This window comes from Dipteris shenzhenensis, chromosome 23 (assembly GCF_047967505.1).
Source record: "Dipteris shenzhenensis isolate YYH24624 ecotype China chromosome 23, Dip_SZ_1.0, whole genome shotgun sequence".
NCBI classification, from domain to species: domain Eukaryota; kingdom Viridiplantae; phylum Streptophyta; class Polypodiopsida; order Gleicheniales; family Dipteridaceae; genus Dipteris; species Dipteris shenzhenensis.
The window spans coordinates 3219295-3291383 of NC_141618.1; the positions used below are offsets into that span (position 1 = coordinate 3219295).

Consider the following 72089-nt stretch of genomic DNA (forward strand, 5'->3'; position numbering starts at 1 on the left):
TGAGCATTCTCATAGGCATAGGCATAGGCAAGAAGAAAGAAGAGGGAAAGGAAAGAAGAGGGAAAGGAAAGAGGGAAAGAAGAGGGAAAGATAAGAGGGAAAGAAGATGTAAAGGAAAGAAAAGAATGAGAACGAGGAAATAGAGAATGAGAGAAAGGGAAAGAGATGAGGGAAAATAGAGAATGAGAGAAGGGGGAAATGAGAGAAGGGGGAAATAGAGTGGGAAATAGAGAATGAGCTTATGCAGAAATAGAGAATGAGCTTATGCTTCTCTCATTCTCTATTTCCGCATAAGCTCACGCATGTGCATGAGCTTATGCGGAAACTTAAGCATAAGCTCATGCACATGCATGAGCATAAGCATGAGAAGGATGAGTTTCCGCATGCTTATGCTCATGCGGAAAAAGAGAAGGAGCTTATGCAGAAAAAGAGAAGGAGAGAAGCATCTCTCATTCTCTATTTCCGCATAAGCTCCTTCTCTTTTTCCGCATGAGCTTATGCTTATGCTCATGGGTGAGCATGAGCTTATGCTCATGTTTCCGCATATGCGAAAATAGAGGAGGAGAGAAGCATAAGCTTCTCTCATTCTCTATTTCCGCATATGCTCACGCAAAAGAGAAAGAGAAAGAGCTTATGCGGAAAGAGAGAAAGAGCTTATGCGGAAAAAGAGAATGAGATCCGCATATGCTTCTCTCATTCTCTATTTCCGCATAAGCTCCTGCGGAAACTTCCGCATAAGCTCATGCGGAAGAATGAGCATAAGCATGAGCTTATGCTTATGCTTATGCATAAGCATAAGCTCATGCTTATGCTCATGCGGAAAAAGAGAGGGAGCTTATGCGGAAAAAGAGAAGGAGCACTTGCAGAAACTTGCGGATAAGCATGAATGAGCATAAGCATGAGCTTATGCTTATGCTTATGCATAAGCATAAGCATAAGCTCATGCATAAGCTCATGCTTATGCTCATGCGGAAACTTGCGAAGGAGCTTATGCGGAATGAGAGAAGGAGCTTATGCGCAAAAAGAGAAGGAGCTTATGCGGAAAAAGAGAAGGAGCACTTGCGGAAACTTGCGCATAAGCTCTTGCGGAAACTTGCGCATAAGCTCATGACAAGCTCCTTCTCTCATTCCGCATAAGCTCCTTCTCTATTTCCGCATGAGCATAAGCATGAGCTTATGCTTATGCTTATGCATAAGCATAAGCATAAGCATAAGCTCATGCATAAGCTCATGCTTATGCTCATGCGGAAACTTGCGAAGGAGCTTATGCGGAATGAGAGAAGGAGCTTATGCGCAAAAAGAGAAGGAGCTTATGCGCAAAAAGAGAAGGAGCACTTGCGGAAACTTGCGCATAAGCTCATGACAAGCTCCTTCTCTCATTCCGCATAAGCTCCTTCTCTATTTCCGCATGAGCATAAGCATGAGCTTATGCTTATGCTTATGCATAAGCATAAGCATAAGCATAAGCATAAGCTCATGCTTATGCTCATGCGGAAATAGAGAAGGAGCTTATGCGGAATGAGAGAAGGGGCTTATGCGGAATAAGAGAATGAGAGAAGCGTATGCTTCTCTCATTCTCTATTTCCGCATAAGCTCTTGCGGAAACTTACGCATAAGCTCATGCGGAAGAATGAGCATAAGCATGAGCTTATGCTTATGCTTATGCATAAGCATAAGCATAAGCTCATGCTTATGCTCATGCGGAAAAAGAGAGGGAGCTTATGCGGAAAAAGAGAAGGAGCACTTGCGGAAACTTGCGGATAAGCATGAATGAGCATAAGCATGAGCTTATGCTTATGCTTATGCATAAGCATAAGCATAAGCTCATGCATAAGCTCATGCTTATGCTCATGCGGAAACTTGCGAAGGAGCTTATGCGGAATGAGAGAAGGAGCTTATGCGCAAAAAGAGAAGGAGCTTATGCGGAAAAAGAGAAGGAGCACTTGCGGAAACTTGCGCATAAGCTCTTGCGGAAACTTGCGCATAAGCTCATGACAAGCTCCTTCTCTCATTCCGCATAAGCTCCTTCTCTATTTCCGCATGAGCATAAGCATGAGCTTATGCTTATGCTTATGCATAAGCATAAGCATAAGCATAAGCATAAGCTCATGCTTATGCTCATGCGGAAATAGAGAAGGAGCTTATGCGGAATGAGAGAAGGGGCTTATGCGGAATAAGAGAATGAGAGAAGCGTTTGCTTCTCTCATTCTCTATTTCCGCATAAGCTCTTGCGGAAACTTACGCATAAGCTCATGCGGAAGAATGAGCATAAGCATGAGCTTATGCTTATGCTTATGCATAAGCATAAGCATAAGCTCATGCTTATGCTCATGCGGAAAAAGAGAGGGAGCTTATGCGGAAAAAGAGAAGGAGCACTTGCGGAAACTTGCGGATAAGCATGAGCTTATGCTTATGCTTATGCATAAGCATAAGCATAAGCTCATGCATAAGCTCATGCTTATGCTCATGCGGAAACTTGCGAAGGAGCTTATGCGGAATGAGAGAAGGAGCTTATGCGCAAAAAGAGAAGGAGCTTATGCGGAAAAAGAGAAGGAGCACTTGCGAAAACTTGCGCATAAGCTCTTGCGGAAACTTGCGCATAAGCTCATGACAAGCTCCTTCTCTCATTCCGCATAAGCTCCTTCTCTATTTCCGCATGAGCATAAGCATGAGCTTATGCTTATGCTTATGCATAAGCATAAGCATAAGCTCATGCTTATGCTCATGCGGAAATAGAGAAGGAGCTTATGCGGAAAAAGAGAAGGAGCACTTGCGGAAACTTGCGGATAAGCTCTTGCGGAAACTTACGCATAAGCTCTTGCGGATGAATGAGCATAAGCATGAGCTAAGCATAAGCATAAGCATAAGCTCATGCTTATGCTCATGCGGAAATAGAGAAGGAGCTTATGCGGAATGAGAGAAGGAGCTTATGCGGAATGAGAGAATGAGAGAAGCGTATGCTTCTCTCATTCTCTATTTCCGCATAAGCTCTTGCGGAAACTTACGCATAAGCTCATGCTCATGAATGAGCATAAGCATGAGCTTATGCTTATGCTTATGCATAAGCATAAGCATAAGCTCATGCTTATGCTCATGCGGAAATAGAGGAGGAGCTTATGCGGAATGAGAGAAGCATAAGCATAAGAGAATAAGAGGGATGCGGAAATAGAGAATAAGGGGGAAAGGAAAGAGAGAAGGGAAAAGAGAGAGGGGGAAAGAGAGAATATGCATAAGCATAAGCATAAGCTCATGCTTATGCTCATTCATGAGCATGAGCTTATGCGTAAGTTTCCGCATGAGCTTATGCGTTATGCATAAGCATAAGCTCATGCTTATGCTCATGCGGAAATAGAGGAGGAGCTTATGCGGAAAAAGAGAAGGAGCACTTGCGGAAACTTGCGGATAAGCTCTTGCGGAAACTTACGCATAAGCTCTTGCGGATGAATGAGCATAAGCATGAGCTTATGCTTATGCTTATGCATAAGCATAAGCATAAGCATAAGCATAAGCTCATGCTTATGCTCATGCGGAAATAGAGAAGGAGCTTATGCGGAATGAGAGAAGGAGCTTATGCGGAATAAGAGAATGAGAGAAGCGTATGCTTCTCTCATTCTCTATTTCCGCATAAGCTCTTGCGGAAACTTACGCATAAGCTCATGCTCATGAATGAGCATAAGCATGAGCTTATGCTTATGCTTATGCATAAGCATAAGCATAAGCTCATGCTTATGCTCATGCGGAAATAGAGGAGGAGCTTATGCGGAATGAGAGAAGCATAAGCATAAGAGAATAAGAGGGATGCGGAAATAGAGAATAAGGGGAAAAGGAAAGAGAGAAGGGAAAAGAGAGAGGGGGAAAGAGAGAATAAGAGAAGAGGGAAAAAAGAGAAGGGGGAAAATGAGAAAAAGAGAAGGGGGAAGAGAGGGTTCCTACGCCCATCACTGCAGCTAGCGCTTAAGGCGCTAGCTGCAGGCAAATGCAAATAACAAAAAGCTTAAATGGAAAGAAGAGGAAGCACTTACCTGTAAAAGTATGTCCCGCTCGGTGTAGTGGACTGGGCCCACAAAAGAGAGACTATGTCCCGCTCGGTGTAGTGGACTGGCCCTACAAAAGAGAGAAAACAACCCATTTTTTCAAATAAGATGTTAGTGGAAAGAGGAGATCACAAAAGCAACTTCTTGAAAGGAGACAAGGAAAGAGAAGATTGAGGAGACAAGGAAAGGAGGAGATTGAGGAGAAGAGAAGGAAGAGAAGGAAGAGAAATACAGAAAGAAGAGGTGAGTTTCTTTCTTTCTTTCTTGAAATTTCGTTTTTTGTTTGAATCCTTTCTAATCAAGCATGAAAACTAGTTTAAAACTTTAGCAATACAAGTAGAAACACTCACAAAACCAAAGCTAACAAACAAACAACCTACATTGTTGAAAAAAACTCACCTTTTGAAGAACTTTCTTTCTGGAAACCAAAGAGGGAAAAAGGAGAGAGAGGGTGCACAAGAGGTAGGAGGAGGGTGAGGAGTGGGAAATAGGGTAGGAGGTTGCTTGGAATAGATGGGAGGTCAGTGAAAATAGGTGGGAGGAGATTTTGGAGAGCTTAGTTTAGAGATTAGGAAAGCTTTGAGCAAAACGCCGCTGGTTTCGCCGTTTCGGGTTTTAACCCACAGCGTCGCTATATAGCGACGCTTATTCGTCGCTATATAGCGACGTTTTTAATTGAAAACGTCGCTATATAGCGACGCTTTCAATTAAAATCGTCGCTATATAGCGACGAATAAGCGTCGCTATATAGCGACGCTTACTGTTTGTTTTTTAATGAGGCCTCTTGTGACTCAAACATGCTATGCCTATAATTGTCAGTATCTCCTCTTACTACATAGCCTTACTATATAGGATTTTTTGTTTCAATCCTTACTATATAGCGATGTCATTCTTTTTATATAGCCTCAAGAGAAGCTCAAATTAAACATGCTATGCTCATAATTGTGTACATCTCCTCTTCATGCTTATGTTTTGGTTTTATAAGTGTAGATGGAAGGGACGAGTGGAAGCTCATCCGATGATGCGCCAACGCCCGGGAGCACGAAGTGGCTTACGGAGAGGTTATATTGTCATTGCACTCATTGCAAGCGAGAAGTACGACATCAACGTCGTATTATCATGCGCCACTTGCGGATGTATGGGGAGGAGCCGGAACCAGTACCCCCCGTTGGTGTTGCACATGTTGATGGATCATCGGTAAGTCAAAGCTATTTAAGTTCGCAATCTTATTGTATACCCGGAATTAGAAGATCTTCTATTTACACGAATGAGCTTATGACAGGATGACGAGGGTGACGAGGGTACACATATACCTTCTCACTTTCAACAAGACTATAGTCTCCCAGATGACGACGAGGGTATGGTCGACATGATGGATTCCATTTTTAGGGGCACTACATCCCACGTACACGTGATGTCAGAGTCTGAGGTGAGAATGCGAGAGTTGCAATCAACACAATTGTACGAGGGTGCCAGGATGTCTAAACTACGTGCTTGTCTCTCAATCTTGAATCTACAAGTACAGTATGGGTGGTCGGATACAAGTGTCTCGGCCTTAATGAGGTTAGCTCTTGCATTAATTTGATTGACTCATTATTTGGATATTGTTTGTTTTGAGAATCATCATTTGGATAGTGTCTTTGTCATAGGTTGCTCCAAAAGATGTTGCCTGCACCAAATACCATGCCCGCATCAAGAGATGAAGCGAAAAAGATGCTAACAATGGTGGGTATGGATTATGATACCATCCATGCTTGCCGTAATGATTGTATTCTCTTTCGTCGTGAGCATGGAGATTTGGCTAGTTGTCCAAAGTGTGGGGAACAACGATATAGAGATGACTTGCAGGGTGAGAGGATACCGGTAAAGGTCTTAAGACACTTTCCCATCATTGTAAGAATACAACACATGTTTCGATGCAAATCCATAGCGGAGTTGATGACATGGCATGCATCTCATCGGTCCACTGATCACACATTGAGGATTCCCGCAGATTGTGCGGCTTGGAAGCACATAGATAATCAGTGTCCGGACTTTGCGAGAGAGCCACGCAACTTACATCTTGGGCTAGCCATGGACGGCGTGAATCCTTTCGGGTTACGCTCAACATCTTGGTCGACATGGCCCATAGTCGTGGTGAATTACAATATCCCACCATGGCTAACAATAAAAAAGGGACACCTCATGCTTGCACTACTTGTGCCAGGAAAGTACAAGGCAAGAAACATGGACGTGTACATGGCACCTTTGATAGAGGAGTTACAGATATTATGGAGAGGAGTGCAGGTCTTTGATATTTCCAGAGCTCCTAGGCATACCAATGATATTTCCGTCAGGGGTATCTTGATGTGGACCATGCATGACTACCCAGGATATGGAGAGTGCGCAGGTACGTGGTTATGTCTTTACATGTACAATGAGGGATTATGCTTTTTTTACTCTCTTTTGCACGCATGTCTTGTACTAACATATTCATGCACGCGTGCAGGGCTTGCTACAAGTGGGTACCATGCTTGTCCTGTTTGTGGACCCGCTCTGAAATCGCTTGCACGCTACTCCAAACACATGAGGAAAAATGTTTATGAAGGTCATGCTCGATACCTTCCGCTCGACCATCTTGCACATGGAGGTCAGCTTGATCCACCACCATCATATTTAAAAGCAAGTGATTGGATTCAAGCTTGGAGGGAGAATGGAGAGGAACCTCCTCCTGGTATGAAGAGGCTATCGATCTTTCATGAGCTTCCTTATTGGGGTCAGTTACAAATCAATCATCTCTTGGATCCCATGCATATCTTTAAGAATGTGGGGGCTACCATTTGGGCACACTTGGTTGGTTCCAAGGACTCGAGAGGAGTGCGAGAAGACTTGCGTGCTATGAATAGGATGTCTCGTTTGTGGCCCCAAGTGCATGCTTCAGGAAAAGTTGTCCTCCCGAAAGCAACGTGGATCCTCTCTACGAGGGAGGAGGCAGCGATCAAGGCAGACATTGCCTCTTTTCAAACACCGACAGGGTACATGCGTTGCTTGAAAGGAGCATTTTCAAAGGACAATAAGCTTAGTGGCCTCAAGTCCCATGATTGGCACAAGGTCTTACAGGTATTCTAAGTAGAATTAGTGTACCGATAATAGTGATGCATTAGCGTAATTATTATTATGTTATATTGTTGACATGATTTCATTGTTGCTTTGATAGTTCATCCTTCCAATTACAATAAAAGGGTGCTTACAAGAAGATGTTAGAAATGCTATATTCAAGATCTGTGGTATTGTGAGGTATGCTTACTATCAATTCGCATTATCTATTTTCTTCATGGACATGTGAAATAGGTGGATATCTCAAATATCTTACATATGCATGGACATGTGAAATAGGTGGATATCTCAAAAAGAGATCTCTATATCGAGCATCGAGAAGGCTAGGGTGGAATCCATCGAAGCCGTATGCTTGCTTGAGAAGCACTTTCCCTCAAGCATTATGACAACTCAAGTCCACTTGCTTGTGCACATAGTTGATGAGGTGGCTATAGCAGGTACCGTTCATAATCGATGGATGTTTTTTCTCGAGCGGTTTATGAAAACTTTAAAGGGATTTGTAAGACAAAGAGCAAGACCAGAAGCAAGCATGGCAGAGGGATGGCTTGTGCAAGAGTCATTAGTATATATCACAGAGTTTCTTGCATCCACGGATCCTGATATGCCGCAAGCTTGGCACAACAAGGATGATGATCGCATCATTGGCGAGGTCCCCCAAGGAAAAGGGATTGAAAGAAAGATGAGCGAAGAGCAAATGGAGAAATTCAATAAGTTTTGTATCCTCAATAGCCCTGAGATGCAGAAGTGGATTGAGAGATATGAAGTGGCCAAAGCAGAAAGAATAAATGCAAGGACGAGATTCAGAGTAATGTACAGGCGATCACAACCATATCCACGAGATCTGGCTCTTCTCCCTACTCACATGTCACTTGATTGGCTACAACTAGCTATACGTAAAGCCGAACGTGATGGAGAGACAATAAACGAGCGCGAGCGGGAGTTATCATCTGGATGTATGGTGCATGTAAGTTTCTTATCTCTTGATGTAATTAAGTAATTATTTGTGGCAATATATGCTATAAAATAGGTGCATCTTCATTGTTTTAATGATGCTCTTTTACAGTACAAAAAGTACAGTGCATTATGGTCATATGGACGACATTTTTGCATAGAACGCATCGATTCAAAGAGAGTCACGTATGATTGTGGAGTCATGGCTAACTTCACACAAGATAGCCGAGCAAGTGCTTCGGATACCAATCTTCTCTCCTCACAGTTGGATTATTGTGGAACCATACGCGACATCTATGAAATTGATTTCAGACGATTTACTATTTTCATTCTTGATGTAAAATGGTTTAGAACTACTTACAACGGTCCCCATGCAACTGTGAGAAAAGATGGTAGCGGTCTCTTTGCAATAGACTCCACCAAACATTGGACCGATGAAAGTGATACTTTTGTTCTTCCCGAGCACTGTGAGCAGGTGCATACTAATGATTTAATTAGTCGAAGCTTTCGTTTTTTAAGTCCATTGATATATATATAATTGACGACATTTGGCACGTGATTTTTCATCTTCAATATAGGTGGTTTTTCATCCGGATCGTTCTGATCCAAGATGGTGGTACGTGATCCAAGTTGCACCACGAAGTAAGCAGATTTTTGAAGATCGAGATGTGGATATGGAGATGCCACTACCAAATCCGGATCCAATTGATGAATCTAGCGAAGAAGATGTAGATCACCATATGAGGCAAGAGGAAGATGCGCATAATGACATCGCACGGGAGGAGGATGGAGATCACGATATTGACGAGGAAGACAACAATCGTCAAGATCAATCACCACACTTAAGCTTAATTGAAGAAGATGATCAAATACTTTTAGGTGAACGTACGATGCTAGAGTACGATGATGATATAGGAGATCAACTCGGTATAGAGTTGGAGATAGACTTGCTTGGCGCCTTAGACTTGGCTCAAGATGAAACAGTTGATGTAAATGCTCTTATTTAATTTGATTTTTCTCATCTCCAACTTGGACATGAATATATGAGCTTCAAAGGCTTGATGTACATGCTCTCATTTTTTATTTCTCTATGAGCTCAAACATGTATGAAAATTTAAAAAATTTTGTCATTGGAAGAAAATAAATTTTAAGGCTAAAAAAAAAAAAAAAACCTCTCTGTAAAACGTCGCTATAATATAGTCTCAGTGTCGCTATATAGCGACCTTTAAAAGTCGCTATATAGCGACTTTTACTAAGGTCGCTATATAGCGACCTTTCAAAGTCGCTATATAGCGACCATTACTAACGTCGCTATATAGCGACGCTTATTAAAAGTCGCTATATAGCGACGATTTACGACACCCGATTTTTATACCGACGATTAACGCTAAGCGGGCGCTAATCGTCGGTACGTAAACGTCGCAATAGGATGCGTGTGTAGTAGTGTAGACAGTTTTATTAGTTCTGCAAATGGCACCGTGAGACAGGCATTCCGATCACATGGAGCTACTTCGAGATAGGGCACAGTAAGGGAGAGCACGATGGTGCAGGTGCTTGCATGAAGCATGCATGGTTTTTCATGGATTTAAACTAATAACTCGGATTTTTTATTTTAAGAATATGATTCTTATAAACAAGAAATACAAATTTAGGATTTAATAGTAGTTTTTGCATTATTTGTACAACATTGTAGAGAGATATTTTGAAATGTCTTATGTGAAAATGATAGTGCGAGAAAGTAAACTTTTGATTCTCGAATGATAGTTTCATAAAGTAAACTTTTTAGTTGGGAAGGATTTTAAGGAATAGTCCAAAAGTAGAAATATGACTCCAAAATTAATGAAATAAGTGTTAATAGTCATATTTTTTTTCAATGCCATATTGCAGGTTGCTATATTTGTGCACATTATCTATCGTCATGCACAGGCTCATGTGGATGGCATTGATAGCACCATGGACTCACGCGTCATTGTGCGAGAGTATCACTTCTACATCAGTGATGATCGATCGCATGATGCCCATTTTGTGCAGCATTGCTTCACTTTGCATGATAGTTTCTTGAGGGATCATGGTGTCACATGGCAGCGGCACTGGATCTGGTCAGACGGCTGTGGTGGTCAGTTCAAATCCACTAAACAGTTTTATTAGTTCTGCAAATGGCACCGTGAGACAGGCATTCCGATCACATGGAGCTACTTCGAGATAGGGCACAGTAAGGAAGAGCACGATGGTGCAGGTGCTTGCATGAAGCATGCTGTGCATCAATACCAGTTGCGTCACACTGCCGATCGCTTCAAGGATGCACATGATGTGGTGTGGTGGTGCAACCAACACTTATCCACTAGTGCTATCTCCTCATTTTAGTCGCGTGACGATGGGTGGTGAGCCGGTATTTTTGGTGCGTGGACATTGGGAGTCTTGATCGGTCTAGGCCTTTTGATTGTCATTCAGTGTCTGGCACTCTTGATTTCCATTCCATCAGGAGCATAGGTGAGTCTCTTTCTCGATGGTCCAAACCACCCTACGGTGTCAAACTCCTCGTGGCAAAGGACGCAAGTGGTAGTAGGAAACCTGGCTATGACTGGTGCATCTATGGGTGTCCTAGTCAGCACATCTACAAGAGGAGTGGGGTATAGGGCCACGCTGGGGTCGATCCTATGGCGAGATGGATCACGACTAATATGTCTCAACTACAAAATATAGTGCTTCGCACGATGGTATGCTATGCGTGTCTGAATCCTCTGCTCCTCCAAATTTGCCTCCAACAATCGTACACAAGACTTCATATCCTATCGCAATAGATGTGCCTGCAATGCAAACATGTCGCGTACATGGTGAGAATTAACCAAAAAACTTCAGTTCAAAACACGCTACAAAAAAATATACAAAATAATCAGAATAACTAACCTCGTCCCTAGACTCGGCCAACAATGCCTCCAACTATGCAATCCATGCATCTCGAGTCTCCATCTCGTGCTGAGGCGATGTAGATGTGGGAGGTGGTGTAGATGTGGGAGGCTCCATAGATGTGGGAGGTGGGGGAGGTGGAACCAAAAGTGATCTCGATAGGGCAGAGACCATGTCGTGCAAGGATGATGCCACTGAATGAACATCCCCCCTAATCCGTCCTCCAATAGCTTGCAATGCTGATGTAGGGATAGTGTGCAACTCTGGTGCCTCGTGTCGACGCCGAACACCAAGAGTCTGACGCCCCATCCTACCATGTCCCGCTCCTGATCCTGGATGGGTACTAAGGTAGTCTACTCGATGACCAAGCACAAACTCAGCGTATAGCTGCATGGCAAATGACCAGCTAGCTATTTGACGGTTGTGAGGCAATCGACCACCATGCGTAGCGAGATATCTCGGATAAATGTGTACTGCTATGACGGGGTGCCTACAATGTAAAATATGCAAGGGCAGCCCTGATCGTGGTCGCATCGCCTCAGTGTGACCATCCCAAAACATATCCTCTAAGGCATGCCTATGAGGTGACTCACGCTCAAACAACTGTCGAATGGCTTTCCAATCCAAGCCATGACTAGTGATCTCTACCTCAGCCTGTGCCTGAAAGCTATCCACAACGTCCTCAACGATGTCCAATCGACCCAGAGCCTCAATGACTGAATCTAGACTCGCAACCAAGTGAGGGGGTGCCCTAGCATCCTGCAGTGCCCTCATCTCAGCTCTTAGAAACTCTATCTGCATATGATTAGTGGTGCCAGAACCTGTGCACTGGCTAGCATATGCACAAAAAAAATACATGGAAATTAATATTCTATTTGGGCCAAATGTGTCGCTATGCCTACAACAGTGCTATGTTGCAAATTCAATTCGTATTTACAATTATTTACAAGTTGTTTACTTTAGAAAGTCGGTTTCTTCAAGCTCATTCTCCTTGTCTATACTACCCACCCTTGCTGTAATTAATAGCAAATAGCTTTTGTTCTAGATGCTCCCTCCATTTTTCAAGGCTCTACACTACCATGGGCTCTACTAGCATGTCAACGTATGTAGTAGAGGTGTATTTTTGGAAGAGAGATGTAAAGAAACTGAGTGATAGAAAGAAAATGTTATGTACAATACATTATAATAAACGACAAGGAATAGATGCTAACTTGAAAGATATAACCCAAGGCAAGACCTACAGACTAGAATATTCCACATGAAGGTGGACAAATGCACCTCTCAATAATTGCAAGTGGAAGTCAAATTGCACCTCTAAACATATGCGAAACTAATGTAGAATAGCATCTTGAAATGTATAGAATATATAGGAAATGACAATATTTATATGATAGAGATAGGTTATGGTCATTGAGATAACCCTGGTTATACTGCTTGACTTGAAGCATCTGTTGAATGATTGGTTGGCATGACTGGCTCCTAGCTTGTTGGGAATAGCTAGCCCTAAACAACTTTTTGACTAGGCCTTAACTAGATCATCTTGCTCTAGCTTGTTAACTCAGCCTACTTACTCTACCTAAATTATGAAACAACTCTCAACCAAAGATCATTTTTAAAAATAAAATTTAAACGTTTTTTTATTTAAATAAAAATAGCACTAATTTAAAAAATAACTTTAATCTCTTTTTTTTTAAAGATGATTTTTAAAAACAAATTATTTACATTTTCACATTTTAAATAAAAAATTACGTAATTCCAAAAAAAATTTAAAAAACTTTAAAATGCATTTGAAATTTTAGAAATATTTTATAATTATAAATAGATGAATTTAAAAAACAAAATATATACATTTTCACATTTTAAATAAAAAATTACGTAATTTAAAAAAATTATTTAAAATTTTCTTAAAATGCATTTGAAATTCTGAAATATTTTATAATTAGATTACATTTTCCTATAAACTCTTATTTTCTTTTTTTTTCAAAGATCATTTTTAAAAATAAAATTTAAAAGTTTTTTATTTAAATAAAATAGCACTAATTTAAAAAATAAATTTAATCTCTTTTTTTTTAAAGATGATTTTAAAAAACAAAATATTTACATTTTCACATTTTAAATAAAAAATTACGTAATTCTAAAAAAAAATTTAAAAACTTTAAAATGCATTTGAAATTTAGAAATATTTTATAATTATAAATAGATGAATTTAAAAAACAAAATATATACATTTTCAAATTTTAAATAAAAATTACATAATTAAAAAAAATTATTTAAAAAAAATTTCAAATGCATTTGAAATTCTGAAATATTTTATAATTAGATTACATTTTCCTATAAACTCTTATTTTCTTTTTTTTCAAAGATCATTTTTAAAAATAAAATTTAAACGTTTTTTTATTTAAATAAAAATAGCACTAATTTAAAAATAACTTCAATCTCTTTTTTTTAAAAGATGATTTAAAAAAACAAAATATTTACATTTTCACATTTTAAATAAAAAATTACGTAATTCCAAAAAAAATATTAAAAAACTTTAAAATGCATTTGAAATTTAGAAATATTTTATAATTATTCCTATAAACAAAAATTTAAATAAATTTTCGCAAAAAAAAAAATGCTACATAAAAAAAACCTTACCTGGACTCTCCCGCTCTGTCCATCTCCGTCGGTTGCTCGCCGTCGCTGGCGCAATTCCGTCGAGCTCCCGCAAATCCGTCAATTTTGATGAGGAGGAGCTCGATTGAGGTATGAAGAATGAGGGGGGGTCCCTCTCTTTATATACGAAAATTTAGGGTTTCCCTACCTCGATTGAGGTATTTCACATGCAACATACATAGCGATCCATATACCTCGATCGAGGTATAGACATGCCACGATACCTCGATCGAGGTATTTTACATGCCACATATACATCGCTCCGTCATACCTCTATACCTCGATCGAGGTATTTGACATGCCCCATACACATCGGTCCATCTACCTCGATCGAGGTATGGACCTACCATGATACGTCAATCGAGGTATGTCAGTAGCCAGCCGGATGCCACATACCTCGATCGACGTATTGGACATGCGGCCAAGTCATCGGTCCAGCATACCTCGATCGAGGTATATCAACTGCCCTGTCGGATGGCATTTACCTCGATCGAGGTATATGACACGATCGAGATCAAGGTACGTGGACTTGCCCATACCTCGATCGAGGTATAGCTGGATTGCCACGATACCTCGAACGAGGTATAGGTGGCTTGTATAGGTGGCATGCCATGAGACCTCGATCGAGGTATAGGCTCGGTTCGGTGAAAAAAGTCTAGGACCTTAATCGAGGTATTGGCTTGGCTCGGTTGTCCTCGTGTGTGATTTTCATTGGAGATAATACCTCGATCGAGGTATCGCAAACCGAAGCAAAAATTTTGTATTTTCACTAGAGCTGGTGTCACACTCACCCAAAAGTGGTCCGGAAGTAGACACCCTTAGCTTGCTACCTCCCTTTGCATGGTCGATCATGCATTATACAACGTTTTTTCCCTAGTGATATGCACATCCGCAAAAAAACACGCCCTTAGGTGTGTTATCTGACCAAGTACTTATCGGATGGGTGTGCCTCTTTGAGAACATTTCAATACCACCTAGGTTGAGGTGTAGGAAAAGTGTTGTGCCCATCAAATATCCTTTGCATGGTTGATCGAGCATTAAATACTATTTTTTCTCTAGTGTCATGCACATCCGTAAAAAAACACACTACTAGGTATGTTATCCGATCAAGCACTTATGGGATGGGAGTGCCACTTTGCATGTAAGTCAATTCAACCTAATTGAAGGTGTGTGCAGAGTATTGTGCCCATCGGATATGCTTTGCATTGTCGATCTAGCATAAAACACCGTTTTTGCCTTAGTGTCATGCACAACCATGAAAAAACACAGTCCTAGGTGTGTTAATCAAACAAGTACTTATCGGATGGCGGCTCCACTTTGCACGCAAGTCCGTTTCAACTAGGTTGAGATGCGTGCAAAGTATTGTCACCATCGGATATGCTCTGCATTGTCGATTATGCATTATACAATGTTTTTCCGGTAGTGATATGCACATCGGCAAAAAAACACGCCCTTAGGTATGTTATCTGACCAAGTACTTATCGGATGGGTGTGCCTCTTTGAGAACATTTCAATACCACCTAGGTTAAGGCGTAGGAGAAGTATTGTGTGAGAGTGCTCTCAACGGAAGTAAGAACGGAAGTAGGAGAGAGAGAGAGAGAGACAGAGAGCCACACAAGTTTTGGTGGGTGCAGAACCACACCCTAATCTTCTTTTTCATTCATTTATATATGTGTTTGAGTATTGTACATAACTGGGGTAAAGGCACAGTGACCTTTAACCCCCATAACCTCCCACTTAAAGGACAATGTGCCTTTAAGGGAGAAGAACGAGTGAGCATACTATCCAATGCCCATCAATACATGACAATACTCAAACCGCTGACTAGGTAGACTCTTCGTCAGCATATCTACAGGGTTATCATCTGTATGAACCTTGACAAGCTCTATGCGCTTGTCCTCAACTGATGAAATGGTACCTAACCTCAATATGTTTGGTCTTTGCATGAAAGACCGGATTTCGTGCTAGCTGAATAGCACTCATGGAATCATTATGCAATGTCGGTACACCTGTATGAATCCCCAAATCTCCCACTAGCCGATCAAGCCATATAGCCTCCTTGCAACCCTCTGTGGCTGCAACATACTCAGCCTCTGTGGTAGACAAAGCAACGCACTTCTGTGTGCGAGACATCCATGACACTGCACCACCTGCAAAGGTGAACACATAACCAGAGAAGTGGATCTCCTACTATCCACATGCCCTGCATAGTCTGAATCTGTGTACCCAAGTACACGCATGTCTCCTTTACCAAACTAGATGCACATCTCCTTGGTACCCTTCATGTACCTCATGATGCACTTAACTGCCTCCCAATGCCTCTTTCCTGGATTAGCCATATACCGGCTAACAACTCCCACTGCAAATGCAATGTCTGGTCTAGTAGCTATCATAGCATACATAAGACTCCCAACCACTGATGCATAAGGAACCTTGGCCATCATGGCCCTTTCCTCATCTGATTTGGGACTATCTGTATGACTCAGTTTTACATATGGAGGCAATGGAGTACTCACTGCCTTCCCCCCCTCCATATTGAAACGCTGTAATACTTTTGTAACATACTCTTTTTGTGAAAGCCAAAGGAGTTTCCTACTCCGATCACGCGTGATGCGCATACCAAGAATATGACCTGCAAGTCCCAAATCCTTCATATCAAAGGCCTCATGCAACTTGGCCTTTAATGCATCTAGCTCATAAGTATTCTTGCTAGCCAATAGCATATCATCCACATATAGTGCCAAGATTATCAGGCTATTATCCTTAGCCCTTTTAGTGTAGAGGCAGTGATCAATTTCACTCCTTCTAAAACCCTGGGACCGAATGAAAGCATCAAACTTCTGATACCATTCTCTAGGCACTTGCTTAAGACCATAGAGACTCTTCTTTAGCTTGCAAACTAAATGCTCTTTGCCCTTTTATTCAAAGCCTTCTGGCTGCACCATGTAAATTTCCTCATGCGAATCCCCATGCAAGAAAGCTGTCTTGACATCCATCTGCATAAGCTCCATATCCTCTACTGCCACTAGTCCAAGCATGCATCTAAGTGTGGTCATCTTCACAACCAGAGAGAATATCTCATCAAAGTCCACACCCTTCTCTTGCTTGAACCCTTTAGTAACCAAACGAGCCTTGTACCTAGGCACATCATCACCTGTGACCTTCATTTTGTAGACCCATTTACATGGCAATGCTTTCTTTCCATGTGGCAAAGAAACCAAATCCCAAGTCTTATTCTTCTTAAGTGAACTCATCTCTGATTGCATAGCATACTCCCACTTGCATTGATCCTCGTGCATCATAGCCTCTTTGTAGCAAGAAGGCTCCCCGCAATCAGTAAGCATCATATAGTCTACCCCTAGAATAAACTTATCAGGCGGTCTAGACACTCTAGAAGATCTTCTCAAGGGCATTTCAGCTTGATGTCCCACCTGCATATCAGCCACATTTGGCTCATCATTTTCACCAATAGATGATCCATCATCTACCCTTGATTGTATCCTGTGGGAGTACTTGGTGGTACCATTTCTTGCACATTTGGTGCATGGACAGCTTGCTGTCTATCAACATATGCAAGTGGATTCACATCCTGGAAAGTGATTCTCCTCATTTCCACATCCCTCATGGGTGCCTTATGCATCTTTTTCTCATTGAAGACTACATCATGGCTGCGTATGATCTTCTTTGCTTCTGGATCCGAGAGACGATAGCCCATCTCTCCACTTTCACCATAACCTAGAAAGATGCATTTCCTAGACTTAGGATCTAGCTTCTTTCAAAGCTCTTTTGGCACATGTGCATATGCCTCACACCCAAATATATGCAAGTGAGAGTAAGAGGGCTTCTTGCCACTCCATCTCTCTTCAGGAATACCACCATCCAAACTCTTACTAGGTGATCTATTGATCACATGCACTACAGTCTTCATTGCCTCAGCCCAAAAACCACCAGAAAGATTTGCATTGGAAAGCATGCATTGCAACCTTTCTTGAATGGTACGGTTCATCTTTTCTGCAACTGGATTTTGCTCTGGAGTACGAGGGGATGTGAGCTCCCTCTTAATCCCACATGTATCACAGAAATGTTGAAAGTCATGAGAGAGATACTCTCCACCATTGTCAGTCCATAGGCATTTAAGCATTCTACCTAAATGATTCTCAACCAAGGCCAGCCATTTCTGAAATACCTGAAACACATCACTCTTCCGAGCTATAGCATAAGCCCACACTTTCCTAGTTGCATCATCAATTAATGTCACATAGTATTCAGCCCTGCCTAATGAATATGTAGGCATGGGACCACATACGTCTGAATGCACCAAATCAAGCATTTCAAACTCTTTCTTTCCCCTTCTTTTATGGGTTGATTTAGTCTGCTTCCCATAGAGACAATGCTCACAAAATTCAAAATCAGAAAAACTCAAATGCGGTACATAACCCAAACGGCATAAGAGTTTCATTCCATTCTGGCTCATGTGCCCCAACCTGTAATGCCACAAAGAAGTGCTTGGCTGCTCGGTTATTGCAACAACATGATCAAATACCCCTAATACATGTAAGGGATACAAAGTCCCACACTTGGCACCCCTGGCCAAAAGCATGGAGTCCTTATGAATTTTCCAACTCTGAAAGCCAAAAGTGGTGTGAAAACTAGCATCATCTAGCTGACCCACTAAAATAAGACTCTTGGTCAGCTTAGGCACATGTCTCACATGTTTCAAAACAAATGCAGACCCATTTGCAACAGAAAACTTTATGTCACCTGCTCCCACTATGTCACATGCATAGTCATTTCCAAGATGCACACAACCTGTCTTTCCACTATCATAAGTGGAGAACCATTCCCTATGGGGAGTAACATGGAATGAAGCACCAGAATCCAAAATCCAATCTTGGGAATATGCATCATCTGAAGTGGTAAGCAACTCTACAGATAAACTAGACATGAAGAGAACGTCATTGTCACTATCATGTGTGACTGCATTGATCTCCTCGATCTTCACTTTTCCTTTGTCCTCCCTTGGACTCTCTTCCTTTTGATTTGCACCCCAATTTGCATTCTTTTTCTTATCCTTTTGCTCTCTTTTTACTTGTAGTAATCCTTTTTCATATGGCCCTTCTTGCCACAGTGGTAACACTCAATGTTCCGTGCCCTGGATTTGCTACGTGACTTCCCTCTTTCTTGGGACTTCCCCCTGAACTGTGATCTGCCCCTGTGCACATTTAAGGCTGCATCCTGCTTGTTGCCATCCATAGACTTCCGTCTAATCTCCTCGGCCAACAAGCTACCCACAACATTATCAAATTTCAGTACTCCACCAGGTGCAAAGCTATTGATAGCTGTACGGAAGGTATCCCATGAGGATGGCAATGAACATAACAGAAATATTCCCTTAGTCTCCACATCAAAATTTATCTTCTGAGCATGAAGCTGGCTGAAAATAATATTGAATTCATTCAAGTGAGAAGCAATGGAGACCCCTTCCTTCATCTGCAGCTCAAACAACCTCTTCATGAGGTAAACTTTATTAGAGGCAATTTCCTTCTCATAAGTGGCACACAGTTTCTTCCATAAATCTTCCGTAGTCTGCTCATTTACTACTGTGAAATAAACTGACTCTGCAAGATGAAGTCTAATAGTAGACTTTGCTAATGCATCCAACTCATTCCAATCATCCTCAGACATATTTGCAGGCTTAGCTTCAGTCCCTACCAAGGGTCTTTCCATAGGCTGGTGTAGGCCTAGGTTTCCATCTCCAATAGTCTCTGTAGCATCTGAAGAAGAGATCAGAGAGGATGCTATTTTATGCTGAGGGATAGCTTTGACACATTGCAGGTGATGCACTGATAGTGCTATGCTCTCTTGGATGAGATATTATTAATGCATATGCCAGTGGATGGTGTTTATGCTTGAGTCATTTGGCACTTATTGGCATTTTGGATTGCCATTGCAGTTGGCATTTTCTTTTGGGCCAGATTTGCTCATATGGATGCATAGTATATGCACATGAGTCAGATGCATCTTTTGATGCTTTGAGCTTTGAGTTTTGGTGATATTTCACTCTATTGTGGCATACACATTTGGGTGCACCTGGTATTTGGTGTGATTCTCTCTTGCAGGCACTAGCATTTGGGATTTTGTTTCATTTGCATCCCACAAGGCAATTTGGGCCTATCAGTGCATCCAAGAAGGACCGCAATGCATCCAAATGGCCTATAAATCATCCACTGCAACCCAATGCATACCACAAATGAGCACACACTGCTCAAACTGCAACCAGAGTGATCTACATAAGGTATGCTCAAGAAATTATAGTCCCACGGTAATGACCGCTACTGAAAATAGAACCTGAGATGCCTTAAAACATGGGCGCCATTGCATAATCGGACTCAGCAAGAAAATTTGCAAATATCTCTCTTCTGCCAGAACTCCAAAATCCCAACCGATGAGTGAGAAATGGGAGTCAACACTTATCCACTACCATGTGGCATAAATCTAAGGTTTCAAAACCTTAGAATGAAAAATGCATAACAGAGAGACAAAATCGAATACACAGAGATCTATAACTCTGAAAATCCTCCACCGAATCACGCAAGAACTGAGAGGTAGGGGTTTTTGGGCGTCTGGAATGCAATGGGACAGACGGTTTTGGAAACCGTGGTCTCAATCATTGGGCCCAACACACGGACTGAAAAACGTTTTTGGAAACAGAGCTATTTGTAAACTCCACTGGAGTGCGAATGATGAGCAACATAGAAGTTTTAGGACCTCCTGAGTCCACCGGAACTGACAGATCTGCAAAATGGTTGCTCCAAACTTGAGTTCCAACACCCAGGCAAAAAATGCAAAGACTGACACAGTGAGTCAGAAATCCAATGAAATGATCCAAGATTCAATAATGAAGGTGTTTCCAAGCTCCTAAAGTGAAGTGGACACCAAAAGCAAGCAATAGTTGCCTCTACAAGTCAATATGGAGTCTCTGTCATCGAACGGAACAGGGAAAAGCTCAAAAAACGACTTTTTCTTTGAAAACACTTAACAGGCTCTCAAAACCACTTCGCAAAACCAAAGTGACTTTTCCAAAGGTTCCTCCAAGGTCTCTACACACTCGGATGCAAGTAAAGTCACCCACAAAGCTTCCCACAGAACTTCTCCTTCCTCCCATAGAGCTACTGAGCTTCAAGCATTCACGCACGCTCAACTAGATCACCCGGGCTCTGATACCAGTTGAGAGTGCTCTCAACGGAAGCAAGAATGGAAAAAGGAGAGATAGAGAGAGACAGAGAGCCACACAAGTTTTGGTGGGTGCAGAACCACCCTAATCTTCTTTTTCATTCATTTATATATGTGTTTGAGTATTGTACATAACTGGGGTAAAGGCACAGTGACCTTTAACCCCCACATTGTGCCCATAGGATATGCTTTGCATGGTTGATCGAGCATTAAATACCATTTGTGCCTTAGTGTCATGCACATCCGTAAAAAAACACGCTGCTAGGTGTGTTATCTGATCAAGTACTTATGCGATGGGAATGCCACTTTGCATGTAAGTCAATTCCACCTAGTTGAAGGTGTGTGCAAAATATTGTGCCCATCAGATATGCTTTGCATTGTGGATCCTTTGCATTATGGATCAAGCATAAAACATCGTTTTTGCCTTAGTGTAATGCACAACCATAAAAAAACTCAGTCCTAGGTGTGTTATTCAAACACTTGGTACTTATCAGATGGGGGCTCCACTTTGCACACAAGTATCTTTCAACTAGAATGAGGTGCGTGCAAAGTATTGTTACCATCGGATATGCTTTGCATGGCTGATCACGCATTATACATCGTTTTTCCCCTAGTGATATGCACATCCGAAAAAAACATGCCCTTAGGTGTGTTATCTGACCAAGTACTTACCGGATGGGTGTGCCTCTTTGAGAACATTTCAATACCACCTAGGTTGAGGCATGGGAAAAGTGTTGTGCCCATCGAATATCCTTTGCATGGTCGATCGAGCATTAAATACTATTTTTGCTCTAGTGTCATGCACATCCATAAAAAAACACGCTGCTAGGTATGTTATCCGATCAAGCACTTATGGGATGGGCGTGCCACTTTGCATGTAAGTCAATTCCACCTAGTTGAAGGTGTGTGCAAAGTATTGTGCCCATCCGATATGCTTTGCATTGTCGATCAAGCATAAAACACCATTTTTGGCTTAGTGTCATGCACAACCATGAAAAAACACGGTCCTAAGTGTGTTAGTCAAACAAGTATTTATCGGATGGGGGCTCCACTTTGCACACAAGTCCATTTCAACTAGGTTGAGATGCATGCAAAGTATTGTCACCATCGAATATGCTCTGCATGTTCGATTACGCATTATACAACGTTTTTCTGGTAGTGATATGCACATCTGTAAAAAAACACACCCTTAGGTATGTTATCTGACCAAGTACTTATCGGATGGGTGTGCCTCTTTGAGAACATTTCAATACCACCTAGGTTAAGGCATGGGAAAAGTATTGTGCCCATTGGATATGCTTTGCATGGTCGATCGAGCATTAAATACCATTTTTGCCTTAGTGTCATGCACATCCGTAAAAAAACACGCTGCTAAGTGTGTTATCCGATCAAGTACTTATGCAATGAGAATGCCACTTTGCATGTAAGTCAAATCCACCTAGTTGAAGGTGTGTTCAAACTATTGTGCCCATCGGATATGCTTTGCATTGTCGATCAAGCATAAAACTCTGTTTTTGCCTTAGTGTCATGCACAACTATATAAAAACACAGCCCTAGGTGTGTTATTCAAACAAGTACTTATCGGATGGGGGCTCCACTTTGCATTCAAGTCTGTTTCAACTATGTTGAGGTGCATGCAAAGTATTGTCAACATCGGATATGCTTTGCATGGTCGATCATGCACTATACACCGTTTTTTCCCTAGTGATATGCACATCCACAAAAAAACACGCCCTTAGGTGTTTTATCTGACCAAGTACTTATCGAATGGGTGTGCCTCTTTGAGAAAATTTGAATACCACCTAGGTTGAGGTGAAGGAAAAGTTTTGTGCCCATCGGATATCATTTGCATGGTCGATCGAGCATTAAATACTATTTTTGCTCTAGTGTCATGCACATCCGTAAAAAAACACGCTACTAGGTATGTTATCTGATCAAGCACTTATGGGATGGGCGTGCCACTTTGCATGTAAGTCAATTCCACCTAGTTGAAGGTGTGTGCAAAGTATTGTGCCCATCGGATATGCTTTGCATTGTCGATCAAGCATAAAACACCGTTTTTGGCTTAGTGTCATGCACAACCATGAAAAAGCACGGTCCTAAGTGTGTTAATCAAACAAGTACTTATCGGATGGGGGCTCCACTTTGCATGCAAGTTTGTTTCAACTAGGGTGAGATGCGTGCAAAGTATTGTCACCATCGGATATGCTCTGCATGGTCGATTACGCATTATACAACGTTTTTCCCATAGTGATATGCACATCCGCAAAAAAACACGTCCTTAGGTATGTTATCTGACCAAGTACTTATCGGATGGGTGTGCATCTTTGAGAACATTTCAATACCACCTAGGTTAAGGCGTAGGCAAAGTATTGTGCCCATCGGATATGCTTTGCATGGTCGATCGAGCATTAAATACCATTTTTGCCTTAGTGTCATGCACATCCGTAAAAAGACACGCTGCTAGGTGTGTTATCCGATCAAGTACTTATGCGATGGGAATGCCACTTTGCATGTAAGTCAATTCCTCCTAGTTGAAGGTGTGTGCAAAGTATTGTGCCCATCAGATATGCTTTGCATTGTCGATCAAGCATAAAACACCGTTTTTGCCTGTGTCATGCACAACCATATAAAAATACAGCCCTAGGTGTGTTATTCAAACAAGTACTTATCGGATGGGGGCTCCACTTTGCACGCAAGTCCATTTCAACTACGTTGAGGTGCGTGCAAAGTATTGTCATTATTGGATATGCTTTGCATGGTCGATCACGCATTATATACCGTTTTTTCCCTAGTGATATGCACATCCACAAAAAAACACGCCCTTAGGTGTGTTATCTGACCAAGTACTTATCGGATGGGTTTGCCTCTTTGAGAACATTTCAATACCACCTAGGTTGAGGTGTAGGAAAAGTTTTGTGCCCATCGGATATCCTTTGCATGGTCAATCGAGCATTAAATACTATTTTTGCTCTAGTGTCTTGCACATCCGTAAAAAAACACGCTGCTAGGTATGTTATCCGATCAAGTACTTATGGGATGGGCGTGCCACTTTGCATGTAAGTCAATCCCACCTAGTTGAAGGCGTGTGCAAAGTATTGTGCCCATCGGATATGCTTTGCATTGTCGATCAAGCATAAAACACCGTTTTTGCCTTAGTGTCATGCACAACCATGAAAAAACACGGTCCTAGGTGTGTTAATCAAACAAGTACTTATCGGATGGGGGCTCCACTTTGTATGCAAGTCCTTTTCAATTGGATTGAGGTGCGTGCAAAGTATTGTCACCATCATATATGCTTTGCATGGCCGATCACGCATTATACACCGTTTTTCCCCTAGTCATATGCACATCCGCAAAAAAACACGCCCTTAGGTGTGTTATCTGACCAAGTACTTATCGGATGGGTTTGCCTCTTTTAGAAAATTTCAATACCACCTAGTTTGAGCCCCCATTTGATAAGTACTTGCTTGATTAACACACCTAGGACCGTGTTAATCACCCAGAGGCACCTCTAAATCATCTGAATCATCATCGTCCCCACCACCACCCCTCCCAGAGCACTGTGCCATGCATCCCCCACCGCTCTCCCTGCTACTACGCCTGCTACCGTGTCGTGTCGAGCTAGTACACTAGCCACTCGTAGCTGGAGAACCGAGTCTCGACTGCACAGGAGTACACTGATGGCTCTTCGAGACAGGACCTCCTGACGACATGGGGGAAGGGGCATGAGACAGCATGGTAGAAGGGGCATAAGACGGCATGGGGGAAGGGGCATAAGACGGCATGGGAGATGGGCCCGCGCTGTGTAGCTGGTTGGGCTGTGCTGACTCTGCTGGGGTAATCTCAGTTGGTGTGGGGTGGTTTGGAGTCTGTAGTGCCGACTCCTGGGGGGTGTTTAGAGTACCCGTCATATACCCGTATAACTCACCAGGACTAGGAGGGTGCCCTAAAAGGTTATATAAGTCCCTAAAAATAGACTCTCAGAGATCAGGTGAGCCCGAAGAGCTTCCTGGCCACATGATGAACTGGAAAAAAGAAAAAAAGATGATTACTGATGAGCTGAGAAGAAAGGGGAAGGGAAGAAAAGATTACTGTCGAAGCACGTCTATAGACGCGTCTATTTTTGCGTATAACAGTGCATCTATAGATGCGGTTGTCTGTGTCTGCAAACAAGCTAGACGCGCATCTAGATGTGCCTGTAGACGAGGTTTTAGACGCACTCTGAGACACGCCTATAGACGCGCTCCAACAAACGAACTTTTCTAAAAAGTAGAAAAGGACATGCGTTTCTTGGATACGAGAAAGTACAAATCCAAGGAGAGCAAACTTCCCAAAAAGATCAACTGTAAAAAGACTTACCTTGGATAGAGGTATGGAAGGTTCTTCTCCTTTTTCAAAGTTGCTTCTCTTCCTTGTTCACCCTCTTCTCCTTTAAGCTTGGAAGTAAGTGTGGGTGCCTTCCTCTTAAATGTAAGCTTGGAAGTAAGTGTGGGTGCCTTTCTCTTAAGCATCGAAACTGTGGATCTGCTAATAGCAAACCAAGCAAGCTGCGCAAAGTATAAATAATGTGAAGAAAAGCAAAGCGAGCGCTCTTAAAGTAGATTTAAAAGCCGCATCTATAGGCACATCTATACACGCATCTAAATACACAAAGTAGATGCGGTTTGAGACGCGCTTGTAGACACACACCACAGAATAGACAGACGCGGTTTTAGACGCGCCACAGAGTTTAAAATTAAATATTTGAAGAAAAGCAAATTTTTTTGGGTTGTTTTCTTGTAGGATGTCTTCATCTTCACTAAGTAGCTCCAGTGAGGATGAGTCCCTCTGTATCCACCATCGCAAAATGTGGTTGGAGCAAAAAATCAAATGTATGTGTGATCGATGTTGAGGAAACATCTATCATGCACGCAGGATTACATTCAATCACATCTCAAAGTATGGAGAATGGGATGCGACTGTAAACATGGTAAGTGTTAAAGAGTTAAGGTTGATTGAGATACCTATGGGTGTTCATATGTTTGAGTTATGATCCCATTTTAATTTGATACAGGATGCAGTGCCACACCCGCATATGTTGCCCCCTATGCTCGCCGCGAGGAGGCGAAGCGTCGGTGATATGAGATGGGATCTTCAAGAGGAACCGTTACAGATGCATGGAGTGATGGTGATAGTAGCCCTCTACCATTACCTCATGAAGCCGTGGAGGAGGAGGTGTTTGATGATATGGTGTGGGATTTATATGTCCCATCAAGGGAGGGATGATAGCATGGAGCAGGATGATTTTTTTACTGCATCATCGACTTCACTGTTTGAGGGGTGCACATTCTCTGTTCTACGTGCCTCCCTTAAGTTACTAAACTTGCAAACCATCTATGGATGAAGCAATGCAAGTTTGAATGCATTGCTCAAGTAAGCTTTAAAGTCTATTTTGCAAACATGGTGAAGTAGGCTAGTGGGTCAATTACTTGACGAATGCTTTTCCTCATTTATGGTCTTCACGTGCAGGATATTGTGTAAAATGCTTCCAAGGGAGAATCAATTACTGACCTCAAGAGATATGGCAAGGCAACATGTGACCTCTCTTGGAGGATTAGATTACAAGCGCATCCATGCATGTATCAATGGTTGCGTTTTGTTTCGTGGACTACATAAGGATGCAAGAGAGTGCCCTACTTGTGGAGAGGCAAGATATAGAGCAGATCTCAAAACTTTGGACGTGCCTCGTAAGGTTCTGCGACATTTTCCCATAATCCTTCGCATCCAACATATGTTCAAGTGCAAATCCATTGCAGAGCTCATGTCATGGCATTCCTCCCATCGATCAACCGATGGCAAGTGGAGAACTCCCGCAGACTCTCCTGCGTGGAATCATATTGAAGACACATGGCCAAGCTTCAAGGAAGAACCTAGGAGCTTGAGACTTGGATTGGGTATGAACGGTGTGAACCCATTTGGTCTCAAAAGCACCTCTTACAGTGTATGGCCAGTGATATTGGTGAATTATAATCTTCCACCCTCTATGGCTATTAAGAAAGGACATGTTATGCTGTCCCTTCTAATTCCAGGGAAACATAAAGTCAAAAATCTTGATGTTTATTTGGAGCCTTTGATTGACGAGCTAGAGATACTTTGGAGAGGTATCAAGGTGCATGATGTGAGCAGGCCTCTTTCGTCACGAGACTTCAACTGCAAAGCAGTCTTGATGTGGACGATGCATGACTTCCCAGGCTATGGCGTGTGTTCAGGTAAGCATTGCACTTCTAATTATGAATAGGCAAAGGATGTGGCACCCTAAACCCAACTTCAACTCTTAATTGTGTCTATTGTTCACGTCTCACTACATCGGGTTACCATGCATGTCCTGTTTGTGGTCCTTCACTAGTTGCCTCACAGGCAGATGCATTGAATAAGGTCATCTATGATAATCACCATCGATTTCTCCCACCTAATCGTGCTAGATATGTTGCCCCTTGGAATGAAGTCCTCCCACAATGACTCACCGTGGGAGATTGAATGAGAATTTGGGACGGTTCCATGACTCCTCCACCACTTGGCATGAGCCGGTAAGGGTTTGTAACTATTGTGAGCTATATTGGCTGGAAATAAAGATTGCCCGCTAACACTTTATTTTGTTTAGATACTCCATCTTTTATCGTTTACCATATTGGTCCCACGTCAAAATCAATCACCTTCTTGATCCCATGCATATCTTCAAGAATGTGGCATCTACCATTTGGGAGCATTTGAATGGGACACGAGATTCTGTAGGCATAAGGGAGGATCTACGTACCACAGGGAGGATGCATGAAGCTTGGCCACAAGAGAGACCAAATGGGCGTGTTTTTTTATCTCGTGCACCGTGGAGGTTATCAAAGCTAGAGATGGCGATGGTAAAGCATGCTATTACTACAATTCGTACTGCCACTAGATGCATGAGGTGTTTGAAGGGAGCCTTTACAAAGAGCAAGAAAGGAGGTGTAGAGCAATTATATGGCTTGAAATCTAATGATTGGCACAAGATTCTCCAAGTAAGTATTTTATGTGCATAATATCTTTTTCCTTTCAAATTTGTGAGTGAATAATTATAAGCAACTAATCAACCACCTCCTCGTGGGTTCAGTTCATACTGCCTACTAGCATTTCACGTAGTGCATTGAAGGACATGAAAGATTGTATTTACAAGATGGGCGAGCTTGTCATGTACTTTACATGATACAAAATATGATGCATATCAATGCTCCATGCAAGGTGTTCATATTGCTAATATGGTGTACTTTTTCATTTCTAGGTATGTGAGCTCAAAGGAAATAGATCCCACCACACTTGAGAATGCTCGAGTTGTGTCAGTAGAGGTGGTTTGTTTAGTGGAGGAGACATTTCCACGTTCTATTCTCACAAGCCAACTACATCTTATAGTGCATTTGGTGGATGAGATTGCTATATGCGGTACTATACATGCACGATGGTTGTTCTTCCTTGAGCACTTCATGAAGACCTTGAAGGGCTTCGTGAGACAAAATGCAAGACCCGAAGGTAGCATGGCCGAGGGTTGGTTGGTACAAGAGTCACTTGTTTATATTTTTGAGTTTCTTGTTGATGTGGATAGCTCTCTCCCATGACTACGGAGAGATATTGATGAAGACCTAAGGATGACCTCTATTGTGCCTCAAGGGAAAGGACGCAACAAAGTAATAGACACGGAGTTGCATAATAGTATCAACCTCTATTGCGTGCTTAATAGTGATGTGATGAAAAGATGGGTGACAAGATACGAGGATGCAAAGGCAAGAAGACAAGAAGAAAGGGCCCTCTTTCGTACACACCACGGATCTCATGTGCCATACCCTCAGTATCTAAGAGCACTTCCAAAGGATATTCATGTGGATTGGCTACTTGATGAAATGGAGAAAGCAGAGAAAGATGAGGGGATGCATATCTCAATGGAAGAGTGGGAGTATGCTAGGGGATGCATGAGCAAGGTCGGTATATAGAATGTTATGCATAAGTTAGGAGCTTTCAATAATTTAGATTGCTTATTTAATTGATTTTTTCTTGGTGTAGTGCACTATGTTCAATGCTATATGGTGTGAGGGCAAGCATTTTCGAACACAATGGATTGATGATAAGAGAAACACACAAGATTGCGGCATCATTGCTAGCTTTGAGGGACCCAATGGAGCCATGGATGATTATTGTGGCATAATCCAAGATATTATTAAGCTTGACTTTCGATGCTTCTTTGTGTATGTTTTGGATGTAAAGTGGTTTAAGGACGTGGTGGAAAGAGGCCCTAATGCAACAATCAAACACCATGCAAGTGGCTTTGTAACTATTGACTCCACAAAGTTTTGGCAAAGTAGGAAGGACACACTAGTACTACCGCAACAATGTGAATAGGTACTGTGCACACATATAAAAATACTCGCTTTTAAATATTTGATGCAAGGAAAATAACATGGTTGTATTTGTGTTTGAATTAGGTTGTCTATCAACCAATGGTGGATAATAATAGATGGTGGCATGTCATATCTATTATGCCACGTTCCAAAGTGATGTATAGTACATTTACTAATATGGAGCGTATGGAGGATGATCATGGCCATGGACGTGATGATGACCGTGATATGAGAGAGGAGGATGATCATGAGATAGGAGATACAGATATTGAGGCCATTACCCGTGAGGACGAGCCTACCATTGGTGATGCTGATTTCGATGAGCACATGAGTAGCATAAGTAGTAGTGGGTTGAATGTATTTGTAGATCTAAACACTTGTTTGGATTTTGAAGTAGATAGTTTGGCAAGGGTTGATCTCATTGAGAATGAGATTGAACCGTAGCCCATCATTGATGTTGGTAAAACTATTTTACATATTGTCTCATTCTCCTTACCTCACTTAATTCTTATATATGTGGGCTTGCAAAAAAGCATTGATGTTTTTGTTAAAATTATGTGCTTTGGTAATCATGGGCAATGTTTGGAAAGCAACGATGTACACCAAAATCTCACTTTCTGTATTCTCTGTTTTGCATCTAAATATGCGTCTAAATACGCGTCTAATTCCTAGTGTAAACCTGCTAATAGACACGCTAATACACGTGCAAATAGACGTGCTGATAAACGCAATGTTAGACGGGCCCGTATTTTCTCAATGTAGATGTGCAAATAGACGTGTTAATACATGCGCAAATAGACGAGCTGTTAGACGCGCTATTAGATGCGCCCGTAATTTCTCTATTCAAGCAACGCCTATAGACGCGCCCGCTATTTTGTGCGTCTACCTAGCACGTCTATAGTTGCTTTGTGTTGTTGTGGTAAACTCAAAACTTAATTACTACCATCTAAATATTGACCATTAGGTCGAAATAGAACCATTTGGTTCAAATGACAATAGATTGTATTACTTTCTTCTCTAAACTTTGACCATTTGGATAGTTTTGTCACAATCTAATTCTAAAGCCATTTTAAGTTTCAAGAAACCTCTTCTATGAGCATTGACTCCATATATTTATTTATCTTAACATAAAAAATATGCTCTGAAACAAATATTGGAATGAACTACAATGATTGAGATGAAATTTTTTAATTTATCGTAAAAAATAAAGCATATTTTGGTAATTATAAGTAGAGGATGTATTATACATTTCATAGTCATGCATGAATTACTAGTAGCTCTTAAAATGTTAGATCTTATCATTGACTTGGTTTTAATATTTTTTGGTTTGACATGAAAAGCAAAAAAATCAAACCTTTAAACTAGCAATATGTACATTTTTCAAAAAAGTTCAAAAATATACTTAGTTTGTAAATTAGTTCTCTTTAATGTCATTAAAATATTGTAAAATTGATTAAAATTTAAGAGTTTAAAAAAAATCTAGATAACGTGTTACAAACGACAACTCATGGCTCGTTGTCATTTTTCATGACTCGCTATTCAATAGCATTCAAATGCTAAGTGTAGTAGCTTGGTTGGTAAGCGCGAAGCGCTAAGTGCAGTATTTGAATGGATTTTGGTATAGGAAGAATCACATAAAGTGAATTGTAAAATCTAGTAAAAAACCTTGAAATTTTGGGAGAGAAGGTTTTTAATTAGTTATATTTTAGTGAAAAAACCTGCAAAATCTTCAAAAAGACCTTGTAAATTTCGCAGTGGAAGGTTTTTTTATTGGTATCCAAAAATGTTTTTGGTGCACAGGCGTGAATCCAGACCTGCGCAATCGCTAATTAGTCTCTCCCAGACCTGCGCAATCGCTGATTAGTCTCTCACCCAAGGAGAAACCTTTATAAAATAGAAATCAGTGGGCCCTCCTTGCACGAAGAAGGCCTCCAAAAAGTACAAAAGATGCTTAATGATGAATTAATGCAAATTTCTCCTTGGGTTGTCTCCTATGATCCTAAGCTGTGCCTTCTGCTGCCGTAAAACAGAAGCATCTGATCCAAATTTATCCTTTGCTTCGTCCCTAGGAAAGGGTTTACACAACCTGAGACTCTGCTGTGGTCTCTATGGAAACAGTCTCGTCAAACTTTAGAGAAGGGGGAAGCGTTCCCTCTTTCAAATATGGAGGTGGAGAAGGGGTGGTATCCTTTACCCCCAGCGTGACGAGAGCCAGCAACAGTGGGAAGCTGCAGCTCAGGAGGACCCAATTGACGATAAGTTCACCCATATATGACGTGTCGTGAGAATCGAGCTGCTAGGCTACAGCAGCACCCGCGCTTTGGATGCCTTTGTAGAAACCAATGTATCTGCTTAGCATTTGGGGATCGTCTGTGAGAGCTCCTATTATCCAATAGTTGAGAGTCTGGAACATGGAATCCTGCAATCCATAGCAGAAGTAAAGCACGAACGGGCCAAAATATTTCGCTCCAGAGTTCTTGAAATCAAGTTTCGTCAGTTCCTTATGCCTCGAGTAACGAAACTGGTTGGTCAGACTACCGATCCAAATGGCGGTAGAGACGATAGCAACTACCAGAATCCCTGCATAGCCTCGGGCACGCCTGCTTTTGTTGAACTTATCAAGCATGAGCCCTAATCCAATCGATCCGAATATCTCAGCTGCCCAGTAGAAAATGTTGTTAACTCCTCGAGTCCGCACATTGAAGAGCACACCATTGACGTTGTTGAATTGGTAAGTATAGTAGAAATTGCTGGCCCAGCTAGCAGGGACCAAAAGCAGCATCCTCCAATCGAGGAACAGCTTGAGAACCTCCACCAATTCTGAGTTCACATTGGACGATTTGAGCACAAGGATGACACTAGTGCCGTCCTCTCTGATCACCTTCTTGGGCTGGGCAAGGGCAAGTGTGAGGAAGGTGCCGAATACCATGATTATCATGAAGGCTACATAGGTCGAATCGCTGACGTGCCCAAGCTCGTTGTGGTAATTCAATGCGAAGGGGATGAAGCCACCAGCAAGCGCACCCATATAGAAGATCGTAGAGCATAGAGAGATATACATCCCCTTCCGATCCTTGGTAGGATACGATGTCATTATGGCGCCTTGGCCAGACCAGAGGAACCCGGCACCCACACCAAGCAAGGCGCCGGCGGCAACGACGAAGGTCTGCTGGCGATGGTGATTGTAATAGAGGAAGGAACCTACGTACAGAGCATAGAAGCTAGAACCAAAGAAGAGAGTGATATGGGGGCCAAGGATGTTGTAGATACCACCACCGAGGATGCCGGAGACGGCGAAGGTGGTGTAGAGGGCAGTGAGGGCGTTGTTGGCGACACGGGGGTCGACTTGGCCGCTTCCTCCCAAGCCGGTGAGGGAAATGAACATCCCAGGGCAACAGAAGGAGACAATGCCGATAAGGACGATTTGGAAAGAGGCGGTGTAGTAGACGGACTTGAAGGAGGAGAGGAGCGAGGTGGCCATGGTTGCAGGATCTAGTACGAGCTGAACGAGGATGTTATATGGGGGGTTGGCGAGGAAAAATACATTTTGGGCGACGCAATATAAGTTATTTGGGCGACGTTACATAGGGGAGCATAAATTAAATTGAGACAAGCGGCTCTTTTTAAACTCTTCATAATCAAATAGAATCTTTGATCTATCTTAGAGTAACAAAACTAGTGAGCTGTCCATCTAGTATTTTGAGGGAGAGAGAGGGTGTTCTTGCAACTATTTTATGGTGGGCATTAAATTAGAACAAAAAAAGATACACCTTGCTCTCCAAAATTCAGGCTTTGTGAAAGTAGGTCGGACCTGCATCTTTCAGGACCTTCATATCAAAGATGCATATGGCAAGGATATGCTAAGACCTTGATGATGGCATTAACCAACAAGGAACGAGGAACCAAAAAGTTTAAACATGGAATAAGCAAGATCTCCCAAGGTTTGCAGAACTGTGGCATCATGAAATTCACAATGCCCATCATTCCTCTGAAGAATTGTCATCCATGGCTTTAATTTCTTATTGTACATACAACTAAATTTTATTTCATCGGGAATGTCAATTCACTTGATTGGATTAAATGCCTCTTGCCAACATCCCTTACAGCATCCCGTGTAGGAATTGCTAGCAATTTTGGACTCCAACATTGCGTGTCAGGGAGATCATAAATATTCTAGTAATGTTTCTTAGCAAATAAGGGCCGATAATATTATAGCAAATAGAAATAAAGAACATGTGACAAGCCAATAAAACATATAACAAGAAACATTCCACTAGATATTCCTTTACCACCATGTCGATTGCAAATGGCTAGATCCCATTACCTTGCATGAATATTAGTTGAGGTTTGCAAAGTCTCAATGGTGTGTCGAAGGAAGCAAGAAACGTCTGAACAACATGGTTGTCTACATTAGGCCCTTTCTTATTGCAAATACCCATGCACATGCACCCCTATAGATGGCATTACAATTGTCTTTTATGATTCCTCTTTTGCAAAGTTACGTCATGCATATGGCCTCATAATCATCAATTGTACAAGTCTTCTCATATAAAAATCTTATGAGAGTCCCCTTTCACGAGCTTCCATATTCGGGGCGAGTTACAAATCGATCACCTCTTGGATCCCATGCATATCTTTAAGAATGTGCAAACTTCTATTTGGGCACACTTGGTTGGTGACAAAGACACAAGGGGAGTGAGAGAAGACTTGCATGAGATGGGTAGGATGCCTCACTTGTGGACCCAAGAACGTGTGCATAGGACTCAAGAGCGTGGCTCACAACTCAAGAGGGTGGCATCATGGATCCTTTCCAAGGTAGAGGAGGTAACGGTCAAGGCAGATATTGTATCTTTTCGGACACCCACAGGACATATACATTGTCTCAGGGGAGTGTTTACAAAGGACAATAAGCTTAGTGGCCTCAAGTTCCATGATTGGCACAAGGTCTTACAAGTATTCTACATGTTAGCTTGAAAGAAGAGTAGAACTAAGATTGTGATGCTTTCATGTAACTTATATAATTGTGACACATTGTTATAACTCCTTTGTTGCTTGGGTAGTTTATCCTCCCAATTATAGTGAGAGTAATATGCTTATTAAAAGATGTTAGAAAAACTATCTTCAAGATCAGTTGCATTGTCAGGTATGCTTACTATCATATCACCTTCATTATATTTCATACTATTTTAAGTGATTAGTAGAAAATATTGAATCTTATGGGTGCATGTGGAATAGGTGGATCTCACAAAAAGAGATATCTGTATCGAGCATCGAGAGGGCTAAGGTGGACTCCATTGAAGCTGTGTACTTGAGAAGTACTTTCCCTCAAGCATTATGATGACTTGGGTGCACTTGCTTGTACACATAGTTGATGAGGTTGCCATTGCAAGAACCGTTCATAGTCATTGGATGTTTTTCCTTGAATGGTTTATGAAAACTTCAAAGGAATTTGTAAGGCAAAGTGCTATATCCAAAGCAAGCATGGTGGAGGGATGGCTTGTGCAAGAGTCATTAGTATATATCATGGAGTTTCTTGCATCCATGGATCCCGATATTCCACATGGTTGGAACATCAAGGACGATGATTGTGTCATTGCGGAGGTTCCCCAAGGTAAAGGGGTTGAAAGAAAGATGAGCAAAGAGCAAAGAGAGAAATTCAATAAATTTTTTATCCTCAATAGTCTCCTCGGGGAGGTCACTATGTATAAACCCTCTATATCACGTGCGTTCAAGGCCTATATTTAAAGTCCCTTATCTGTAAAAAATTTCATTAATAAAGTGTACCCCTTTTCTATACAAATCTGTAAATTTTTTCCAAAACTATTTTAAATAGTCCCTTATGTATATTTATTTCTGTAAATTTTAGAAATAAAAAAAATCCTTCTGTTGAACTCAGGTGATAGGGTTACATATGATGAGTGACCCCCCCGAGATAGTCTCTGGATGCAAAGATGGGTGGAGAGATATGAAGAGGCTAAATAAAAAAGAATAAATGAGAGGATGAGATTTAGACTCATGCACAGGCGGAGGGTGCCATATCCACTAGACCTTGCTCTTCTTCCTAGACACATGTCCCGTGATTGGCTAAAAGAAGCTCTTCATGAAGCTGAAGATGATGGAGAGAACATAACCGATCAAGAGCGAGAGCTTGCAGTTGGATGTATGCCACATGTAAGTTTTTTACCTTTCTACTTAATTGGGCATCTATAATTACAATAGCTACAAAATGTATCCTCATTGTTTTAATCATGTTCTTTTGTAGTACAGAAAGTACAGTGCATTGTAGTCACATGGACGGCATTTTCATGTGGAACGCATCGATTGAGGGAGAGTCACATATTATTGTGGTGTCATGGCTAACTTTGTACAAGATAGCCGAGCAAGTGCTTTTCTAATACCAATCTTCTCTCCTTGCAGTTAGATTATTGTGGGACCATACGTGACATCTATGAGGTTGATTTTAGACGATCCAGTATTTTCATTCTTGATCTCAAATGGTTTAGATCTATCTACAATGGTCCCAATGCTACAGTCAGGAGAGACAGTAGTGGTTTCTTTGTCATTGACTTCTCCAAACCCTGGACCGATGGAAGTGATACTTTTATTCTTCTAGAGCATTGTGAACACGTACATACTAATGAATTGATTAAAAGCTAATATCTTCTTTTTGAAACAAGTATTGGTAGATATTCATATATATATATTTTTTATACTTAAGCATAAATGAATATAATAACTAGCTCCCAGTTTGTATCTTCAATGTAGGTGGTCTTTCATTCGGATCATTTTGGATCCAAGATGGTGGTACATGGTCCAAGTTGCTCCTTGAAGCAAAACATAATTTTGAAGATAGGAATGTGGGTATGGAGATGCTAGCAAAAGATCCAAATAATGATGCCGATGGATCTAGGGAAGAGGCTAAAGATGAAGATATAGCCCACAAAGAACATGATAATAATGACATTGTAATGGAGGAAGGTCGAGATCACGACTTTGGGGAAGAGGAGGGAGAACTAGAGGATCAAGTCTTAGGTAGACATACAATAGGGGATGATGATGTAGGTGATCAATTATATGTAAACCTTGAGGTAAACATATTTGGCGTGCAACACTTGGCTCAAGACCGAAGCTGTCGATGTAAATGCTACTGATTCATTGTTTTGACATCGACGAGACTTCCTATGTGTAATTTGGCCCTCACATTTTTATAGTGACATTTTGTACATTAATTTGTACTTTAAATTCACTATCAATATATGACTATTTTGATCTCAATTTTGGTGTACATACTCTTATATTTTTTATCTTTCAAATGACCAAACTTGTGGTCCAAAATTATTTTGGCACCCTTGGAAATGACATTCTGTAAAAATGTTGGTATTAAAAAATATACCCAGAAGTTGGTGCAAGCGTCGATGGAAGGGCTGGTAGTAGGACTGGTATGTATGTTGATATAGGGGTCGGTATATACTGACTTCTATACTTACATACATACTAACTACTATACCGACTGATATTTTGACTTTTACACCGACACTTTCCACGCCCGCCAATCGTACTGACAATCTTCGTGCTCGCACCCGCGAAGCATCGGTAGAGAGTGTCGGAAAGAGGTCCGTGTCTTGTAGTGTGATCAACGCATCTCGGGTGACCAAGACGAGAGCAATCAGTAGAACGAAATGAGATCATGCAGTAGCTCGCAATCCGAAGCTCTCCTATCTTCATGAAATGTTCAAGATCCTTCAACTCTTAAGTCGTATTGTTTGTTATCATCAGTCAATGATAATATAAACGTTTAGAGTTTTTGATGGCTTTTGTGATAGAATGCATGCCTCTACCTTGTCTATTCCATGAGTCCACAACCTCTCATTTTCATCTTCAATTGCATGTTCATTGCATTGGTTTCTTAAGAATATTTGTTTGGAATGTGCTTGTGAACTGTTTGCACATTTGTCCCTATATGGTCTTTGGCTAAGTCTCACATGAAGCTTTTTGCACATGGCGACATGGCCTTTGGCTAAGTTGCACATGAAGCCTACGTAGGGCCATGTTTGTCCTTGGTCTTTGGCTAAGTCTCACATGAAGCTTTTTGCACTGTCGTGGCTAGATGGGCGACATGGCCTTTGGCTAAGTTGCACATGAAGCCTACGTAGGGCCATGTTTGTCCTTGGTCTTTGGCTAAGTCTCACATGAAGCTTTTTGAACTGTCGTGGCTAGATGGGCGACATGGCCTTTGGCTAAGTTGCACATGAAGCCTACGTAGGGCCATGCTTGTCCTTTACGAAGTGGCTCATGAGTCATGGGGCCAGGAGGACACCCTTCATGAACTCCCGGTGGACAACACAACACATGGGTCCACTTGAAACCAGCATGGTCTTTCCAAAGCAAGCCTAATGGACGTTTCAAAGAATGTTGAACTGTTTGCCGGCAAATTTCATTGGTTAACATCCACATATGACAAGAAACCAATGATGAAAGAGATTCGGCAAATGCAACACAGCACGCCTATTAAACTACGCCAGGCGAACCCCTTAGCTCCCAAGCTTACGTACCACTGAAAGACCCTCGGAGACTCGGGAGTCGGAGGGTCTCTTCTTGCCTTTTTTGTTCTTTTGAAAGTCTCTTCTTGGTCCCTGTAATAAACCCCTCCTACTCTGACGTAGAAACATTGCAAGGCTCTTAGAAACACGTGCAGCTTGTCACATAGCTGAATGCTCATCACCGAGAACGAAAACATGGGAAGGGCAATTCGCAACACATTGTAAGTTGTTGACATCTTCTTAGCGCGGGGAGAGTACCACTCCAAGGAAGCCAACGTTGAACCGATCTCTGGCCGACGTCTCGAGCTTTAGCGGGTTTTCAGTTCTCCCTCTCTCTTTGCAGGACGTATGCATCCCGAGTCGTTCGCGTTGCTGCCTTTCATTTTCTATACATGGATCGTGAGGTTGTTTCGTCGGCTTTGACGAAAAGAACTCTCAGGCTTCTTCCTGCCATCATTGTGCTAAATGAGAAGTATTTCCCTCAATCAGAGACAGCTGCAGCTAAAGTCGGGGCAACCTCATTTGCATTGTCCGCGGCAACGTGTCTACGAGATGCAGGACTCTTCGCCGGGATGATTTTGTATCGGAGACGGGAGGAAATCTACGAGCCCATCATCGAGTTGGCCGCTAGAAACGGCACTGTCTGTTTGGTCCTCTCGTTCAACTTCCTCATGGAGAAGGCAAAAGTCAAGGCAGCCATCCGATCTGCCGCACTGCGACTGGCTGGGGTATACCCCATGCTATACTACCAGACGGATACCCTTCTCGGCTACCATCCGGACGGCATCCCCTGTTGTGTAACCCATCATGGCCCCTTCGTTGCTGATTTTGTGCAGCACTACTCTGTGGACGACGCTTGTGTAGCTTTCGGTAGCGCCGACAAGGCGACGCACCTCATGCGTCAACAACAGGTGGGACTCCACTACTTGTTGCAGCAGAAGGACATGTTCGTCCTGCAGCACTCATATTTGCAGCGCAAATTTCTTCTCCGGTGCGGCATGGATCCTAACCGCATTCGTCGGCTAAGACCTCCGATCCAGACATCCACAGGCTTTGACTTGGGATGTTTTTTCGATCAGAAACTCGCCGACTTTGTCGAATCGAACGAGCTGCTTCTCTTCACGGCCGTTGCTCGCCTGGACTTCTTCAAGAACCTGGAGCTTCTTGTGGACGCTGGGGTGGAGCTTCTCAAGCGAGGGATTCGGGTAAGGGTCCTGCTCGCGGGTGGAGATGCCGACGATGACGGTCTCAGAGCAGGCATACTTCGAAGGGTGCCGTCGCGCTATGCTCAACAGTTCATGGCGGTGGAGAAGCTGGCCAAGGACAGCTTATACTCGCTATTTTGCAGGGCAAGGGACAAGGGGGTGTTTGTGTGCTCTTCGAGGTACGAGACGCTGGGGATAACACCGCTGGAGGCAGCACTGAATGGGGTAAATACGCTGATAGTGGATTCTCAGCAGGTGGAAGCGTCCAAATTCTTTCCACAGGGGAATAGATTTGAAGCAACGGCGGGAGAATTGGCAGAGGTGGTGGCGAAACTGCATGGAAAGGAGATGGGGGTGGAGGGGGAAGCCTTACGTCGCCATATGAAGAAGCTCATGTCGGAGGAGATGTTTGGAGTGGACCTCCTAGTGGCCTGGTCTCACTTCTCAGACATCATCTCCAGTCGCCATCTTCCTCCTCCCCTCACCTATGATTAGGAGTTTGCAGAAGTATTTCTCATGCATTCTTTGGCATGGTTAAACTTGCCCATTTTGGCCTTCGAAGTTCTCAGAGACTCTTCGCTCAAATTATTTTGTGGGATTTTATTTTTTGGCCTGTCATTCACGGAAGGTCACATTAAATTATTTTGTGGGATTTTATTTTTTCCATCCACCCTTGGAAAACTAAGTTATAAATGTTTGTGATGATATGGGCTTCCTTTAAATGTTTTTGACATTTACAAGGCATGAATGCTATTTATCTTTTTCACTTATAGTTTTTAAAAGATTTGTAAACCAAATATACTCATTGTAATGCCTTATATTTGAATTTGTGTAGAGGCATGGAAATTTTGTTCTAGACTCACAACCGAATGCTTGGGTAAAAAACCAAGTTGATTAAAAAACCCTACTTATATGGAGGAGAGGGTTTGATTGACTTCGTTGGATCATTTGATCCAGATGGGTAGAGGGTTCTATTAGATTTAAGATAGTCCAATTTCATGCTAGCAGTTGGATCAGATGCTTGACGTCTCTAGGGAGTTTGTGTCATGAAGTTACTAGAACAATGGGAGTTGCTCATTTCTCTTAGGTCTTGGCTTTCGACAGTGAGGAGTAGAGAGCTGAATAGAAGAAGGTTCCAAAGATTGAGTCTTTCTCACATGCCTCATTGGCATAGGTACTTATTTGTTTGATTGAGGGATGAATTTTTTGCATTAGTTTTGTTAATAAGTGAAACTTTATCAAGCTTGTGAAAATTTGTATGCTCCCATAAAAATATGAAGTTCATACGTTCGCTTGGATTTGAAACTAGATTTTAAAAAAAGGTAACTTTAGCCTTCAATATTATAAAATGATAAATGAAATCCATGAAAATTTGCCAAATTTATATATAGAAAATATTTTTTTAAAGATTTGTGAGTATACTATGTACACTTTTAGGAAACTTTGCGCGTATACTAAAATTTACTATTCGATTCAGCCCCCTTTCGACCACATTTCATGTCTTTGGATATCTTCTTGGCCCCCTTAGTGACTAGAAAAAATTCTATAGTGACCAGAAAAAGCTTATTGGTGGTATGAGTCATCATAGACCCAACCCATTGCAAAGTTTAGTACTACTTAGATAACCATGGGATAACATTTCACTATCCTTCTCCTCTATCGAGCCTCAAACCCCTGAGCTAATTTTGGATCTTTTTATGGAAAAAAATGGGCAAGGCAATCCCAAATAAGTCCAATTTATGGTTACATGAGAGAGGGTGTGCCCCATCCCCATGGATGAATGTGGGGCCACTTGCTACTAGTTAGGACAAGATAAGAAAACATCCCAAGACAATTTGACAAGTACACTAAATGATAGCATGGTATCACATTGGAGATGTCTATTCCTAGGACGCCAACTCCCTTTAATAACAAAACCTATCAAAATCTTGAGTATGAGATGAATTTAACAATATGCCATGAGTAGAAATTATTCAAATTAACATGCTCATGTTCTACACTAAAAGAGCTTCAAATATGTCTTTACACCTTGAAATTTGGGTAACCCATGAAAAAGTTACATTAGTTTGAAAGGAGATGGGTCTTCATATTTTAGTGTATTTTTTGTTTTACTCCCCCTCATCCAAAAGACCCCCCCCCTTGGGCCTCACATATTATGAAAAATATGTATAAATCTTAAAATCTTGCATATTTTTCAAGGTATATATCTTATATTTTGTGGGAGGGGGGACATGAAATTTTCATATTTTTCCCTTGCATATTTGAAATTTTTAAAGGGAATTCGTGCATATTATCTATGGACCTTGTTCCCCCATACTTGAATTTTGGATAAGGGTAGTAACATATTACATATGTGTTGGCATCCTAGGTGTCTATTCAACCATAGACATTAAAATATATTAATCCATACGATTGGAACTAATCAAGAATGGACCCGATTTTTAAGATTAAGAGAGAGTACTAGAAGAAATGTAGTAATAGGATATTGACATTGTAGGGAACTATATCCATAGTTATACATAAGCAATAAGTAGATCCTTAGCAAGAAGAATAGAACTTGGGGGGTCATTCACAAATATATAAGAATAGGACGTGGGTTCAATCGAAGGGATTTTCAAACTCATTTTTTAACATACTTTTTATAGACAAAAGGGTATCATTTAAAAGGGGTATTCAAGATTGAATAGAAAAAGGGTGTGTTTTATTCATGGAAAATTCATAGATAAGCTTGAATTAAAAAATTACCTTTTTTAAATTTAAAATACATACTTTTAAATTTAAAAATGCGGTCTAACATCCTAAACCCCAAAAAACATGTTCTTTACACGGACTGTCTGTAAAGAATGAGGGAGAGAGATAGGAGACTCAAGTGTAGCTTTCTTCACAACACACAAAAGAGAGAGGACACAAGGTTGGAGGGTGAAGCCTTTCTTCACTTTTGCACACAACAACAATACAATAGAAGAGGGAAATACCCTATATGTCAAAACCTAGAATACGTGGTTCATATGTGAACCCAAACCAAAAACATACGTGGTAGTCTAACTACACCACGAGTGCAACTATCATAGGCGGTGACATAAATGATAGTCATCCAGGAGATATATCGGGGGTAGAGCTTGATATCTCAACACTCCCCCTCAAGCTCAAATTCATCTCACGTACACCAAGCAAGCTCCTAAATCTGCGAAGCTTCTCGGTACCCAATGCCTTCGTAAAAATATCAGCCACCTGCTCCTCAGTGCTGACATAGACAAGATCAATCTCACCAGCTAGAACCTTCTCTCTCACAAAGTGATAATGCACCTCAATGTGCTTCGTTCTAGCATGATAAATTGGGTTATTAGCAAGCATGATGCTGCTAATGTTGTCACAATGAATGACAACTGCTGCATGAATTGACTGTCCCATATCTGCAAGTAGCTTCCGTAACCAAGCTACCTCACATGCAGCCATTGCTGCACCCCTGTACTCAGCCTCTGTGCTCGACAAGGCAACTGTTGGCTGCTTCTTGCTGCTCCAACTGATGGCACCACTCCCAAGGGAAAACATAAAACCACTAGTAGATCTCCTGTCTGAGACACTACCAGCCCAGTCAGCATCTGTGTATCCATGTACCTGTAATGCACACCCAGCTTCATAAAACAGTCCATAATGCAATGTGGACTTCACATACTGCAGTATGCGCCTAGCCGCATCCAAATGTGGCTTCCTCGGTGCCTGCATAAACTGACTCACCAGCCCCATAGCATAGCTCAAATCTGGTCTGGTTATAGTCATGTAAATCAAGCTGCCTACTATGCGCCTGTACATAGTAATATCTTCAAGAAGCTCACCTGTCTCTGCATTGAGCTTCACATTCTGCTCCAATGGAACAGAGATAGGCTTACAGCCTGTCATCCCATATTTGGACAGCATGTCCAAACCGTATTGCCTTTGCAATAGCCATATCCCACTCGGGGATCTAATAACCTCAATGCCCAAGAAGTAACGCAGCTCTCCCAAATCCTTCATCTCAAATTTCTGCTTCAACAGCAGCTTCACTTCATTAATGTCTGCATCACTATCACCTGTAATAATCAAGTCATCAACATAGATGACTACAAGCACAATTCCTCTGTTTGTCCTTTTCACATAAAGTGAAAAATCTGAATTGGAAATCTGAAATCCAATAGTGACAAGATATTGCCCTATCTTGTCTGACCATGCCCTCGGCGCCTGTTTTAAGCCATACAAGGCTTTGCGCAACCTGCATACAAAATCGGGGTGTGAATTATCCTCATAACCTTCTGGCTACATCATATAAACCTCTTCCTGCAAATCACCATGCAAGAAGGCATTTTTCACATCCATCTGATGCAAAGACCATCCCTTTGCAGCAGCCATAGCAATTACTGCTCTCACAGTTGCCATCCTTGCAACTGGGCTGAAAGTTTCCTCATAGTCAATTCCATATGTCTGCGCAAAACCTTTGGCAACCAATCTTGCCTTGTACCTGCTAACAGACCCATCAGCATTGTGCTTTACTTTGTAAACCCACTTGCAGCCAATAGCCTTCTTATCATGAGGCAAAGGCATCAAATCCCAAGTGTGGTTTGCATCCAAGGCAGCCATCTCTTCATCCATAGCTGCTTCCCAATTTTTATGCCCTGCTGCATCCTCAAAACATGTGGGCTCTGGCTCCTCTAGAACCTTGACCATATAAGCATACTGATGTGCTGTATACCCATCATATCTCAGCCTGTCAACTGGATACTTAATACGAGTGGACCTCCGTACAACTGGATCAGTTGCAGGAGTCTTTAAATCATGCCTGCTTTTCCTTGCACCAGGTGTAACAACAGAAGGAATCCCAAGTTCCTCATCAAGGCTCATTTCAGAGCCACTTGACTCTCCATCAACATGAGAGCTACCAGCAGACACATCAAACACTGGAGCATGGTCCACTTTTTCTTTTCCCTTATGTGATACCTGCACAACACTATCAGGACTGCCATGTGACGATTCACTAGATCTCAATCTCCCTGTCCATGCATTAGATCCACTAGTAGAGGACTCTCTGGGTCCACTCAAGGCTTGAGATTGCTGCTCTGGATTTATTGCAGCATTCCCATTTCCTGCATCTGCATCTCCTACCATAACAGTTGGTGCATACCAGCTGCTCATTTCATCAAAAACAACATCTCTGCTCACTTGCATTTTGCGGGTGGAAGGGTTATAACAGCGATACCCTTTCTGGTGCAGAGCATATCCAATAAAGATGCATTTTTCTGCCTTTGGATCCAGCTTTGTTCTCTTCTCATCAGGAACATGAACATAAGCTATGCAACCAAATACCTTCAAGTGAGAAATATCTGGTTTTTGGCCTGTATACATTTCTTCAGGCGTCATGCCATGGACAGCTGCAGTGGGGGTTCTGTTCATAATATAAACAGTAGTTGCTACTGCTTCAGCCCAAAAATAATCAGGCATGTTTTTCTCATTTAGGATCGCCCGTCCTACCTCTGCAATATGCATGTTCTTCCTTTCTGCAACCCCATTCTGCTGAGGGGTAGACCTGCATGAGTACTTCCTTTGAATTCCCTGTTCTTTCAGATATTCACAAAATTCTTCTGAAAAGTACTCTCCCCCTCCATCAGATCTTAGCACTTTAATATGCACACCTTTCTCTTTTTCAACCATGGCCTTAAAAGCCTTGAAATGGCTGAACACTTCACTTTTGTGCTTCATAAAATAAATCCACACCTTCCTAGTGTAGTCATCAATAAACGTCACATAATAATGGCATCCACCAATAGAAGCAGCTTTGGTTGTCCAAACATCTGAATGGATCACTTCCAAAGGTCTTTTGCTCACCTTAGCATTTTTGGGAAATGCATGTCTGGCCTGCTTACCCATTTGGCATGCTTCACATACCTTTTGCATTCCCTCAACTCTGAATTTAGGCAAACCTGCAACAATGTTTTTCGTTTGCATAGATTTCAGCCTTTGTATATTCACGTGCCCAATGCGCTTGTGCCATATCTCAATATTTGCAATGACACCTCTCCCATGTGCAAACATAGCGGCTTTCACCTCAGGCATATCAACATCCAAGGTGAACATTCTGCCATTTTTGTTGCCTTTTGCAACCAAGCGGCACTTATTTTTCAAGTCCTCAACAAGGCATCCATCAGGATTAAATCTAACCTGCAGACCTTGCTCAACCATCTGGCCAACTGAAACCAGGTTCTTAGTGATTTTTGGAACATGAAGTACATCTGCCAAGTACTTCGTTTTGCCATCCTGCATAGCCAATGGCACTTTACCAACCTGCGTAATTGGGTGCGCAGTATCATCACCTGTTTCAACATAACCTGGCTTATCCAAATTTCTAACATCATGAAACCACTCACCATGACTAGTCATGTGGTTAGAGGCACCTGAATCAACATACCAAACATCATTGCAAGCTGCAGCATCTCCTGACATGGAGTTAACCATATGCTGCATCACAAAAAGGTGCTCATTTCTGTCGTCACCATGCCCACTTGATGATGCATAGTTGCTTTGCTGCAACTTCCCACTTTTGATGTCATTCTGCTTTTTATAGCATGTATTCTCCTTGTGTCCAGGCTTTCCACAATAATAGCATTCTGTGCTACTATTTACTTGCTGGTTCCTTTGCCATGAACCATGGCCTCTTTGGCTCCCCCTGCCTCTAGAACTACCACGTCCCCCTCCATAGGACTGGTTTTCCTGTTGTTGCTGCTGGTTCTGATTTCCTGCACGGCCACCAAAACGGCCTCTTCCTCTACCCCTGCCTCTACCTGTATTCGAGTAGAAAGCAGTCTCTTGAGAAGTTGAGGTGGCTGAACCACCATTCCTTTGCTCTTCACTCAGCAAGAGAGCAATAAGTTCCTGAAAATCAGGAAATGTTTCACGGACTCCAATGGATGTCCGAAACTGTGCATAATCTTTCCCAAGACCATTCAAGGTCACGGACACTAAGTCCTCATCATCAACAGGTGCTCCAATGGAGGCAAGAGAATCTGCAAGGCCTTTCACCTTCAAGGAATACTCATTTATATTCATATTTTTCCTTTGCACATTGTGCAACTCCTGCTTTAGCTGCATCTTTCGTGCTTTGGTATTTGTGCTATACAGCTTCACCAATGTATCCCATGCCTCCTTAGGCGTCTCTACATCCTGTATATGCACAATCATAGAATCTGAAATGCTAACAGATAGCCAATACAAGCATTTTCTGGCTTTTTCATGCCATTCCTTAAAGGCCTTCAATTCAGCAGGAGTGGGAGCAGCACCCAAAACTGGTTCTGCAGTTTCACCACTGATGTACTCCCAAACTCCCTTTCCCATAAGGAAGTTTGTCATCCTGAACTTCCATGCTTGGAAGTTGTTCTTGTCAAGCTTCTCACTGACAATGGTAGACAGATTCTCAGACATTTTACAAATCACGAATTGCAACAGCAACCTGTAAACACAGCAAATGCCTCACAAGTGCAAATAGCAAAACTTCTGCAAAAAGCCTCCAGATCTGCAACACTGACGAAAGTGGTATTTCACCACACAGTCACTTCCTAGTGACGATTTTGCATCAACAGGCAACAGGCATGAATTTGCAACTCCCAATATCTCTGCACACAGGCATACGATGCAATTTCTGTGGCACCTTTCCACCGACTAGCCGCGCAGTGGTCGCACGGCGAAAAACAGGGCCTTTTTTTGAGTGCCTGCGAAGAACTTCTGCCTTCAAAATGGGCTCCGAAACGGCCTCAAATCAGAAAAATAAAGTCACCGAGGGCTTTGCCTGCACCCGCAGCATATACTATGCTCTCGCCACACCGCGAAGGGCCTCTCAATCTGAAACAATGCACTCCTGCACTTCTGGCTATGCTACCTGTAGAGATTTGCTCCCAAATTCGAAATAGGAAAGCAACACTGGTCCTCTTACCAGGACACCACAAACTTGGCTTGCTTTCTTGAGCTCCTTACCACGAACAAGGCTCTGATACCATGTAAAGAATGAGGGAGAGAGATAGGAGACTCAAGTGTAGCTTTCTTCACAACACACAAAAGAGAGAGGACACAAGGTTGGAGGGTGAAGCCTTTCTTCACTTTTGTACACAACAACAATACAATAGAAGAGGGAAATACCCTATATGTCAAAACCTAGAATACGTGGTTCATATGTGAACCCAAACCAAAAACATACGTGGTAGTCTAACTACACCACGAGTGCAACTATCATAGGCGGTGACATAAATGATAGTCATCCAGGAGATATATCGGGGGTAGAGCTTGATATCTCAACACTGTCAACCAAGAGCGTTCTGTGCAGTTTGTCCTCATATCGTGTGGTAAGTGCCTATGGACATCCCACGGTATAGAACCATACCAAGTGGTATTAGGGACCTTGCACAGTCCCACACCAATAGTATGCAGTTTTTTCTAGGGCTTCATGAGACACCGTTGCGTGACGTGCCATACCACGCGGTGTCTATCATGTCAACATGTGTGTCATCATGGCGTTTTTGTCAAAACTGCTTCCATGGTAGGTCTCTCATTTGGATCAACCCTCCATAGCGATTTTTCACAATCCGCGACACCAATAGTGTGCAGTTTTTTCTAGGGCTTCATGAGACACCGCTGCGTGACGTGCCACACCACGTGGTGTCTATCATGTCAACACGTGTCATCATGGCGTTTTTATCAAAACTGCTTCCATGGTAGGTCTCTCCTTTGGATCAGCCCACAACAAGACAAAGCACACATAGACACGCGCACAGACGCGTTTCATGAACTAAATAAAAAATTTATGGGCGCGTCTATCTCCGCGTCTATTTTCACGTCTAGAGACCCACGTCTAATTGTGCGTCTATATATCAGACACACGTGCATATAGACATGCAGTTAGATGCATAGATAGACGCGCTTATAAACGCGTTTATAGACGGACATATAGACGCAAGTCAAACAGACAGACGTGCATATAAACGCATTTTTAAACGCACTGATAGATGCGCTTTTTTTTTTTTTTTTAATTTATAGAATATTGTGTATGTTGTGTATGCTATATAGTTACAAGAATCCCATATCCACATTGTGTAATTCAATTCTTACAGCCAACCGCATTTAATTACAATTCCAAATAAAACATTACAACTCCAAAACGCAATAAAATTGAAAGCTCAAAAAGTGCTTGTATATACATATAGCACGAAGCTAAGCCATGTCATGTGGCTTCAAGTACAAAAAATAAGAGGAGTGTATATACAAGAGGCACAAAGCCAAGCCAGTGGCTTTAAGTACAAAAAAGAGTAGCTAGCACTACTTATACGACTAATCTATATTCTCCAGGTCCTCGCTCCTTTCCACGCTCCCTTTTGCACTCCCTTCTGTGCCTCCTTCCTCCTCTTCCTCATCGTCTTGTGCACGGGCCTGTAAACAAGGGATAACATATATCAATGTATGAAAAATCAAATCTTTACTTATAATTTTGGCATTATTTAATTACTTTCAAATACTTGGGGGGGTGCTCCAGTAGCTCGGGTATACTGCTCCTCAGTAATAAACCCGTCATCATAGAAGTGCCTCCATGTATCTCCTCTGCGATGGTGGCAGTGGTAGGCTATCTCCGGGGCATAAGATGGCTGTGCTGACTCTGCTAGGGTGATCTCAGGCGATGTGGGATGGCTTGGAGTCTATAGTGCCGACTCCTGGGGAGTGTTTAGAGTACCCGTCATATACCCATATAACTCCGCAGGACTAGGAGGGTGCCCTAAAAGGTTATATAAGTCCTTCCAAATAGATTCCCGGGGATCAGGTGAGCTAGAAGCGCTTCCTGGCCACATGTTGAACTGGAAAAAAGAAAAAAAATCTATTACTGATGAGCTGAGAAGAAAGGGGAAGAAAAGAGAGGTTTACTGTCAGAGCGCATCTATAGATGTGCCTGATTTGCACGTCTATAGACGCGTCTAACAGAGCATCTAACTCCTCGTCCAACAGAGCATCTAGCACAGCGTCTAACAGAGCATCTAATAGACCGTCTAAAGGAGCGTCTAACAGAGCATCTATAGACGCGTCTGTCTGTGTTTGCAACAAGCCAGACGCGCGGTTAGACGCGCTTGTAGACACGCTTTTAGATGCGCCCTGAGACGCGCCTATAGACGCGCTCCGCCGACAGACGAGATTTCTAAAAAGTAGAAAAGGACATTGTGCCCAACACAAAAACGTGACACTGATACCCAGATCATGCGCTTCTTGGATATGAGAAAGTACAAAACTGGAGAGAGAAAACTTCCAAACAAGATCAACTGCAAAAAGACTTACTTGGATAGAGGTATGGAAGGTTCTTCTTTCTTTTTCAAAGTTGCTTCTTCTCCTTGTTCGTCCTCCTCTCCTTTAAGCTTAGAAGTAAGTGTGGGTGCCTTTCTCGTGAGTGTAAGCTTGGAAGTAAGTATGGGAGCCTCCCTCTTAAGCTTCGAAACTATGGATCTGCTAATAAAGAAGGAAGCAAGCCGCGCGAAGTTTAAGTAATGTGAAGAAAAGCAAAGCGAGCGGCGCACCAAAAAGCAGGTTTAAAAGCCGCGTCTATAGTCGCATCTAATAGCGCATCTATAGGCACGTCCAAATACACAGAGTAGATGCGTGTTTAGACGCGCCATTAAATGCGATGTTAGACGCGACTATAGACGCGGCGATAGACGCAACACAGAGTTTCAATTAAACATTTGAAGAAGAGTAAATTTGGTGGGTTGTTTGTTTGTAGGCTGTCTCCATCTTCAACAAGTAGCTCCAGTGAGGATGAATCCCTCCGTATCCACCATCGCGAAATGTGGTTGGAGCAAAAAGTCAAATGTCTGTGTGATTGATGTCGAGGAAACATGTATCGTGCATGCAGGATTACACTCAATCATATCTCAAAGTATGGAGAATGGGATGTGACCGTAAACGGGGTAAGGGTTTGTAAGTTAAGGTCGATTGAGGTACCTATGGGTGTTCATATGTTTGAGTTATGATCCCATTTTAATTTGATACAAGATGCAGTGCCACACCCGCATATGTTACCCTATGCCCGTCGTGAAGAGGCAAAGCGTCAGCGATATGAGGTGGGATCTTCAGGAGGGACCGTTACGGATGCATGGAGTGATGGTGATAGTAGCCCTCCGCCATTACCTCATGAAGCCATGGAGGAGGAGGTGTTTGATGATATGGTGCGGGATTTATATGTCCATCAAGGGAGGGATAATAGCATGGAGCAGGATGATCTTTTTACCGCAGCATCGATTCCACTGTTTGAGGGGTGCACATTCTCTGTTCTACGTGCCTCCCTTGAGTTACTAAACTTGCAAACCATCTATGGATGGAGAAATGCAAGTTTGAATGCATTACTCAAGTAAGCTTTAAAGTTGATTTTGTAAACATGGTGAATTATGCTAGTGGGTCAATTACTCGAATGCTTTTCCTCATTTATGGTCTTCACGTGCAGGCTATTGTGTAAAATGCTTCCAAGGGAGAATAAACTACCGACCTCAAGAGATATGGCAAGGCAACATGTGACCTCTCTTGGAGGATTAGATTACAAGCGCATCCATGCATGTGTCAATGATTGTGTTTTGTTTCGTGGACTACATAAGGATGCAAGAGAGTGTCCTACTTGTGGAGAGGCAAGATATAGAGCAAATCTCAAAACCTTGGACGTGCCTCGTAAGGTATTGTGACATTTTCCCATAATCCCTCGCATCCAACATATGTTCAAGTGCAAATCTATTGCAGAGCTCATGTCATGGCATTCCTCCCATCGATCAACGGATGGCAAGTGGAGAACTCCCGCAGACTCTCCTGCGTGGAAGCATATTGAAGACACATGGCCAAGCTTCAAGGAAGAACCTAGGAGCTTGAGACTTGGATTGGGTATGGACATTGGGTATGGACGGTGTGAACCCATTTGGTCTCAAAAGCATGTCTTACAGTGTATGGCCAGTGGTATTGGTGAATTACAATCTTCCACCCTCTATGGCTATTAAGAAAGGACATGTCATGCTGTCCCTTCTAATTCCAGGGAAACATAAAGTCAAAAACCTTGATGTTTATTTGGAGCCTTTGATTGATGAGCTAGAGATACTTTGGAGAGGTATCGAGGTGCATGATGTGAGTAGGCCTCCCTCGTCATGAGACTTCAACTGCAAACCAGTCTTGATGTGGACGATGCATGACTTCCCAGGCTATGGCGAGTGTTCAGGTAAGCATTGCATTTTTTAATTATGAATAGGCGAAGGATGTGGCACCCTAAACCCACCTCCCACTCTTAATTGCATCTATTGTTCAGGTCTCACTACATCGGGTTACCATGCATGTCCTATTTGTGGTCCTTCGCTAGTTGCCTCACGGGCAGACGCATTGAATAAGGTCATCTATGAGAATCACCATCGATTTCTCCCACTTGATCATCCTAGATATGTTGCCCCTTGGAATGAAGTCCTCTTACAATCACTCACCGTGGGAGATTGGATGAGAATTTGGGACGGTTCCATGACTCCTCCACCACTTGGCATGAGCCGGTAAGGGTTTGTAACTATTGGCTGGAAGTAAAGATTGGCTATATTGGCTGAAAGTAAAGATTGCACGCTAACACTTTATTTTGTTTAGATACTCCATCTTTTATTGTTTACCATATTGGTCCCACCTCAAGATCAATCACCTGCTTGATCCCATGCATATCTTCAAGAATGTGGCATCTAGCATTTGGAGCATTTGAATGGGACACGAGATTCGGCAGGCATAAGGGAGGATCTACGTACCACAGGGAGGATGCGTGAAGCTTGGCCTCAAGAGAGACCAAATGGGCTTGTTTTTTTACCTCGTGCACCGTGGATGTTATCAAAGCTAGAGATGGCGATGGTGAAGTGCACTATTACTACAATTCGTACTCCCACTGGATGCATGAGGTGTTTGAAGGGAGCCTTTACAAAGAGCAAGAAAAGAGGTGTAGACCAATTATATGGCTTGAAATCTCATGATTGGCACAAGATGCTCCAAGTAATTATTTGATATGCATAATATCTTTTTCCTTTCAAATTTGTGAGTGAATAGCTATAACCAACTAATCAACCACCTCCTCGCAGGTTTAGTTCATACTACCTACTAGCATTTCATGTAGTGCATCGAAGGACGTGAAAGATTGTATTTACAAGATGGGCGAGCTTGTGAGCTATGTGAGCTCAAAGGAAATAGATCCCACCATGCTTGAGAATGCTCGAGTTATGTCAGTGGAGGCGGTTTGTTTAGTGGAGGAGACATTTCCGCGTTCTATTCTCATAAGCCAACTACATCTCATAGTACATTTAGTGGATGAGATTGCTATATGCGGTACTATACATGCACGATGGTTGTTCTTCCTCGAGCACTTCATGAAGACCTTGAAGGGCTTCGTGAGACAAAATGCAAGACCCAAAGGTAGCATGGCCGAGGATTGGTTGGTACAAGAGTCACTTGTATATATTTCTGAGTTTCTTGTTGATGTGGATAGCTCTCTCCCACGACTATGGAGAGATGATGAAGACCTAAGGATGACCTCTATTGTGCCTCAAGGGAAAGGATGCAATAAAGTAATAGACACGGAGTTGCATAATAGTATCAACCTCTTTTGCATGCTTAATAGTGATGTGATGAAAAGATGGGTGACAAGATACGAGGATGCAAAGGCAAGAAAATCATTTTATAAGTGCTTGAACTTCTTCAAAATAAAGAACACCCAAAAATTAAACCACTCACAAGCAACATGCAACACCATTAATTGTAATGTTTCACTACAAGGTACAAGCCGGTTTTTGATGGAAATATATATCCTTTTTTACACTAAAAAGTTTTTTTTAACTAGCACAAAGGTTCATATTTACGTCGTTATTAATGTCAAAAAACATGCATTGTTATATAAGCATTAGTATATAATGACACAAGTAAATGTTGGTATATACCGACATTGTTAAAGAGTCGGTATATACTGACCCTTAACAAAACTTTTTAAAAAAATTTAGTGGGGCAAAACAGGGCTTGTTGTGGCCCCATTCTACCCCACTAATGTTTATTTTTTTGCATTACAAAAGAATGTTTACAAGCAAATAAGCGAGATAAAACTCTCAAACCTTGTTTGTTACAAAATGTCCCTTGTAAAAAAGGTGATACAAAATTTCTCAAGCGAGCCTACAGACAAAAGCATATACATGCCGAAGCGTGTATATTCAACCTTGTTTGTAACAAATTTTTCCTTTTGAAAAAGGTGACACAAAATTGCTCAAATGAGCTAACAGAAAAAAAGCATATACATGCCGAAGTATATACAAACTACTACTAATACTACTACTACTACTGCTCATCCGACTTGTTGGAGTTGCCATCATCGTTGTTGTCTCACTGCCCTGGCCTTCGTGAGGTCTGTGCCTGATCCCTGGCCCTTATTGAAGCTGTCTAAGCCAAATCCCTCAAGGCTTGCCTCCTCGTCATCACCACTCGCCTCCACTAATGGGATGTTCGAGCTTGCACCCTAAGAGTGACCATATTAATTTGAAATTAGATTAAAACTTAAAGAATAAAACAATTTAAAAAGTGACATTACAAGTTGGAGTAGACTTATACTGAGCGAGCAACCACCGCAACCCAATCAACTGCCACTCCTTGTGCCTCCATCTCAATAAACTAGTGCTTTGCTCCTATGCAAAATTTGCATCTCGTCTCTTCGTTTGTGGGAAGGCAACCAATCGCAGATTGCTATGGATCCAAATTATGAGAGTTGGATAAAGTGCATGCAATATTTATAATAAAACAAATATAGCAATAAATTAAATGAGAAGAAGTCGACTTACCAGCCATGCCTCGAACACACCTGTTCTTGCCACTGCCAAGGTACGAAGTACCTACGGTGTCGAACCATCTCCTCCCAGCCCTCCTCTAATTGTCCAACTTTTGGGGGTTGTCTTTATACTCCTTCAAAATCTTCTAGTCAACTTTATCTACCCAGCAAGGTTTATGCTTCTTCGCTGCTATGATGGCAATTTGCAAGATTGACCTACAATGCTTCAAGATAGAACACATGCACTCTTGCATGTAATTGTCTTCAAACTCCCAATTGGAGGGGCTAGGTGTCGTCTTTTCAATTCCTCGATGGCTGCCTTCTTCTTTTTGTCATCCTGGTGCCACTAGTCAATTGTTATGCCACTCTTGAAATGGTGGCTCATCAACCACCTCATGGTGGCCAACACTCCTTTACTCTTTTTATAAAGTCATAGTACAAGCCCTCGGGTGGGGGGTTGGGGGCGGGGGAGTGGGAGTGGGAGTGGTAGTAACAGAGCTAGAGCAAGGCATGGTACCTGTGCGCACTTATAGAGTGATGAGTAGCAGAGGGATGGGAGTGGGAGAGGGCAAGGATCCTGACTGGTACTGGGTCTCATGACCAAGTGGAGATGTGTAGGGATGTGAGTGTGCTGACTCATCTACATCCTTTGAGTTACCACATCAGCCTCAACCCTTCCTACTCTTCCTTCCCTTATGATGGGTACACCCAAGTGATGACCCCTCAGTCGAAGAGGCTAAAGGGAACAACTATCGAGTAGGTCCAGCTATTGATGCCCCTGATCTTCCCCCGAGTGGTGTAGGAATAGCTGAGCTCCTTTGGGACATCAGAGAGAAGAATTTTGTTGCTGCATTGCTCATTTGTGCGGCAAACTCATTAGGAATCCTGAGGAAGCCATGGGTCACTAGCACATGAGTTCTTCGGGGGAATCAAAGTCCTCTAGAGAGTACAGATCATGATGTCTCCTCCTACGTGGGGTTCCATACTCAGAGGACATGTGACATGATGCCATATCTAATTTGGGCAGATTGGACAAATGCAGACACAAACACGATAACAAAAACAAACACAAGAGTAGGTAAGAAAAAGAAAGACAATTTACTACTTCAAACTCAAATTCAATTAAATAAAACCTATGAAAAGACAATTATTTACTTAAGACAATTATGAAAGGACAATTATTTACTTAAGACAAGTGGAATCCAAGAGAGTTTTCATATACAAAAAATATCACAAAAAATAGTATTGTTAAACAAGAGTTCTCATATACAAAAAATATTGCAAAAATAGTATTGTTAAGCAAAATATGTCTCCAAAGGAAACATTCTCCAAAAATGCCAAAATAGAGGAGGAGGTCTACTACTCTGCATTGCTGTCGAGGTACTTTCCTCCTCCTCACTGCTAGATGGGTCCCTCGGGACCTCATCTTCCACTTCTTCTAAAATATAATCATACTCTTCATGGATTGCGTACTTGTAGTCCATGAAGACCTCTACACAACCCATTATGTCCTTTATAATGTCATCCTTGCTATATAGTCAGTCATGGTGGTCTCTCCAAAACTTACGAAAACCCCATAGGTTTTTTTGTTCTTGCCTTAGTCTCTACTACTCCACGCGTCTTCGGTCAAACCCCACCCAAGCACATGCACTTTGACATTATACTTCACCTAGTCTATATCATGCACAATCTTCTCTGCTAAATGATATAGTAGAGTTTGGATGTCCCGAATCACTCTAACATGGGAAACCGGGTTGGAGTTTTGGGAGGACACTCATGGGTGAGGGCGTGGGCATTCCATTTAGAATATTTTTGACATAAAAGAACCAAATACAGCTAAGGAGCAAAATAAAAAATAGGAAAAGGATAAGAAGAAGAAGAGAGAATGAAAATAGGGAAAAGATAGGGGAAAAGAGAGGGAGAGAGGATGAAAGACATTAAATGTGAGAAGAAAAGAGAGAAAAAGAGAGAAGAAAAGAGAGGAAGAGAGAAAAAGACAGGAAAAAAGAGAGGGAAAAGAAGAGGAAAAGAGAGAATGGAGGCTTAAAGGAAAGAGAGGAAAGGAGAGAAGGAAAAGAGAGGAAAAACAGTGAAGAAAAGAGGGAAGTAAAGAGAGGAAAAGAGATGAGGAAAAGAGAGAAAGCATATGATTATGCATATGCATGAGTGTATGCTCATGCATAAGCATACGCAAATGCATATGAGGAAAGAGGAAAAGAGAGAATGAAGGCTTAAAGGAAAGAGAGGAAAAGAGAGAAGGAAAAGAGTGGAAAAGAGAGAAGAAAAGAGAGGAAAAAAGAGAGGGGAAAAGAAGAGGAAAAGAGAGAATGGGAGACAAGGAAAAGAGAGGGAAAATAGAGAAGAAAAGAGAGAAGAGAGGAAAAGAGAGAAAGCATATGATTATGCATATGCATGAGCATATGCTCATGCATAAGCATATAAGCATAAGCATACACAAATGCATATGAAGAAAGAGGAAAAGAGAGAATGAAGGCTTAAAGTAAAGAGAGGAAAAGAAGGGAAAGGAGAGAAGAAAACAGAGGCCGAGAGGAAAAGAAAGGAAAAAAGAGAGAGGGGAAAAAAGAGAAGGAAAAAAGAGAGGGGAAAAGAGAGAAAAGAAGAGAGAAGTAAAGAGAAGAAAACATACACTCATCCATAAGTATATATGCATAAGCATATGCAAATGCATATGAGGAAAGAGGCAAAGAGAGAATGAAGGCTTAAAAGAAAGAGAGGAAAAGAAAGAAGGAAAAGAGAGGAAAACAGAGAAGAAAATAGAGGCCGAGAGTCCAAAAGAGAGGAAAAAAGAGAGAGGGGAAAAGAGAGAAGGAAAAAAGAGAGGGGAAAGAGAGGATGAAAGAGTGGAAGGAAAAGAGAGGAGAAAAGAGAAGTAAAGACAGAAAAAGAGAGAAGTAAAGAGAGGAAAAGAGAGAAAGCATATGCTTATGCATGAGAATATGAGTATATGCTCATGCATAAGCATATAAGCATAAGCATACGCAAATGTGTATGCTTATGAAAAGAGGATGAAAGAGAGGAAGAGAGGATGAAAGACTGGAAGGAAAAGAGAGGAGAAAGGAGAAGGAAAAGAGAGGGGAAAAGAGAGAAGTAAAGAGAGGAAAGTTCATGCATAAGCATATGCAAACGCATATGCTTATGAAAAGAGAGAAAAGAGATGAAAGAGACAAGTAAAGAGAGAAGGAAAGCAAGCGAGAAGTATGACATCAATGCCATATTTTCATGCACCACTTGTGCAGATGTATGGGGAGGATCCTACACCAGTACCAACCGTTGGTGGTGCATGAGGTGATGGATCTTCAATAAATCGATGCTATTTGAATTCGTGACTAATATTTCATGCGTACTTTACACTAAACCTTGAGACATGATCGTATATTTACACAAAACGTTGAGACAGGATGAGGAGAGTGGTGAGGGGGTGTGTATACCTTCACACTTTGAGCAGAAGCACTAGGGGAGAATTGGGGACTCAAAAGAGCCTCATAAGGAATGGATTAGGTAATGCTTAGTGGGCTACTAATGCAAGGGGCTTGGAGGGTCCCAAAGAGGCCTGACCAGCCCAACCTAGGTGGGTTAAGCCCACATTTAAGCCCACCTCTCCCCCTATCAATGAGGGGAGGGGGCTACTTTTTGAAATTTGAATTTCAAATTTTGAATCTCCCTCCCTCACTCTCTCTCTCTCTCTCTCCCCCTCCCTCCCTCTCTCCCTCCCCCTCCTCTCTCCATCCTCCCTCCCTCCCTCTCTCCCTCTCTCCTCCTCCCTCTCCCTCTCCCTCTTCCTCTCCCTCCCTCCTCCTCTCCCCTCCTCTGTCTTGCTCCTCCTCCTCCCTCCTCCCTCTCCCCTCCTCCTCCTCCTCCCTCCTTCCTCTCCCCTCCTCCAACCGCCCACGCTCCCTCTCCTCTGCTCCTCCCTCTTGCAAAATCTCTCCCCTCCTCATCCCTCCTATAGCATCTCTCCCCTCCTCTCCCCTTCTGCAGTAGCTCCTTCCATCCCTTCTACACCTATCACCCTACTCTCCTCCTCCTCTTCCTCTTGCCCTCATCTGCTTCTCCTCCTCCCTCTTCCTTGCTACTCTCTCCCTCTCACTGCTCCATCTTTGCCAGATCTCCCCTACATTTTAGCTCGCATCACTCATACCTCTCTTTAAGTACTCATGGCACCATTTGAGGACATATCCAACAAGTACCATGTGAACCTACAATTGGAGGCAGATTATGTAAGCATACGCTATTTGGGATATAGTGGAACTCCTCAAAGTGTGCTCCATAGTCTTCGATTGCAAGAGAAGACACATCTTGACCTTTGGGTGGATGGAAACTTGTATCCTTTAGAACCTGCTATTGAGAGTTGTGGTGCCATGAGCACATGTAGAGCAAAGGTATGAGCAAAGGGCAAGCTACCACATGGCATGGAGGAGATATCCCACATGTGAGTAAGCAAATGGATGTAAGTACCCTCACCTATAAAAGGGAGGTTCATTTGAAGTAATATCAATCAAGCACTTTGCACTATCTCAAGATTCTCTTTATGAGTCCAAGCTAATCTATCTTGGAACCTAATTGACTTGAGATACATGTCATGAGCACTCTCTTCATCATGTTTCCACACAGGTTCCATCCACCTTAGAGTGCTCCATAGATCCTGAGTCACACATGTTTTGTCATGGTATCAGAGCATAGGTTTAGCTCTCCTAGTTTAGCTCATTAGTAGTTCACTAGGATTGCTTCCATTCCTAGATTAGTTGTAGGCATGCCTTAGGAGCTCATGCTTTTCTCCTAGGATAGTTTTAGTTTTAGATTAAGAACAAATTTTCAGCCCTTGAGAGAGAAAATTTCCGTCCATCCATTTCATGAGAGATTCATTGTGAGCTTGAGTGTTCCTTATTCTGTGAGAACAAGAGAGTCCCTTGAGTAGTTTCTTTGTGAGGAGAGAATTGAAAGGTTTGAGAAAGGGAGCCTGAAGCTCTCCCTAAACCCACCTTTGAGAGGTTCTAAGTAGAAAGAAGAAAGGTCCAAAGAGAGGTTCTCCCAAGCTCCCTAAAGCAACTACCTCTCCTCGCAAGCCATCTGCCTCTCCAAAAGACCTACAGGCAGACTCTACAATGAAGGTGTAGCACTACAGCCTCCTTCAGCGCCAACGCTATCTCAAAAGCCTCATGAGCTTCACGACCATTAGCAAACGGTGGCTACAACAATAGCCGTCTGTAGCTTCTCCATCGAATACTCCAACGTCCTCGACTCCATCAGCAGAAGCCGACGGACTCTCCACGACCTTCAACAATGGAGCTTCAGCTCTGTAGCTCCCGGGCTATGGTGGACTCCCCTGCTCCAACCTTCTAGCTCCAGTGAACCTGACCAGCAAGTGGTAGCAAAAGCCTCGCAAGCCAAAAACAGACACGCCTGAGCTGCCCAGCAACCAGCACTAATAAGCTCCAAAGCTTGTGCTCCACCGTCTTCAATGTTGATCGACTCCTACATTGCCTCCACAATGCTCAACCTCCATCAACGCAACCCACGTTCAGCAACCAACTCCAGCACTCCCTGCGCCATCTAACGTTGTTAGCTGCCAATGCCAATGACATAGTACAAGCAGGCTTCTCCATCGACGAAGAGACATCGCCATCGCCAACATAGCCTGGAGCGCAGTCGACAAAAATCTCCATAAGAAATTCCAAAGTCTTCTTTCCATTGATTGACACGTGTTAAGATAGGATTTAACTGTGGTTACCTTACTGATCACCATGGTTAGGTTTAGTTGCATGGACCATGGTTAAGTTTTCTTAAACTTGGGTAAATTCAGTTCAGTCAGAAGATTGCCAAGTGGCATAGGGCCCCTTGCCAAGCACAGTTCTGCAAGTAGCATGTGAATCTCTGTGTCACATCATCAAAGGCCCCTCTTCTTCACAAAAGCTTCAACAAGGCATAACTTGCAAAAGAATTCGGACACGCTCCAAAAAGGAAAAGTGATCGTCTTTTCGAGCTCTATGCGTCTGTCGAATCAGAATCATTGTATGCAATTAGACATGCAATTAGACACTGCCAATATTGAAAGAAATCAATTGGTAAGACCTTTGTAACAATTGGAAAAGCAAAGCACGAATGCAAACATCGATGTAAAAAGCAAGCCAAAAGCACAAGTGCATGAGATGACCATAGCACGAAGCATGGCATCCACACGTAAAGCATCAAGGCACATGGAAGAACAAAGCGTCATGCATATCCCACATGTGAGCAAGCAAATGGATGTAAGTATCCTCACTTATAAAAGGGAGGTTCATTTGAAGTAATATCAATCAAGCACTTTGCACTATCTCAAGATTCTCTTTATGAGTCCAAGCTAATCTATCTTGGAACCTAATTGACTTGAGATACATGTCATGAGCACCCTCTTCATCATGTTTCCACACAGGTTCCATCCACCTTAGAGTGCTCCATAGATCCTGAGTCACACATGTTTTGTCACCTGCCACCCAAAAGAGTCCTCTTTTCATACAGTGCATTATGTTGTTCAGTTTGTTGGCAAGGGACATGTTGAATTGCTCAATTATTGTAATGAATTGAACCATTCTCAAACACTCGGGGGGGTCACTATGTATAAACCCTCTATATCACGTGCATTCAAGGCCGAGTCAAGGCCTATATTTAAAGTCCCTTATCTGTAAAAAATTTCATTAATAAAATGTACCCCTTTTCTATACAATTCTATAAATTTGTTCCAAAACTATTTTAAATAGTCCCTTATGTATATTTATTTCTATAAATTTGAGAAATAAAAAAGTTCCTTCTGTTGAACTCACGTGATAGGGTTACATATGATGAGTGACCTCCCGAGCTCAAACATTGGCTATGCAAGCAAGCGAGGTGCAAAGAGCCCAAGTAGAAGAACTTGCACGTTTGGGAAATATTACTATTGTTGCAATGCATAATAGTATGCAAGATCTCCAATTGCAAAACAAAGAACCCAGTGACAAAGCACATGCATTGGACTTGGAGTGACATGAATTGGAAGAATCAATCTAGAAGCTCGCTAAAAGCAAACAAGATTTGGAAAGGTCTATCTATGGCCAAGTTCAACATGTTGTGGAGAAGGAACGAGAGAAGTCGATAGAACAAATATAAAAGTTGAGGGAAACACCTTTGGAATTGAAGGAGAGGAAAAGACAATTGCAATCTATGGATGCATTGTCAACCAATAGTGGTGCCCAAAAGAGGAGAATAGGGGCTGCAAGGCTAGTTCCCCAAAATTTCAATGAAATTTCTTACTCCAAAATATATGTGGTGTTACATTATTTCCACTAAGGCTTATTTGTACTCTACTTTAAAAATTTAATGGAGGATGTGATGGGAACAATGGAAATGGATGATAGTGATCCTTCATATGTTCTAAGAAGTTTAATGAATATAACATGCATTCTTCCTCATAGCTAGGTGGTGATAGTTTTTGATGGGCTAGCATCCATGTGAGGCACTGCCACAATCAAACACAGCTACTACATCATCGTTTGAGACCACAATGTTGATGTAGTCAATCTTCCAACCATTTAGATCTTAAAAGACGCTTGCATTAGCAATTGCGCGAGCCTCATCTCACCTTGTTGGTAGGAGGGTAGCATCAGTGAGCATTGGCCACATCCATTATATGTTTCATTGCTTGCTTTCCCCTCACGTTTTGGTCCGGTGACTCATATGCAGCTTGCATTGATTGTTGCGATGAGGATGCCATGGCAAGTGAAGATCTAATAAACATGCCAAAATCTAGTGAGCGACATGTTGTTGAAACATTTAATTATAAATTACTTATGCAAATTAAAGATTTGAGAATTTATACAACTATTTTGATGGTGGATTGACCATGATTGATTAAATTTTACAAATAAAATAGGCAAACTCTTGCAAATTGTTACAATGGATTTGAAGATACATGTTATAGGAACATTTTTAAATCCATGTGTATAATACAAGGACATTACAAATTGCTATAAAATCTTATAAAAAGACACCACTCTTGCCAGTACTACACCTGTGCATACCTATCACTTTCTCCCACTTGCTCTGTCATTTTCTCTTTGGGTGAGTTGTTCTTCTTTAGTATTTGGTGTCAGTCAGTTGGGCAAGTGATGACCCGCCTCGGCTGGTCGGATTCACCTCACCTTGGTTGACTATAGGCCATTAGAGAGGAAAAGAGAGGGAGGGAAAAAGAGAGAGGGAAAGAGAGGGAGAGAGAGAGAGAGAGAGAGAGAGAGAGGGGGGGGGTGGAGGGCAAGGGAGAGTAAGAGAGAGAGAGAGAGAGAGAGAGAGAGGAAAAGAGAGAGAGGGAGAGTAAAAGAAAGAGAGGAAAAGAGAGAGAGGGAGATTCACCTCACCTCGGCTAATGTTTGTAATAATATAGTAAAGATCAAAGTCGCATCTGCTAGTCGGCTCCTCCACTTTGATCTTCTTCTATATCATATCTATCTATGTATTATTTAGATACATAGGTGTTAGTAGAGCCGGGTTTTATTTGGATGATGGCCCACTTTTGCCAGTTTTTTCATCCTAATGACAACCCTTCCCAACTAGATTTGTGATTGGCAAAGATAACCTAAATCATCTTGGTTATATGATGCTATTATATGTTTCCTATTCTAACCTCCACTGGCTAATAGATTGACACTCGATAGTGACTTTACAAAATTTGCTCTATAATAGTAGATCACATATTGAGCTGCTATAGTAGATGTATATTATGTCGTGAGCTACGAATTACTTGACATAATAGACCATTTCCTTGGAAATAAAAATGTATTTAATAGTTTATTATTCTAAGGATTGAAAGTTATGTGAAAGTTATTTAGAAACACTACTACACACAGGCCTTGTTTCAATAATTAAGCATCGATGTTTAGTGTGCATGGTGTGCTAATCATTGGTACCTACAGTGGGTTTAAAAAGGTCAGTATATACCGACCTTTACTAGACTTGTAAAATGGTTGGTATATACCAACCTTTTATAGAAGTGTAAATCCTTGCATTTATTTTTTTTGCTTTGGCCGCTTTATATCTCTCAATCCACTGTAGCATCTCCTTACTACTATTAAGGATACAAAACTTATTGAATTTCTCCATTTGCTCTTCATTCATCTTTCTTTCAATCCCTTTTCCTTGGGGAACCTCACCAATGATGCGATCATCATCCTTGTTATGCCAAGCCTATGGGTTGCGGCAAATTGGGATCCATGGATGCTAGAAATCTGTGATATATACTAATGACTCTTGCACAAGCCATTCCTCTACCATGCTTGCTTCTAGTCTTGCTATGCCTTACAAATTCCTTCGAAGTTTCCATAAACCGATTGAGAAAAAACATCCATCGACTATGAACAATACTTGCAATGGACACCTCATCAACTATGTGCACAAGCAAGTGCACTTGAGTTATCATAATGCTCAAGGGAAGGTTCTTCTCAAGCAAGCATATGGCTTCGATGGAGTCCACCCTAGCCTTCTCAATGCTCAATATGGAGATCTCTTTTTGAGATATCCACCTATTTCATGTGCCCATGTAAGATTCATAATCAGTCTATAGATTATTCAACTTAAATTGAAGAAAATGCAATCAATGTGATTTGATAGTAAACATACCTCACAATACCACCGATCTTGAATATAGCATTTCAAACATCTTCTTGTAAGCACCCTTTCACTGTAATTGGGAGTATGAACTATCTAAGCAACAAAGAAGTCATGTCAATAATATAACATATTCATAATTATACTAATGCATCACGATTATTGGTACACTAATCCTACAGCTTAGGATACCTATAAGACCTTGTTCCAATCATGGGACTTGAGCCCACTAATCTTATTGTCCTTTGAAAATGCTCCTTTCAAGGCTTGTTGGTGTTTAAAAAGAGGCAATGTCTACCTTGACCATTGCCTCCTCTCTCTTGGAGAGGATCTATTTGCTTTTGGGAGGACAACTTTACGAACATGCACTTGGGGCCACAAATGAGGCATCCTATTCATAGCATGCAAGTCTTCTCGCACTCCTCTCGAGTCTTTGTCACCAATCAAGTGTGCTGAAATAGTAGCCGCCACATTCTTGAAGATCTACATGGGATCCAAGAGATGATTGATTTGTAACTAACCCCAATAAGGAAGCTCGTGAAAGATGGATAGCCTCTTCATACTAGGTTGAGGCTCCTCTCCATTTGCCCTCCAAGCTTGAATCCAGTCACTTGCCTTTAAATATGGTGGAAGCTGGCCTCCACAGGCGAGATGGTCCAATAGAAGGTATCGAGCATGACCTTCATAAACCATTTTCCTCATATGTTTGGAGTGTCATGCAAGCACACTCAAACCCTTCCCACAAATAGGACAAGCATGGTAACCACTTATTGCAAGTCGTACATGCATGCATGAATGTGTAAGTATAAGACATGCACTAGAAAGAGAGTCATAAAAGTATCATTATATATGTAAAGACACAACCACGTACTTGCACTTGGGTAGTCATGCATGGTTCACATCAAGGTTCCCATGACCAAAATGTCATTGGTATGTCTAGGAGCTCTAGAAATATCCTCGGGGGGATAATGCCTTTATATCACATGCATTCAAGGCGTATTTTCAAAATCCCTTATCTATAAATTTTTCATTAATAAAATGTACCCCTTTTCTATAAACTATTTTTCATTAATAAAATGTACCCCTTTTCCAAAACTATTTTAAATAGTCCTTTACAGTGTATATTTATTTTTTATTTTTGTAAAACTTAGAAATAAAAAATATCCTTCTATTGAACTCACGTGATAGGGTTACATCTAATGAGTGACCCCCCCGAATTGGTTTGTTTCTTTATGTGCAAGCCTTACAGACCACGGTGTTGGCAATGGCATTGTAGATATCTTATACTTTTCCTACATAGCAGACTTGGCAATTTTAAAAACAAAGTTGTAAGCTTCACGACTTACACCAGTAGCATCACAAGCCCAAGCACCTCCTTTGCTTGCACGAGGCCCTTGAAGTCCTTCATTACCTCTCTAGCAACTTGTTCACATAGCCCTTTTTGTCTAGGGTCCTTCAACACTTCCATGACATGATCAAATCAGAGAAGCCTCAGAGCAAAGTTGGTCGTACCACTCTTGCAAAGATGTTGTATGCAAATTTTGTGCTTGACATGCCTATAGACTTCATCTCTTCTCCTCAGACATGTAGCAATCGACCATCGCAACCAAGTATAGTCATCACCACCGCTATCCCCATTGTTGCATCACCACCTACTAATGTGGGAAGCTGGGCTTCAAGTGAGATAAGTACATGCCAATTTGTTCCATTTGTGCACTTGCGTTGATCCTCGCGCATCATAGCCTCTCTGTGGCAAGAGGGCTCCCCGCAATCAGTAAGCATCACATAGTCTACCCTTGGAACAAACCTATCAGGCGGTCTAGACACTCCAGATGATCTTCTCAAGGGCATTTCAGCTTGCTGTCCCACTTGCATATCAGCCACATTTGGCTCATCATTTCCACCAATAGATGATCCATCATCTACCCTTGATTGTATACCTATGGGAGTACTTGATGGTACCATTTCTTGCACATTTGGTGCATGGAGAGCTTGCTGTCTATCAACATATGCAGCTGGATTCACATCCTGGGAAGTGATTCTCCTCATTTCCACATCCCTCATGGGTGCCTTATGCATCTTCTTCTCATTGAAGACTACATCATGGCTGTGTATGATCTTCTTTGCTTCTGGATCCCAGAGACGATAGCCCCTCTCTCCACTTTCACCATAACCCAGAAAGATGCTTTTCCTAGACTTAGAATCTAGCTTCTTTCGAAGCTCTTTTGGACATGTGCATATGCCTCACACCCAAATATAGGCAAATGAGAGTAAGAATGATTATTGCCACTCCATGCCTCTTAAGGAATACCACCATCCAAACTCTTACTAGGTGATCTATTGATCACATGCACTGTAGTCTTCATTGCCTCAGCCCAAAAACCACCAGAAAGACTTGCATTTGGAAAGCATGCATTGCAACCTTTCTTGAATGGTACGATTCATCTTTTTTGCAAGTGGATTTTGCTCTGGAATACAAGGGGATGTGAGCTCCCTCTTAATCCCATGTGTATCATAGAAATGCTAAAAGTCATGAGAGAGATACTCTCCACCATTGTCAGTCTGTAGGCATTTAAGCATTCTACCTGACTGATTCTCAACCAAGGCCAGCAGCCATTTCTAAAATACCTGGAACAGATCACTCTTTCGAGCTATAGCATAAGCCCACACTTTCCTAGTTGCATCATCAATGAATGTCACATAGTATTCAGCCCTGCCTAATGACCGTGTAGGCATGGGACCACATATGTCTGAATGCACCAAATCAAGCTTTTCAAACTATTTCTTTCCCCTTCTTTTATGGGCTAATTCAGTCTGCTTTCCATAGAGACAGTGTCACAAAATTCAAAATTAGAGAAACTCAAATGCGGTACATAACCCAAATGGCATAAAAGTTTCATTCCATTTTGGCTCATGTGCCCCAACCTGCAATGCCGCAAAGAAGTGCTTGGCTACTCGGTTATTGCAACAACATGATCAAATACCCTTGATACATGTAAGAGATACAAAGTCCCACACTTGGCACCCCTAGCCAAAAGCATAGAGCCCTTTTGAATTTTCCAACTCTAAAAGCCAAAAGTGGTGTGAAAACTAGCATCATCTAGCTGACCCACTAAAATAAGACTCTTGGTAAACTTAGACACATGTCTCACATGTTTCAAAATAAATGCAGACCGATTTGCAAAAGAAAACTTTATGTCACCTACTCCCACTATGTCACATGCATAGTCATTTCCAAGATGCACACAACCTGTCTTTCCACTGTCATAAGTGGAGAACCATTCCCTATGGGGAGTAACATGGAATGAAGCACTAGAATCCAAAATTCAATCATGGGAATATGCATCATCTGAAGTGGTAAGCAACTCTATAAATAAACTAGACATGAAGAGAACGTCATTGTCACTATCATGTGTGACTGCATTGATCTCCTCAATGTTCACTTTTCCTTTGTCCTCCCTTGGACTCTCTTCCTTTTGATTTGTACCCCAATTTGCATTCTTTTTCTTATCCTTTTGCTCTATTTTCAACTTGTAGCAATCCTTTTTCATATGGCCCTTCTTGCCACAGTGGTAACACTCAATGTTCTGTGCCCTAGATTTGCTACGAGACTTCCCCCTGAACTATGATCCGCCCCTTTGCACATTGAAGGCTGCATCCTGCTTGTTGCCGTCTATAGACTTCTGTCTAATCTCCTCGGCCAACAAGCTACCCACAACATCATCAAATTTTAGTACTCCACCAGGTGTAGAGTTACTGACAGCTGTACAGAAGGTATCCCATGAGGATGGCAATGAACATAAGAGAAATATTGCCTTAGTCTCCGCATCAAAATTCATCTTCTGAGCCTGAAGCTGGCTGAAAATAATATTGAATTCATTCAAGTGAAGCAATGGAGACCCCTTCCTTCATTTGCAGCTCAAACAACCTCTTCATGAGGTAAAATTTATTAGAGGTAGTTTCCTTTTCATAAGTTGCACATAGTTTCTTCCACAAATCTTCCGTAGTCTGCTCATTTACTATTGTGAAATAAACTGACACTGCAAGATGAAGTCTAATAGTAGATTTTGCTAATGCATCCAACTCATTCCAATCATCCTCAGACATATTTGCAAGCTTAGCTTCAATCCCTACCAAGGGTTTAATCTGCTTCTTTTGAATAAGCACATCCCTTATTTGTCCTTTCCACAAAGAAAAATTTGTCCCATGAAACTTTTTAATGCTAAAAAACTCCTTTTCAGACATGGAAGAGGATGCCATGATGCAAATGAAGTAAAAATCCCAAATGCTAGTGCCTACAAGAGAGAATCACACCAAATACTAGGTGCAACCAAATGTGTATGCCACAATAGAGTGAAATATCACCAAAACTCATGTCTCAAAGCATCTGACTCATGTGCATATACTATGCATCCATATGGGCAAATCTGGCCTAAAAGAAAATGCCAACTGCAATGGCAATCCAAAATGCCAATAAGTGCCAAATGACTCAAGCATAAACACCGTCCACTGGCATATGCATTAATAATATCTCATCCAAGAGAGCATAGCACTATCAGTGCATCACTTGCAATGTGTCAAAGCTGTCCCTCAGCATAAAATAGCATCCATGTGCAAAGCGTCCATAAAAATAGCATCCCACAAGGCAATTTGGGCCTATCAACGCATCCAATAAGGACCGCAATGCATCCAAATGGCCTATAAATCATCCACTGCAACCCAATGCACACCATGAATGAGCACACACTACTCAAACTACAACTAGAGTGATCTGCATAAGGTTTGCTCAAGAAATCATAGTCCCACGGTAATTACTGCTACTAAAAATAGAACTTGAGATGCCTCAAAACATGGGTGCCATTGCATAATCAGACTCAACAAGAAAATCTGCAAATATCTCTCTTCTGCCGGAACTCCAAAATCCCAACCGATGAGTGAGAAATAAGAGTCAACATTTATCCACTGCCATGTGGCATAAATCTAAGGTTTCAAAACCTTAGAATGAAAAATGCATAACAAAGAGACAAAATCAAATACACAGAGATCTATAACTCTAAAAATCCTCCACTGAATCATGCAAGAATTGACAGGTAGGGTTTTTGGGTATCCGAAACGCAATGGGACAGACGGTTTTGGAAACTGTGGTCTCAATCACTGGGTCCAACACACGGACTGAAAAACGTTTTTGGAAACATAGCTGTTTGTAAACTCCACCGGAGTGTGAATGATAAGCAACATAGAAGTCTTAGGGCCTCCTAAGTCCACCAGAACTGATAGATCTGCAAATAATTACTCCAAACTTAAGTTCCAACACCCAACAGAAAAACGCAGAAACTGACATAGTGAGTCATAAATCCAATGAAATGATCCCACATTCAAGAATAAAGGTGTTTCCAAGCTCCTGAAGTGAAGTGGACACCAAAAGCAAGAAGTGGTTGCCTCTACAAGTCAATATAGAGTCTCTGTCATCGAACGGAATAGGGAAAAGCTCAAAAAATGATGACTTCGCAAAACCAAAGTGACTTTTCCAAAGGTTCCTCCAAGGTCTCTACACACTCGGATGCAAGTAAAGTCACCCATAAAGCTTCCCATAGAGCTTCTCCTTCCTCCCACAGAGCTACTGAGCTTCAAGCATTCATGCATGCTCAACTAGATCACCCGGGCTCTGATACAGTTGAGAGTGTTCTTAACAGACGCAAGAACGGAAGAGGGAGAGAGAGAAACAGAGAGCCACACAAGTTTTGGTGGGTGCAGAACCCCCTAATCTTCTTTTTCATTCATTTATATATGTGTTTGAGTATTGTACATAATCGGGGTAAAGGCACATTGACATTTAACGCCCACACGGGGCCCGCGTTTGGAGCCTTGGATGATCCCGGATGGCTGTGGGCCGAATGGAGACCGTAGGTTAGTTGCTCTATTTTATGCCACGGTTCTATCATGTGGTCGGTGGCCTATTTCGGGATCGACCCCCAGTCAACCATTTTGGGCGGACTGGGTCGGTCACCACATTGGGTCTAACTGACTACGAGTAGTGGCTATATAAGAGCAAGCTTGTGAAGCCCATTTTATCACTAGCTATAGCAACCCTGATTCCTTAGCATCCAGCCTTCATCCTCTACTGTTTCTAGCATGCCATCGAAGCTTCTTTCACAGGAGCGCATGGTTAGGAGGCATCGCTATCTATTGTATCAGTTCTACAGTAATCAAATTTTTTATTCTCCATACTATATGTTTTCTCTCTTGTGTACGAGATCCTGTTATCTATTGATCATAGACGTTGTATTGTTTTCTTACAATTACATCTAGTGAGCCAAAAGATCATTGAGCTCGCCCAAAAGATTACATCTAGCCATTGTTGAGAGCCTCGTCTGAGCAAGAGGGAATTTGTACAACTCAGTTTTTTGTCAGTCTAGCTTGTTGCATTAAAATATTTTAGGGAGCCAAAGGAGGATATGATGGAGAGGTCGAAGAACATGCACATTGCCAGGACTCAGATTATGGCCCCCCCAACAAGTCGAGAGTACTCTACTTTGAAAATAGTGAGGGCTTCGTTGACATCTAGGGGGAACCCATATAGCACATCCATAAAGAGGCCCTCCAGGAGCATGTTATCCAAGGTGATGACATTTAGATGTGTAGGGAGTCTCGTGTGGGAGCGAAGGGTCTCCACTAGTGCAAGCATTTCTATTCCATGTGAGTGCAATGCAATTACCTTATATGAGAAGGTAGATATTATTGGGATCACATAGCATCAAGGGGGGGACCAACTAGGCATGTTGAAGATGAATGAGCGAGGAAGTAGATGTAGTGACGAGAATTGGAGGAGGGAGCGTTGAGCAAAGTAGAGGAGGAGTGGAAAAGAGATAGAGGATAGAGGAGGGGTGTGGAGCAAAGTAGCAGAGCATGGGTAGATTAGAGCAACATAGTAAAATGCCAAATGCCACAGATCTTATATATATTATAAAGTTTGAGCCACCCTCACTACTACACACGAATCCTATTGCGACTTTTACGTACCAGCGTTTAGCGCCCGCTTAGCATTAATCATCGGTATGAAAAGCGGGTTCCGTAAAGCATCACTATATAGAGACTCTTGCTAAAAGTCGCTATATAGCGACTATTATAAAGGTTGTTATATAGCGACTTTTAAGTGTCGCTATATAGTGACACTGATATACTATTTTATAGCGATGTTTTCCAAAGAGGTTTTTATTTCCATATAGGCCTTAAAAGTTAGTTTTTTCCAATGACAAATTTTTTTAAATTTTCATACATGTTTGATCTCATAGAGAATAAAAAAATGAGAGCATGTACATCAAGCCTTTGAAGCTCATATATTCATGTCCAAGTTTGAGACAAGAAAAGTCAATTAAGAGCATTTACATCAACTGTTTTATCTTGAGCCAAGTCTAAGGTGCCAAACAAGTCTATCTCCAACTCTATACCGAGTTGATCTCCTATATCATCATCGTATGTTCACCTAAAAGTATTTGATCATCTTCTTCAATAAAGTGTGGTGATTAGTGCTTGGCTGCTCGGTTATTGCAACAACATGATCGAATACCCCTGATACATGTAAGGGATACAAAATCCCACACTTGGCATCCCTAGCCAAAAGCATAGAGCCCTTTTCAATTTTCCAACTCTAAAAGCCAAAAGTGGTGTGAAAACCAGCATCATCTAGTTGACCCACTGAAATAAGACTCTTAGTCAGCTTAGGCACATGTCTCACATGTTTCAAAATAAATGCAGACCCATTTGCAAAAGAAAACTTTATGTCACCTACTCCCACTATGTCACATGCATAGTCATTTCCAAGATGCACACAACCTGTCTTTCCATTGTCATAAGTGGAGAACCATTCCCTATGGGGAGTAACATGGAATGAAGCACCAGAATCCAAAATCCAATCCTAGGAATATGCATTATCTGAAGTGGTAAGCAACTCTGTAGATAAACTAGACATGAAGAGAACATCATTGTCACTATCATGTGTGACTGCATGGATCTCCTCGATCTTCACTTTTCCTTTGTCCTCCCTTGGACTCTCTTTCTTTTGATTTGCACCCCAATTTACATTCTTTTTCTTATCCTTTTGCTCTCTTTTCAGCTTGTAGCAATCCTTCAGTGTTCCAACTCCATCCAGCCATCAGGCCACACATGGCCCCCATTTGGTGTCCAAACTAGGACCTACCGGATAACCGACTACTCAAATGCCTTCTCCTCGTATGGGGGGCTTACAAGTAGAGTTAGCTATTTCCCATGTAGTTACATGAGAGTGGAGCATTGATATCTAACACCCCCCCTCAATGTCCACCCGTAAGTGAACTTACTTTTTCGGCCCAATGCCAAGCCGATGAAGATGCCTCTCCAGCAAGTCTCTTCCAAGAGCCTTCGTAAAGATGTCCACAGCATTCTTTGTAGTCAAAAAATACACCAAGTTAACCTCTCCATCCATGATGAGCTCGCGTACAAAGTGATATTAAATCTCAGTGTGCTTTGTGCGAGCATGGAACACAGGGTTCTTTGCAATTGCCATGCAACTCTGATTGTCACATGATAACTGCGTAGGCTTATTCTGC

General features: G+C 41.9%; 1 protein-coding gene and 1 pseudogene across 1 annotated transcript; one reads left to right on the top strand and one right to left on the bottom strand.

The window, feature by feature from the left end:
* Positions 1-24370: 24370 nt before the first annotated feature.
* On the bottom strand, positions 24371-32759 carry LOC147886873 (UNC93-like protein 1 pseudogene; annotated as a pseudogene).
* A 5451-nt stretch (positions 32760-38210) lies between these two features.
* On the top strand, positions 38211-39518 carry LOC147886874 (uncharacterized). Its single transcript, XM_087394067.1, has one exon. The coding sequence runs from the start codon at positions 38211-38213 to the stop codon at positions 39516-39518; it is 1308 nt and encodes a 435-aa protein (XP_087250193.1).
* Positions 39519-72089: the final 32571 nt, after the last annotated feature.

Excerpts from the sequence above, each read along its gene's own strand:
- LOC147886874 (XM_087394067.1), top strand. The coding sequence starts at position 38,211 with ATGGATCGTGAGGTTGTTTCGTCGGCTTTGACGAAAAGAACTCTCAGG.